Source organism: Hibiscus syriacus, unplaced genomic scaffold (genome assembly GCF_006381635.1).
Source record: "Hibiscus syriacus cultivar Baekdansim isolate YM2019G1 unplaced genomic scaffold, ASM638163v2 tig00109980_pilon, whole genome shotgun sequence".
Classification (NCBI taxonomy): domain Eukaryota; kingdom Viridiplantae; phylum Streptophyta; class Magnoliopsida; order Malvales; family Malvaceae; genus Hibiscus; species Hibiscus syriacus.
In genome coordinates, this window is record NW_024062547.1 from 422256 (window position 1) to 494344 (window position 72089).

Consider the following 72089-nt stretch of genomic DNA (forward strand, 5'->3'; position numbering starts at 1 on the left):
GTTCTTTTTTCTTTTTCTTTTTCTTTTTCTTTTTTTCAATTTAGGGCTCCCTTTCGGGTTTTCACCCTAAACGTTTTTTCCTTTTTTTGTTCTTTTCTTTTCTTTTTCTTCTTCGACTTAGAATGCCCTTTCGGGTTTTCATCCTAAGCGAAGTATTTCTTGACTACATCTAAATTGATGGGATATGGCAGTTCTGGTCCTATAATTTCTGCTAGGACAAGGGCTCCTCCGGAAAAGGCCTTGTTCACGACATAAGGTCATTCCCAATTTGGCGTCCATTTTCCTCAGAAATCTTTCTAAACTGGCCAAATTCTCTTAAGTACCAGATCTCCTTCATGGAATATTCTCGGGCGTACCTTTTTGTCATGTGCTCGGATCATTCGCTTCTGATAGATTTGACCATGGTGAATGGCTTTCAGTCTCTTTTTATCTATCAGATTCAGTTGATCATATCGGGATTGTACCCATTCTACATCATCCAGTTTGACTTCTGTCAACACTCGGAGTGATGGAATTTCTACTTCAATAGGTAGCACTGCTTCCATTCATAAGCTAGTGAAAATGGAGTTGCCCCAGTCGAGGTTCGTATCGAGGTTCTGTAAGCGAACAAAACAAAAGGCAACTTCTCATGCCAGTCTTTATAAGTTTCAGTTTTTTTCTCCACTATCTTCTTAATGTTTTTGTTTGTTTCTTCTACTGCTTCGTTCATCTTTGGTCTGTAAACAGTGGAATTATGATGCTTTATATTGAACTGTTCACAAGCAACATCATCTTGTTGTTCAAGTTTTTAGCATTATCGGAATGATCCTTTCAGGTAGACCATACCGACATATGTTCATCTTATTGTTCAAGTTATTCAAGGTTGAGCCGTTGTCGATTAAGATAATTGGTAAAGCATGTCCCTTACAGTAGGTAGTAATGTGTAACGCCTTTGTTCAGCCTCTTCCTCCGGATGGAATCTCGTCATCGGAGAATAAGATGAGATTATCAGTTTGAATATTATTCACCAGTCGATCCATCTTGATGACTGATATGTTTTGCGGCACGAATATTTGATTTAGGACTTTCAACAGTTCTTCTCGGTGTGCCTCCGAGTTCAACAATAGTGCTAGCATTGAAGTACGCGTAGGTAAGCTGTGGAGCTATTCTACAATGTTGTACTCGATGTGCTTCAAGATCTTAAGGAACTCTTTAGATTCTTCCTCTTTTATAGGTTCATTGACGGCTAGCGCATCTTCCTTGAAGGGCTCTAGTGATCTCTGCCCCATTTTGCTATCACCTTCTTCGGAAGTACTCACCTGGCATTCGTACTTCCATGACACTTGTCGATTGTCCTTGTATTGAAAAGGTCGAGGTACTGTGATCACCACCTTGGGTGGTGTTGTTGTCGTTATCTTTGCTTTAGGGGTAATTATTAAAGGACTACCCCTTCCAAATCCTCTTTCTGATGATTCTCCAGTAGTGTAAACGTCTGCTTCTTGGGAATCCTGAATCTCTTCGTAAAACTTCAGCTCTTTCTTGTCCATCATGAGCTGGACTAATTACTTGAATTCTGGGCAATCTTGCACATTATGCCCCTCTTCGTTATGGTAACAACAATGGTTACCACCTTCATTTCTTGCTACACATGGTTGGGGTGTAAGAAACCCCACATTTACCATTTGGCTCCAAACCCAAGCCAAAGGAGCTTTAACTTTCGAAACACAAGTTTTGATTCTCCTGCCGTTCTCGGAGGTGACTGCATTGATTCCAGTCTCCGGATGATTAGGCAAGGGATTCTGGGCGACGTTCGGTGCTCCGGAGTTGAAATGGATCCAATTCTTGTTCCACATTCGTTTTACAAGCCTCTTGAATGCGAGACAATTTTCAATTGAATGCCCCTGCACACCACCATTATATTCTTAGTGGGCGTTCTCGTCAAACCACCTCGGATATGGGGGCTTTATTAGATCCATAGGGTAAGGTGACACCGCGTGAGTGTCGAAGAGCTGTTGGTATAACTCTTTATACGACATGGGAATGGGATCGAACTGTTCCATTTCCCTTTCTTTCCTTGGTTCTCTCTGAGCTTGGTTAGAAGTACTAGATGGTACAGCTGTAGTTATTTTTGAACTTGAGATCGTAACACCTTTGTTAGCGCTGTAGGTGTTGACATTATTGATCTCTCGGTATTTGTTCTTTATGGGAGACTTTTTACTGGAGTCCCCTCCCTCGATTTTTCCTTGTTTTATAACTAGCTCGACCATCTCACCAGCCATAACTAAATCTGAGAAAGCTCCCGATGTAATTGCTACCAAGTGCCCGAAGTAAAGTGTCTTTAAGGTTTGTACAAACAACTTTCTAGTTTCCTTTTCATCCAAGGGTAGATGAACTTGCACAGATAAATCCCTCCATCTCTGTGCGTACTGTCGAAACTCTCGTTATGTTTCTTCTCCAGGCTCTGCAGCATAACTCGGTCTGGTCTCATATCATTGACATTCTTGTATGCTCTAAGAAAGATTTGGCTAAGTCTTTCCACGTCTTGATATGAGATCGGCTTAGCTGGTTGTACCACCGGATAGCTGAACCGGACATGCTCTCCTGGAAATAGTGGATCAGGAGTTGGTCATTTCCCCCATATCCTGTCATCTTCCGACAGAACATAGTGATATGGACTGAAGGGTAGTTGTTCCCGTCAAACTTCTCAAACTCAGGAATTTTAAACTTAGGTGGAAGCACCAAATCTGGAACCAGGCTCAGCTTCATTGCGTCCACTTTATAATAATCATGGTCTCATTGGACCATCTTCATTTGATCTTCTAACATTCTGATCTTCTCTTCCATCTTTTTTTCCTTATCCTCCTCTTCAAAATCCAGGATAGGCCAGTCGTCCAGATGACTGTCAAGATTTGCTGCAGAAGTCTATAAATTTACAACCGATACAGCTTTCCCTTTGGTGGAAGATGAGTCGCCTTGCAGTCCGGGTAAGATCCCGGATGTGACAATTGCTTGTGGGATCGGTGGTATGGTTACCCCCTCAGATGCACCTACTCCGGGTGCACCTCCTGTTGTTGTAAACCAGACAACTTAGCCACAATTTGGTCGACTAAAGACTCCTGGTTTTTCTTGATGGACTCCATGGTACTTTGACTGTTCTGAGCCATTTTGTCCTCCAATTCTTTTTGCAGTTTTGCCATGTTCTCCTCAATCTTCTCAATTATGGCTTCCATTTGTCTCTTCTTTACTCGAGTGTTGTGAGGGTGATGTGTGTCTTGAGCTTGTGGAGGTAAACTTGGTGTCTGAGACATGTTCTGTTAGTTAATACGAATGTAAAAACATAGAAAATATATAAAAAACATTAAATATAAAATGCAAGAAATATAATACACGATGTATGCAATTTAGAGGCATTGATCCAAAAAATGTTAATTATTATAAATAATCCTTATTCAGACAAAAATGTTTTATCTTTTAAGAGATATAAAAACAATCAAAGGTACATCCGGACTAAATTCTCTAGACCCCGAATAGCTTCTATTAGGTTGACAAGTCTCATGCCTTCATCTGTCACTGGTTAAATGCCTTGTCGAATGACTCCAGCTTCCCGTGCTAGGCCGTGTAGATGACGGGATGCCTTCTGTACTTGATCCAGAAAATCGAATTACTGCGTCTCTGGCCTTCACCCTTTGATGTGCTTGCTCCCAACGGAAATGCCACTATAAACCTCCGTCAAAGGGCATTATCTGAATCTCACTCGCTTGCTTCTTGAATCCGTGTACAATAGCTTCTAACTCAGCTATTGTCTTTCTATATTTTTCATGTTGTTTCTCAAGATCAGCCACCTGGATTCTCAAGCGCTGGTTCTGATGTTGACTGTCTGCTAAGCGCCTCTGAGAAGTTTTCAATTGTTCATTCCAAGCTCTTTCATCAGCCCCTCGAACTTTCTTTTCAGGCTATGAGCTTTGACTTTCTAGTATTCAAAGGTTACTTTCAACTTGGAGTTATCATTGACTTTATCTTGATACCCCTTTCTCAAGTGTTCAAGCTCAAAACGGACTCTTTTATGTTCTCTTTCCAGTTTGTCTACTCTATCTTTCTAAGAGTCGGCATATAGCTTCTACTGATAACGTTCAGCTTCAAGTTCCTTTACCCTCTGCTTCAGCTCATTGTTCACAGCTTCGAACTCTGCCTTGGTTATCTCAAGTTCGAAAGGGACAAGTCTGAGATGTTCCTCTATGGTCCGGGTGTCTTCACAATCTGGCACCGGGATGTTGTCATTTTTCCTCAATCTTCGCCACTCCACATAATCCAGAGTAAGCATGTCTCTGGTAGCTACAACATCCATCCAGAATAATTTCTTCCATGAATCGGCTGTTTCCTTGATCATCTTCTTATAGCTGTCACCATGATACACAAACTCTGATCTAGCTAGTCCGCTTGTTGCTGGAACAAACGAATGTGCCCTATACTGTCTAAGTGCTAACAACAGAGCATACCCAACTGTACCCCAAAGTCCAAGTAAGGTCATAGTATCAGAATTCCAACACCAGAAAGGAACGTCACCGAGGAACAACCAGGGGCTCTCCAGGTAATATCTCGATCCTGAAGATATGTAAAGACTTTCATCAACTTTTCCTTTGAAGCACCTTCATACCATTTCATTGGGATGAACTCTCCCAAAGGTGAATAGGTGGTGCTAAATCGGCGGTAAACAACCCCGTTAATCTTCTAGAAGTGGCTGTAAATCCAGACTTGAAGGAGCTGAACACACACAATGAACTTCGTCCACCAGTTCTTCTGTAATGATTAAGAGACCGAAAGGTCTCGGCTAAGATGACCGGTGCTGGGTTGACTCACATTGGAAGTTGTTCAAATAGTTCCACCACGGCTGCGTCGATGTACCCCAAAGTCTTCGAAAAGATAACCAAACCGTACAGACCTACTACAAAAAGGTCTATAGTCTTCCATTCATCAGGGTGGTTCTTCATTAGTTGCCTTATGTGGATACACTCGATTCCTTCCCCGCTACCTTTGTGTCGGAGTAGATCAGTCACCCATTTTTCATCAACTCCTGCAATCTTGGCCAGTCCGTTCTTGAAAGGCTGACTCTTGATGTGTTTGATATATGCCCTCTCTAGTTTGATGCTTTCGCAGTGCAATAGTGTAGTATACTCTTCGATAGTGGGCACCATGTCCTCCCGGTTAAAGGTGAAACAATTATATCCCAGGTTCCAGAATTGAATTAATGCTCGGAGCAGGGGCTCATCAGTCTTGACATGAAGTAAGAGGGCAATATCACCATATCGTTGGCTGAACTTCTGCTTTCTGTCATTCTTCCAACTGTCCCAAATGTTTCGTAGCTCTTGGACATCGTTCAGTTTCAGACTGACAGAGGCGTAGCTAACCAGCTCTGACACATAGTTCCCCTGAAGACTGTCTCCCTTCTTTTTCTGAGTCTTCTCGAACCATAGTCGTGCCTCGGCGTTTTCAATCTCTTGTATTACAACATCTTTGTCCATTAATTCAGATTATTTTGTATGTAACAAATGCTTTTTAGGGATCAATAATCTTATTATGATGCAAATGCTAAAAAATAAACACAAAGGCAAAAAAGTTAGTAAAATGAAAATAAATAAATAAAAAAAAGGAAAAAACACAAAGACATGGTTAGGGTAAAAATATCCTAGGTTTTGGAATATGGTTTCGGGGTAGGCTCTAATTCTCCATAGTCTCCCGGTTTAGGTTCTAAAAAACGGTACCCAAGTTCTCCTTGCTGGTGCCCCCTTGGGCTTACCAGACCCTTAGTCTTAAACCCATCACAAGTTTGTGTGGACTAAGTTAAACTCGAGAGTCACATTCCCTTATTCTCACACGGTGAATAAATTCACACGAAGACATAAGGTATATGAATCCCGAAGGCTACTTGCTAGGCCCGCATAATGAATAAATTCACACGAAGGCGTTGTTTTTACCCCACTTAAAATAGGGTTCAGAGCTCAGGTATAGAGCCTTAGAGGAAAAAACGAGTTTGGAAGGCTGAAATCATTAGAAAACGGTTAGTATAACTATTTACTCGAAAATATAATCAAAGATAAGCAATAAGGATCGAAATGTTACCTTAAAATTCAAACTTACCCTTTTCGTTAAAAAGACAACTGGAAATTACCTTAGCCTGACTCACTTACCTGTCCCCAGCGGAGTCGCCAAGTTGTCGGAACCGCCTTTCGGTGGGCCCGAAATTGGGCTTCGACTTAGAAAATTGTGGATTGGGAGTTGCCACCGATCACTTATTTTATTAAAAATGGGTTGATATGATAGCCTATTTCTTACCTGATATGCGTCTTACCAGTGATATATCAGATTCGAGAGTCGGTTACAGTCAAGGAAGGGTTATCACCCTTTAACTTCCCTTTCGGTACTACGTAATTTCAAGTTGTCATTAAGTAAAAAAATTGTAAGTTTAACTTAAAAGGTAAAATAACGATTCAAAATTACTTACCTTAGATTGATTTGAAAACATCCTTAAAAAGTCAAAAGATGTTATACTTATAGTGAAATACAAGATCGAATTAGGAGAAAAAAACATGTAAATATGAGAACAGACAAAACAAAAAAGAAAACAATAACGTAAGTAGACATAAAAAATAAAACAGAATAAATAAAATGGTAATATGAGTGAATATTTAAAAACGAAAAAAAAATAAAAATAAAAACAAGAACAAAACAAGAATAAAAACACAGAGAAGACAAAATAAAAAAGAATAATAAAATAGATAATATATATATATATATATATACATAAATAAATATTAGAAAAAAAAAACAAAACAAAACAAATAAAATAATAATAATAATATATACATATAAATGAGTAGAATAAAAAAGAAATAGTAATAGTAATAACTATAGTAATATATATATATATAAAATAAAGATAAAATATATATAAATAATAATTTGTAAATAAAAAAAGTAATAAAATAAAAATAAACAAATAAAATAATATATATAAAAAACAATAATAATATTAATATTGAAAATAATAATAATAATGGTTTAAAAAATAAATAGAAATAAAAAATGGTAAAATACTCGTATGTGACCAAATTGAAATAAAACCCAGATTGAGGGCCAAATTCAGAGGAAAATCGGGTTCAAATTCGATTTAGGGGGTCAAAATAGAATCGTTTTAAAATTAAAGGGACCAAAATCGAGGTTTACCCCTTAATGCGCAGAAACGCGCGGATCTTTCCCAGGTCAGGGTCGACACGCGGGTCACCAGCTTGATCCATGGACCGAGTATAAAATCAAAAATAATTTCTAAAAGGCTCATTTCTCTCTTCTCCAAGCCGAGGCCCCCTTCTCCTCTTCATCCTCTCGCCTGTTCATCGAGGATGAAGAACACGACCCTAAATTTCCAGAATCCGATGGGTCGCTGCCTCGCCGGCCGCCGTAAATTGGTGGCGACCAACTTGAAATATTTGGTTTTTTTAAAAGCTCTTCGTACCCTCGGTTTAAAAATCAAAGTCTTTTTTACAATCAAGCCTCGGGGAACCGTAGATCTAAGAGAAAAGACCTCGGTTCCCTTGTGTTTATCGGCCCCAAATCTTTTGCTTTTCAAATCAACATAAAAGAAAGCAACGCATGCAACCAACCGAACGATGAACAGGTAAAAGAAAAAAATACCTTCTCTTTATTGCATTTTCGAACGTTTTACAAAAGCTTGGATTTCCTTCGGTTTTTCTTTCGTGTTTTCCTAGTATTTTGTGCGTAATATTCGTGTGGAATCATGTGTGATTTTTGCCTCTAGTAATCTCTCTGATATTGTGTAAATTCGTAGTATCTTGTTACATCAATTTATAGTAGAAGCAAAACCTATTTCTAGGAATTTCATTTCGAATGAAAAACTGATGTTTGCGTCGTTGGTATGTTGGTGCTGACCGAGATCCTTGCGCCGGAAGATGCGGGTTTGTTGAGGGCGAGAGACTGGTGCCCGTGAAACTCGGACATGGGTGAGGGTTGTTGACCGAAGGATTCGACCGTGGGACTCTTAGACGTATGTTGTTGACCATGCGGCGCTGGGAGGGATGCTAGGGTTCGAGAACCCTAGCTTGCTGGGTCACGTGCTATTGGGCCTCTTCTGGACTGCTGGATCTTATAAACGGGCTGCTGGATTTGTTTGTAATGGCTTTGGGCCTGAAATAATAATATATACATGTATTATAATTTGTTATATAATTATATATATATGTATATTATAATTTTAACGGATGAATTTTAGTGTCTTCAAGGACTACAGAAATAAATAGATGACTAAATAATTAGCTTACCGTAAAAAAAATGGATGCAAGAAAGATATTTGGGCTGGGTTTAGCCCAAAATTAAATGGGTTTTTTATATCGGGCTTTAAATTAGCCCATCTATAATTGACCATCGATAGAAAGACACGAAATTTGGTGGAGAGTGGAAACAGAGACCTTTGCTTAAACCTTGAAACGGTTAAACCTCAACGGCTGAAACAAGCTCAACCCGCCAGAGCAAAAAGAAGCAACAGCAGCGGCGGCGGGCGGCCATGGTGAAATTCTACCTAAGGTACGAGCCGGCGGCTGCTTTGGTGTAATTGTATCCGTTGAATCGAACATCACATTCGACAGCTCAGGCAAACACCTTCTCGCCCCTGCTCTCGAAAAGCTCGGTGTTTGGCACGTCCGCCAAGGCGTCTGCACCAAAACTCTATCTCCTTCTGTTTCCTTACGCGGCCCCTCTCTCGCCGTCACATGTGTCGCCTCCTCCCCTTCTTCACTGGTAAAAGTTTTTTTCCTTTCTTTCTCTTCCTTTATAATTTATTGTAGTTTATTCTCTGTTTTATTTTATTTCATACCTTTGATTGAAGTTAAACCTGAAAATTTCGTTTGGATATAAATATATATATTTTTCTGGATAATAAACATTCCCAATGTTGTTTTTGCATTGATAAATTAGGAACTTTTAAAAACTCGTGATCTGTAATAGTAAATTAGTAACAACCCAACGAGGTCTTAAAGTTCTTCATGAATTTTTAGTGATTTTCATGAAAATAAGTGCGAAAGGTTTAAATTGCAGGTAACAATCGCAGATGGTACTATAAAGATTTGGGATTGTGATCAAGGAAGTTGTGAGACTACATTGAATGGACATAAAGGGGCTGTGACTGCTTTAAGGTACAATAAGGTTGGATCTCTACTTGCTTCTGGAAGTAAAGACAATGATATTATATTGTGGGATGTGGTTGATGAGACAGGAATTTTTCGCCTTCGTGGGCATCATGATCAGGTTTGTCATTTGTAAAATTTTCTATTGAAGTTGAGGAAGTATTGTGGTATTTGTTATCTGTATATGCTTTAATCTCTTTGCATTTTGCGACTTGCAGATAACAGACCTTGTTTTCCTTGATTCTGGTAACAAACTTGTTAGTCCTTCCAAGGATAAATTTTTGAGAGTCTGCCAGTCTGGGATCTTGAAACTCAGCATTGTATGCAAATAGTCAGTGGCCATCATAGTGAAATTTGGTCAATTGATGTTGACCCAGATGAAAGATACTTGGTCAGTGGTTCAGCAGATCTTGAACTCATATTTTACAATGTAAAGCTTGAGAGTGGAGAGTCTATGGTGAATGTAACTGGGCTGAAATTGGGAATGATGATGAGTCATTTACTCAAAATAAGTGGAAAGTTCTAAAGCCCTTTGGTGAAATTAAGCGACAAAGTAAGGAGGGTTGCAACTGTGAGATTTAGCAAGTCAGGAAATTTGCTTGCTTGTCGGGTAGCTGGGAAAACGGTTGAAATATTCCGCGTATTGGATAAAGTTGAATCCAAGCGCAAAGCAAAACGAAGACATAATAGGAAGAAAGATAAGAAGTCTGCGAAAATGGAAGTTGAAGCAACTGAAAATGTAGAAGCAAATCATGATACTGAAGAAGCTTGGAATATCTTGGTTGTTACAGTTCCTGATGGTTTTAAGCTTCTTCAAAATATTCGAGCCAGCAAAAAAATCTGTTCCATCTATTTTTGTCCAGTCACTCCAAAGAGTTGACTAGGTAGTTTAGCAATGTCTTTGAATAATATCTTACTGGAGTTTTTATTCAATTGAAAGTAGTGCAAGTACGAAAACACTTGCTATTTGAGCTTCAAGGACACCGTTCCGATGTTAGAAGTGTCACACTTAGTTCAGACAATAGTCTTTTAATGTCAACTAGTCACAATGCTGTGAAGATTTGGAATCCATGTACTGGTTCTTGCCTTTGAACAATTGATTCTGGTTCTGGACTCTGGTCTAATTGTACCCCATAACAAATATGCAATGGTTGACACTTGGCATTAAAGATGTGTAAATTGAAATTATTGACATTGGTAGTGGTACTTGCAGTGAAGTTGTTGAAGCTCATGGTGGCTCTGTAAGGTCAATTACTACCATTCCAAATGGAAATGGTTTTTTACCAGCAGTGCAGACCATGATGTAAATTTCTGGGAATACCAGATCAAGCAAAAACCTGGTCAAGTGTGTTCCTCATACCTTCACAACCTACTTAAAGTTTTCAAGTATCTATATCTATTTTATTTATTTTCTCCAACTGTCACCTTTTCAAGCTTTGCCTTGATATAATATGTACTGGACTGTATAACTTATCCTTTATTACAAATGTAGTTTTCATGCTGAGTAAACTGATGAGTGAATTGGCCTTGTTGATTTTCAGGATTCCAAAAGCCTTACTATAACAAATGTAAGGACTATGAAAATGAACGATGATGTTTTAGTGGTTGCTGTTAGCCCAGATGTTAAATATGTTGCTGTTACATTGTTGGATTGCACTGTGAAGGTAGGAATGGTTGACTTATCCTTCTCTGTTTTGAATTTTAATTTGTCCACTGTTGGTTGGCTTGGTGAATTTTTCTGTTATTGTTTTACTATAATTTGTAATCAGAAGCATCATGCAATTTCCTGCTCAACTTGTAAAACACAAAGTTGATTTATATAATTGCCCTTTCCTTCCATCTCACTTTTGGTCAACGTCTTCAACCCTCTGTTTAGAACCTTCTATGTCTCACTTTTGGTCAAGCGTTATATGTGACCTTGCATCCATATGCCACTGCACTAATCATGTCTTATCGACTTATATGTGCTAATTAAATATGTTGATTTTTCCTATCAAAAAAAAAAAAATCTGTTGATTTCAAAGATGTTTGTTTCTGATTCCTTCTCTCTAAGCGTGTTCTGGTAGAAGCTTCTCATGGAAAAAATGAAGTTTAACCAACTGAATATCTCTCTGATTTGACTTCAAAATAGCATGCATGATATTGTGGTATCCTATTATCAATTAGGACATGCAAGTCAGCTTGTTTTGCATTAATATGAGCCTATTATGAGAATAATGATTTTCTTTTCCCTTTTTATTCAGATTCTTTTTATGGACTCACTCAAAATTTTCCTTCTACGGCCACAAACTTCCTGTCTTATGTATGGATATTTCATCAAATGAAGATTTAATTGTAACTGGATCCGCAGACAAGATTTGAGGATTTGGGGCTTGGATTTTGGTGATTGCCACAAATCCATCTTTGCTCATGCTGACAGGTTTTCTCAGATTTTAATTACTATGGAATGCAGAAGGTTTCTTAATCCTAATTGTTTATGTAATTTTGCCGTTGGGATCGCATTGACAGTACGTTTGAAGATAGACATATACCAAAGGAAGAACTTCCAGAGGAGGGAGCTGTTGAAATAGTGGGACTTAAATCAAAATAAAGTCTGGACTAAGGCCCTGCACATGATATTTACGTATGGTGAGGCTTGAACCTGGGACATTATGGTTCTTAGGGCTTCAACCTTACCATTGAGCAAGGCCTTAATGACGCTAAATATGTATTTGATTCTCAATGATTGACGCTTTTAAATAATTTTCTCTTCCCCTATGGAAGAAGTACAAAAGAAAATGAAAGTTATTAACCATATGGGAGTGGTGTGGTCGTTACTTTACCATTCCACTATATTGAATATAAGACCAACGGTTTCCTTTTTTTTTACTTATAGAAAGATATAACTGCCAATATGATAAATCAGTCTTGCAGAGATGATGTTTATCTCTCTCAGAAATGCTTGTTAGAGTTGTTAAGGAAAGTTGTAGAGCAGCAGAAAATGCTTGAAGAAAACTGAAAGAGGATAGTTTTTAAATAGTTGTGTTGCAATTAATATGTTTACTATGTTATATTTCAGGAGGAGCTAGCCAGAGGAAAAGTTGCTGAATTCCAACCAAATTTGTTATGCTTGGGTTGTCCCCATCAGATTATGTCCTTTGTGCTCTCTCAAATATTAGCACCAATGATCTGGAGCAGACTTTACTGGTAATTGAGCATTGTGCATGGCATTCTCTCTAGTTCTAGTACAAAATTCTGGAAAAGATGATATGGTATTTCATCGATGTTTTCTAGTGCATTCATGGAGACAGTTACACACCTGAAATCAGGTCTATGAGGATTAAGCTCATAATTGAGACTTCTGGATAAGCACCTCTTGTCACTTATCTTTTTGTGATCTACCTGATTGTGACGGGTTTCTTCAGATTGTAGTCCATGATCTATTTTTGAGTTAATTATTTACCTAATAGTGGGACCAAAGATTACCTCCAATATTAGACTATGTCCTTCGTGCTCTCTCAAATATTAGTACCGATGATATGGAGCAGACGTTACTGATAATTGAGCATTGTGTGTGGCATTCTCTATAGTTCTAGTACTAAATTCTTGAAAAGATGATACGGTATTTCATCCATGTTTTCTAGTGCATTCATGGAGACAGTTACACCCAAAATCAAGCCTATGAGGATTAAGCTCATAATTGAAACTTCTGGATATGCACCTCTTATCACTTATCTTTTTCTGATCTACCTGATTGCGACTGTTTTCTTAAGATTGTAATCCGTGATCTTCTATTGTTTAGTCAATTATTTTCCTAATAATGGGACCAAAGACCACTCATCAACTGAAATTCTAGTCACTTTTGAGTTTCTTTTTCTTATTCCAGCCATGTTAATAGCCAAGTTAGTGATTCAGGTCGTGACAATTATTATAAAAAAATCAAATATGGAGGCTGGACTATCTTTGTTTGTCTAGTAGTTAACTTGTCTTCTGGATTCTACTGCATGATGCTATGCTGCAGATTACAGTCTTCAGATAGGATCTTGTCATTTTTTAGGCATCTTATTGTTTATCTCAATATCTGAGTCCAAGTTATTTTATGCCCAGGCATTACCATTCTCAGGTGCACTCAAGCTGCTCTCCTATACGAAGGACTGGACTTCAAATCCTGACAAGGCTGGCGTCTACGCTTTATAAATGTGCTTTTGGTCAGATGTTTTGGTAAAAAGATGTGTGGCATGTACACCATGCTCTCTCTCTCTCTCTCTCTGACACACTAAAGCGTTTGATGTTAAGAAAGCATATGTTTTATGCATTTGAGTGCTGGACTTGTGTAATACTTATTGTTGTTATTACAATGTATACCATTTTCACAGGTTGAGCTAGTTTGCAGGATCGTTTCAATTTTGTTGCAGACACACCATAGTTAATTAGTACCTCATCTGCCAGACCGGTGCTGGCTGTTCTAAAGGAGATTATTTGTGCTCGATTTAAGGTAAATATGTACTTCAGATTATGATTCAAATGACCCCTTCTCATAATGAGAATGTATATAGCCCTATTCTGGTCTGGTCCGGTATGGAGTTTTAAACCTGCAGATTCCATTAATGTTTTTTTAAAAAAAAATTTATTCTACTATCGAATTTATGTTCAACATGATCACATAATCCATAAATAAATTTTAGATCTGGGAAAACTTAAGGATCTATTTCAATGACATAACCTTTGAATTTCCAAGGAATGCAAAGATAATCTTGGTTTCAACCTTTCTGCAATGGATCGTCTAAAGGTTTGTAAAATGGATTTGCCAATATTATCAATCAAATTTCTAACAAAATAATAGCAAAACCTCTGTTTTTTCCAACCGTTGCATGTAATTTGATTTCAGCAATTGATGGCTTCAAGATCGGATGCTCTATTTCGAGATGCAAAGTCGAATTTGTTAGAGATTCATTCTCAGCAGTCGAAACGTTTAGAAGCAAGATCAGATCCCAAAACAGAAAAACGGAAAAAGAAGAAACAGAAGAGAAGAACTGATATACACGTTTGATCTCCAAGATGGGCAAAACTTTTATTCCCTATTTTCAAGGTTTAGAGTGCTTTGCAGAATAATGTTCTTCCTGCTTCAAGTAAGAAGCAGCTTCATTTTTGTATTTTATGTTTTATTTTTCCTCAACTGTCTTTAATATATGAATATCATCATCCAAGTGAAATTTTGAGAAATTTTCATGACCAGTTTGCATATGCACACGGTGCAGAAAGAATACTAAAATGGGTTTCTATAATTTATTAGTATTATTTTTAAAATGTCAATAGGTCGGCCAATGGGTAGAAAACCTAGATTCTGATGAAGACAAAACTATAAGCTTTTCTCTATTTTCATTTGAAAAATTTGGTTACAACATATTTTTTTATACACTTCTATATTTCACTTTAACTAGAACTACACTAGATATTAGATATTATCTTTATTTACACTAAAGATAAGATTTAGAGTAATATTAAATCACTAAGAGAGATAGACAAACTACAAAGAGATAAATACAAAATAAACATTATTCTATAACTAATACTCACACCTCTAATCTACACTTCCCAAAGTTAGTATCTATTGTATAGTCTGATAGGAGCAAACAACAGTTTTACTCCTTTATGATTGACTATTTTTGAGATGATACGTCAATCAATTTTCACATGTTTAGTTCTATCATGATAGGAGTTCTTGATAATACAAATGGTTGACTGATATTATTGTAGAGTTCAATGTTTTCATATTGATTAAGTCTCAATTATGTAAGTAGCCTCTTCAGTCGAATACTTTCACAAATTTCAAGTACTAAAGCTCTATACATAGTTTCAAAACTACTCCTTGCTACAACTGACTGCTCCCTTTTTCTCTATGTAACTAAGTTACCCCAAATAAAGCAATATCTAACTAGAATCGGTGAAGATTTCGTAATTTTGTCTTCACTTTTCTTAAATATTAGGCTGTCCAAGAGTCTTCTTTAAATACCTTAATTATGTGAATTGCATCAAGATGTTCATCCTTAGGATTATGAGTTTTTAAAACCTCTTATTCTAACTTTTTATTCAAGAATTCATTTTTTTATATCTGATTGATGCAGTCTCCAGCTTTTATTATCTGTCAAAGATAACACTACCCTTGTTGAATTTAGCTTCGTCACTAATACATATGTTTCTTGATAGTCTATCCTATATGATTGTGTAAATCTTTTAGCTACTAGTGTCTTGAATCTTTCTTGTCACACCCCTAAATTTATAATTTAAAAATCTTTTCAATTTAATTAATTTATTTTGGGATCAAATTGAATTTTTCAGAGGTATGTTCGTAAACTCCCGGTAGTCCAGGGCCTTAAGCTCAAATTTTCCCATTTTATTTGACCAGATGATAAAAATCTGATAAAAAAATGGATGGTTGTTGAGGTTTGAACCCCTGTTGAACAACACGGCCGACCCTCCCCTAGCAACTAGGCTAAGCCGCTGGTGGCGTTTAAAATAATCAAAATATCATATAAGTCCTGTGTTAAAGAAATTAAATTCGATCATGGCTTCATTTCTATGGGAGGGTTCAATAGATAAAAGAAGTATCCACTGGGTGAACTGGAATTTGGTTAGTAAGCCAAAAAAGTTGGGGGTCTAGGGATTCCGAATTTATTACTCTTGAACAGAGCTCTTATGGGGAAATGGGTATGGAAGTTTGCTTCAGAAAAGGGGTCTTGGTGGAAGAGGGTGGTGTGTTGCATGTACAATTTGGATCCTAATTCCATAATGTTGGGGAATTCTTGGACAGCTCGTGCTTCTTGGATTTGGAGAGGAGTGGTTAAAAACTTCTTTTCTATTGATGGTTTTGGGGATTGTCTTAGAAAGAATTTGCGTTTGAAAACTGGGAATGGACTATCTGTGGAGTTCTGGAACGATGTATGGTTGGGAGAAGTCCCCCTTAAAAATCAGTTCCCTAGACTCTATGCTCTCTCGAATGATAAAATGGGTAAAGTGATGGAGTTTAGGGTGAATAATGATTCTGGTTGGGTGTGGGATATTCAAATGAGAAAAAATCTGGTGGATTGGGAGGTTGAACAATGGCTACAACTGATTTCCCTGTTGAATAATATCTCCCTGTCAGCTTCTGAGGAAGACTGCTGGATATGGTTAGGGAATGACATGATACTTGGGAAAGGCATATTTGGGTAGGGCTTGCACCTCTCCGTGTGGAAATATTTGTTTGACAAGTTGCTCATCAGAGAGTGGCGGTTAGGGAGGAATTGTTGAAGCGAGGTGTGGTTGGGATTGATGATCCCTTATGTCCACTATGTGGTAGGGAGGTGGAATCAGTTTCACATATTTTTTTTGCATTGTGAGGTAGTATGAGGCCTGTGGTCTAGATTTTTGAATATGTGGAATGTGTCTTTGGTGATTCCAAAAACCATAATTGATTTCTTCATTTTGTGGGATGATCTACTTCCGAATTACATGATTTGGAAATTTATTCCAAGGGCGGTGATGTGGACAGTGTGGAAATGTAAGAACGAGGTTATTTTTGAGAAAGGAAAGTTGGATGTGGTGAGGTTGTTCTTTATTGTTCGATTTAGAATAGCTTCTTGGTTTGCTGCTAGATTCAATGATGTGCATATCCCTTTAGACTCCCTTGTGGGTGATTTAAAACTTGCTGATTCGGTGGGTAGACAGAAAAAGGGCTGCTCTCAACCAAATTGCTGGGTTCCTCCTCCGGATGGGTTCTTAAAGCTTAATGTTGATGGAGCGATGGTGAAAGGAGGTATAGGTGGTCTGATTAGGGACAACAGTGGTGTGTTGCTTCAGTGGTTCTCAGAAAGTGTTGGGGGTGGACCTCCTATCTTGACAGAATTATTGGTGATTAAGAGGGTGTTGTGTCTTCTGGAAGAATCAAGTTCTGTTCTTAATCAGAGGATTATTCTTGAATCGGATTCAAGTAATGCTCTGAAGTGGATAAAAAATCCGGGTTTATGCACCCCTCTGTTCCTATCCTTGGTGAAGGATATAATTTCTGTTTTGGCAGGGAAGGATATTACTTTAAGGCATATCTTGAGGGCTGCCAACTGGGAAGCTGACAAATTAGCTAAAGATGGGATAAGTTGATTATTTGCCTTGTGTTGGCTGTGTTGAGGTGTAGGAAATGTTTACATTTATGTAGGAAGTTATGTTTTCAGTCTTATGTAATTTTGTTAAGGTGTTTCAGCAGGATGTCAGGGCCTGGCAGTGTTTTATCGTTCAGATTTATAAAAGCCATAGGTACTCTTTTCCTCCTTCAATGTTCTACATGTTACTAATGTAATATGGAGGGTATGAAGGAGTTTTTTAATGAGGCCTATTATTCTATAAAAAAAAAGTTAAACTTATCAGATGGTAAATATTCAACCCATTTTCTCCCCAGATCAGATTGCAAAACCAAATCGCCAAATTCCCAAATCCCAACTCTGATCCGTTGCTCCCATTCCTCCACCAAATCCTTTATGGTTTGGTCGACGTGGTGCGTACCATTACCCCCACCGAGATCGTCGCCTCGCTCCGACCAAAACTTGAGCACCCTCACATCGAGATTCGTTGTCGATTGGCGTAAATCAACGTTCGAAGCATTGTTGGAAAAATCAACTCCCACCACTGTTTTTGTCGTTTTTTCAGCCAATCCAGTGGTCGTTTCATCTCACTGTCACGTCCATTGGCTTCCCCGGTGTTGTGCGATAAAAAACCAGTCGGATTTGTTCCCCTCGTCGTCGCGCCACCTTCGTCTGTTGTTGAGGTGAATTTTCGAACACTTTACCGACGATTTTAGTGTGATTTCGGTTTGTTCTTGGTTTATTTAAGTGTGTAGCTGAACCGGGAGTAAACGGACTGTCGAAACAACATTTGTTACCGCCGCACGCATCGTCATGCGCCACCCCTGAGCGTGGGGCTTCTTTGTCCCATGAAGCCTCTAGAACCGATTTGCTTAGACCCAAATTGATTTGGTTAGATCAAACCGAGTCAAATCAGTCCAAGCTGAGTCAACAGAATCGAGTCAACTCGAATTGAGTCAAACTATTGACCTAACCTTTGATTTTGACAAAAGTTGACTTTGACATTGATCAAAAAGTTAAATTTTTAGAAAAGTCATATTTTATGTTTTTCGATGTCCTGAGTCCGAATCCGAAATTTGTTTGACCAAATTTGAACCCAAAAGCCTCCGAATTGACCGTTAAATCCGAACATGCGTATGTATTTAAGTGTTTTATTTAAGCACATTTTAAATTATTGACAAAGATTAATTCGTGTGTTGTTTATTGAAGGTACTCGTGACTCTTCTGACCGTTCAACAGCTCGATCCAACTCATCTTGATCCGCCTGACCTCGTAGTCAGTGATTACCCATATTATCCGTGAACCTTAAAATTATTTAGACTAAAATACTACTTCAATAATAACTCTGTTTTATTATGATCTAGGTTAGAGCACTGCTGTGGAGCGTAAAGGCATGTGCTCAAAGACTCATAGATCGATCCCTTTTTGTGAGGTGTGTTCCTTGTGTGCTATATGATTGTTTTATATATTTTGAAATATGATTTGTTATTTGGTTGGTTTACGAATATTTTAATTGTTCGATATTTTAATTTACTGATTTATGGATTTACCGTTTATGAACTATGATCGCTTGATATATGCTCCCTGGTTACCTACTTTCATTGGAAAATATGATTATGCCTGATTTATGGATTAGGTAGGCTCTGAGGCCCCAAGAACTTTCTTGGGTAGGCTCTCAGGCCCCAAAATGCTCCCTTAAGTTGGCTTCTATGCCCCATGGGTATAAGGTAAGTCCTTATAGATGCAATTCTGGGAAGCTGTATTTCGGTGTACAGGAGGAAGGTAGTTATGAGTTTTAAATTATAAACTTCACTATGACTTTTATGATACTTTATTGAATTGCCTTCTGAATATTTTTCCCATTTCTTTTTATTTGCACTATTGGAACATACTGAGCTCTCTAGCTCACTCTCCAAATTTTTTTTCTTCCTTTCAGATACTTTTGGATAGGCACCTCCTAACTTGGCACTTGGAGGAACGACACATCATCTACAGTATCTTTTGTTGTAATATTTCTATCTTCCAGAATGCCTTTATTTCGTGACATGTGCCTATATTTTAAGTTACATAATTTATGACGTATATTACTTTAACTGATGTTGTTTGAATTATTTTATTTTATTGTTGGTTATTTACTATTTGGTATTTATCATGTTATTTTACACTTATTTTACTAGTTTGGACAATACCTTGATTTTAGAGTATTAAAGAATGTTCTAGAAATTTCAATGTAATCCCCTAGATCTAATCGTAACGTATAAGTTGGGTATAGGGATTACATTTTTACTCCCATTATTATAGTATTTTATAGTAAAAATCCACTTGCCTCCCGTTGTTTCTTTCTTCATATATATGTCTCTGTCTTGTTACTTCAGAGTGTATCGATCTCTTTCTTGACAACTTGTTTTTTTCTTCATATGATAACTCAGTTATGGTCGATGTCTTGTTACTTTAGAGTGTATCGATCTCTTTCGTGACGGCTTTTCTCCACCTAGGATCTTTTGTAGCTTCTTCCATTGTTTTAGGAATGCAAACACTACCCATCTTTTTAGTAGATGCTCATAAAGAGGTTTCAAGTTTTCATATGCAGGAAACCGTTGATTGGATGGTTTGTATATTTTCTCTCACATTTTCTTTGAGCAATAGACATATCAGTAGTATCAATAAAAGAAACAAAATTTTCATATAGAAATAATTCCTTACTAAGTTGTTCGTTACCTTCCAAACTCTAAGGAGAAGTTGGACTAAGGTCAAGTTCTAGAAAAAATTTTAGGTTGTAAAATTGTTTTAGAAATGAGTTTTTCCCTCTTTTTGTTGACACTGGGTTCTTTTTTTTTTTATTTCTTAAAAGTGGGTTTTGGATTTTTAAGTAGATTGAACCTTGGTTGTAATATAAGTATTGGTTCAGATACAATAGGTGAAAGAAGTTGCAATGCTGATTCGAGTGAAGGTGCAACATGTGATATAGCATCAATGAAGGAAGATGTTGAACATTATTAAGAAATTAAAATTTTGTTACGCCTTCCCTTGAATTTCAGTTTTATGATAGTAAGGGTTGTTTTTGAAAAAGGAAACATCATGGAGACATAAGAACTGTCGGTGGTAGGAGAGTAACATTTGTGGCCTTTCATATATGAAGAATAATCCAAAAAAACATTATGTAGATTTAAGACCTTGTTTCAATCTTAACCGTTGATTAATATGAACATAACCAAAGACTTCTAATGGAAGAGTTATAGAAATTGGTTTAAAATAAGAGAAATTATTTAGAAAGACGTTCCTTGGGATATTAAGGTTTAAAGGCGTGGTAGACATCCTATTGATAAATTAAATAGTAGTAAGAATGACATTTGTCCAAAAATATTCTGGAACATTGGTAGAGAATGATAAAGATCGAGTTAAATTTTAAAATATTTATTTTTTGTTTAGTTATTCCATTTTGCTGGGTAAATCAACAAAAAAGGTAATGTGAACTCTCTTTTTCGTGAAGGTAAGACTCAAGAGTTTTGATAAAGTATTCTCCCACTATTCGTTTGAAGGATTTGTATTTTACTCTTAAATTGAGCCTCGGTCACACTATGAAATCTCTTAAAAATTCTTTAAGTCTTTGATTTTTCTTTCAAAGTAGTAATAGTTCGAGAATAATCATCAATTTTAATTTTAGTAATTGTTTTAATAGTTCATTAGTAGTGTATGTATTGTCATGACTAAGAAAGATTATGAAGTACATATACTACATTGTCATCACTTCACACTGATAAAAAAGTTTAAATGACTGTTTTATGATCAATTGATAATATCAATGATCATGATTTGATTTTTCAAACACCAATGAAAATATAGAAATGTACTTAAACTTAGTAACCCCATGAGTAATTTACCAAATATATAATTCCATATTGAATTATTAGCATGCTGTTCTATAAAAGGTTAAGCATTACTCATTTTTTTTGGGGAAAGTACACAAATGGTCACCTAACTATAGAATAATGCTTTATTGAGTCTGCCGACTATTAAAAGTTATAAAATGATCTTCTGACTATACAAAGTTATTTTGTCGAGTCCCTCGACTATTAAAAGTTACAAAACGATCACTGACTATTCATTATGTTCCAAACTCATTGTGTTTTGTTAAAAATTGATGGCAGTATGAGTTGGATGTTAATCACTGACTGAAATGTGATAAAATATGATCTCATAATCTAAAACGACTATCAATCTTAGTCATCATGTTAACATTTAACTCAGACTACAATTTTTTTTAACAGAAAAAAGACGAGTTTGAAATATAATGAATAGTTGAGTAATCATTTTATAACTTTTAATAGTTAAGCGACTAAATAAAGCAACTCCCGGAGGATCATGTTTTAACTTTAATAGTTGAGTAACTCAACAAAGCAATATCTTAATCCAATTTATTTCATTCACACTATCAAAATTCAAATCTAAAATATTGTTTAAAAATTTAATATCTTAATGAACCAATAAATTATTGTTATCCTTAATTAACTGCCCTTAATAAATAAGGAAATCCAACATGCAAATCTAAATAAATTAGCTGTTAATATTTATTGTGTTTGGAGGGACATTAACTGAAAAGGTAATACATCATTGTTCAATAGTCAATACTGATATGGGGATGCAAATTAAATATAATTAGCAGTCATTTAATTTTAGATCCAATTTAGGCCTATATAAACCACCATTTGTTCTCCAATGGAATAATCAAAAAACAACTTTAAAGCCAAAACAAAAACAAAAACCCAAAAAATTGTAATGGAAGCTCAAGCTATCTTCTCAATTTCCCTGGCCATTTTCTTCTTCTATGGTAAATAACTTCACTTCTTTTCATGTGTTTTCAATTTCGGATGGACCAAAGGGTTAAAGGCCGTCGTTTTACTAAAATACACCTGCCTTTAAAATTTTATAAATTCGTCTTTCAGAATAAAATTATGCACTTGTTCCTGCTGATGAGTATTATTTTGTTGTTGTTGTTGCGGCAGGGTTCATTCAGCTACATTTACATTTACAAACAACTGCCCTTATACAGTTTGGCCAGGAACTCTAACAGGCGGTGGTGGTGCTCAATTATCCTCGACCGGTTTCGAGTTAGCCACGAAAGCTTCATCAACCTTAAACGTTCCGGCCCCATGGTCCGGTCGCTTTTGGGGTCGAACTCAATGCGGAGAAACAGCCGGTAAGTTCCAGTGCACCACCGCGGACTGTGGATCCGGTCAGATTACTTGCAACGGCGCTGGTGGAATCCCACCAGCGTCGCTGATAGAATTAACCCTCGCGGCGAACGGCGGGCAAGATTTTTACGATGTCAGCCTCGTCGACGGCTTAACTTGCCTCTTTCGATCACCCCACAAGGTGGATCAGCAGGTTGCAAGACCACGAGTTGCCCTGCAAATGTGAATGCAGTTTGTCTCCCGGAATTGCAGGTTAAGGGATCGGACGGTAGTGTTGTGGCGTGCAAGAGTGCGTGTTTGGCCTTTAATCAACCGCAATATTGCTGCACCGGCGCTTATAGCTCGCCGGATAAGTGCGTTCCGACAATGTATTCAAAGTTCTTTAAGGGACAATGCCCTCTGGCTTATAGTTACGCTTTTGATGATAAGAGTAGTACATTTACATGCAGCGGTGGAGCTAATTATCTAATAACTTTCTGCCCTTGAAGTGCTTCAGCTATTTATTTCTCATAAATTTTGAATATACAAATTAATGTCATGAATCTTGATTACTAATAAAATCCTCATCTTGTTATTTTCTTTTCGTTTTACTTATTAATTATTAAACAAGTTTTGTTATTTGTGTTATGTACAAAATTATTATATGTAAACGCTAAAATATAAATAAAGTTATGTTCAAAATTATTATATGTACAAATTTTAACTATTGTTTCTAAAATAATTAAATTATAATGGCATTTTTTAAAACTTAGTGATTAAAAAATATATAAAAGTAACTTTAACATTCTAAAGTCGGTCAATTACAAAATAGGACTAGTGTGTTATATTGGATCACTAAAACGATCGTTATTTTAAAATTTCTCCTTTCTCATAGTTAAAATATAATAAATCATTGTTTAATACCAAAACATTAATGTCCATAAAAATCATAAATATTCTTACGAATATCAGAGTTTCGTTATACATATTATAAATCAAAATAAGTTCAAAATATAAATAAAGTTACATACGAAACACACAGGTTCTATAGATATACATGTCCACTAAATTACTCGTATATTGTACTATGATATAGATGTTGTAAATCCTACAGTATCGGAGTTCCACGAGCAATTATGATTTACTAACTTGCAAACCGAAACATCCGAAAGTTGAGCTTTACAAGCTCAATAGTCTACTATTGATCTAATATAAGAAATGAGCAATAAGTATAGATATGTTTCATTAACCCAAGAGACATTATACTTATGGTTAATCAATTAGAAATTGTTCAAAACTAATAAGCTCATGATTATCATAGTGTGGAGGACTCCATTGCAGAAGACTGCCCGATAGAGGATACTTGCCGGAAGATTTCTTGTATGAGAGTATGATCGAGGGTTAATCATATTTCACGGAGATTCTTGTTGTAGCTACATAGCCTTATTTGATATCCAACTATGTATGGTGTAAGGTAAGTGATCGGATATTTGTGATTTTACTTAATACTACGTGGACCGAGTTAGCACTATGTGAAAAGTCGTATGAGGGTGTTTGAGACCATGTGGTCCGGAAACCATACCTCTCTAATGTTTGAGGCTATGTAGACCAAATAATGTTCTGATCTAATGCCTAATGCTATGTGGACTGGGCATTGCATTGATTATTGGTCTAATGTTACGTGGTCTAGATCCTATGATCCATCTACTTTTATGTTGTGCTGTGTAATATTCCTGATAGTAATGATGCATGATATGTTGTTATTATGTGATGTATGCTTAGATGATCTAAGTCCGTTTTACCATAAATCCGTGTCTTTACTTTTATCACATGTTTATATAATTAACTGCATGAATCATCATAGTGTAGTTGTGTGTTACTAAATTTGTCGAACTCAGCGTTCGAATGTTTTCATTCGCATGAAACTAGATTAAATAGTAACGAGGAGATTTATCAGAGAAATATTCCAGCATCGAGCCTTATTCAAAGAATTGTATCCATCAAGTGGCCTTAGTGGTTAAATAAAATGTGTTTTTCTCCCTATAGATCCTAGGTTCGAGCAACTGCGTCTGCAGGATGTGTGTGTATTGTGAATAGTTAAAAAAAATTCTGAACAAATACTATCTTATAATCCCTCCAGATTATTCAAAAAAAAAATAGCCTTAAACTTTAGATCATACACCAAAACACTCAACCATGCATAGGAATAAATTTTCCTCTACAAAATCTTAGTTGATATTAACAAACTAACTTCCCATCTGCATTGACACTTTCTTATTAATTTTTTTCACAAGTAATATCAAACAAATTAAAACAATTAAAGTGTCACAAATTTTCTTTTTCAATATGGTAAAAGTTTCCTATGCATTATCAAATACATTCATCAACAACAAATAATGGACCTAACAAAACTAAATACTAAAAAAAGGACTTCTCATGGTAGTGATATGATCTAAAAATTGGAAACTTTTACATTCTTTTTGTGGGAAAGTGTTAAATGAGTGCTCGATTAGAAGGGAGATCCTACCGGAGCTGTGAGACCGAGATGCCGCATTATCTTTAATCGGCGAGTTCCTTCACCAGATTTCAATGGAGCTCTAGTACCCTACAAAAACCATGTTATCAAACCATTAGCAGTAGTTCAAGGTAAGTTGGCTAAGAATTTGAGTGGCGACTCACATTAGGTCGAATCGTTGACTTGTCTTCCTTCTTATTACCTACTTGTTTCACTGAACTACTACCAGTTTTGCTTGCTATAGATGAAGCACGTTTACCTGCTCAAGATAAAGCAACGGCTGAAAGACTGAAAAGTGTTCTCTCTCAAGTAAAATCAATGGAATTCAAAAGCGTAAAAGGCTTAAGTATAACCTGAATGCATAAAGAAAATGTCTCTTTCAAGAAACTAAAGAAATCTCAGAGTGATAAGAAGGCAATAAAACGTAATCAATATTTACTGTCGAGGAAGGTGAGAACATATTAGGGTGAATCTTTGCAGCTTCATAAGAACTGGTTACAGCAAACGCCATAAGCACTTAACAGGAGATCTTCTAAACATAAAAGTAATGAGGGCTGCAGCCCAAACCACAGATGCTATCAAGTTTCTAGCTATAATTGAAGAATAGCGTGGTACAACAAGAATTGGACAGCCTAAGTGCTTAATGCCAACGCAACTAAACAAATAACTTACAGCTGCAACTAACTTAGAACTAGAGAGTATTCATCAAAAAATAAGTATGATTCAGATTTAGAAGACACGAAGAGGTTGATCTACAATAAGTATAGGAGATAATGAGAATGAAGCATTGATGAACTATCTATCCTCAACTTTCGAATTATGTGTCTTCCTCAGTCCAACTTATTTCTTTTCTGTTTTTCAAGTATGTAAGAAGGTTAAAAGTGTAACACAAAGATAAATGCAACACATACCAGATTTTTGGTCTTGCTGAGCAGATTGAGTGAAAGAATAAAGGCTTCCAGGCAACTGCCTACACGATTTTATATGTTTCTTCCTCTGTACTATTGCCTGCAATTAGGCAGGAATTAAGTTGCAGAAAAAATTAAGTAATGGAAAGAAATGGCACATTTCATGGAAATCATCAAGTACTTGTTTCAAAGCATCTTGGAAATTTTCCATTGAATTGCAGCTCCTTTCTTCAAAGTACTGGCAAAAAGGGGGAAATAGTTAAAAGTAGACATCATACAACCTATGTTTTGATATGCTGAAAAAAATACTTGATTAAAGATAACTTTAAGTTCCCGTAGATTTATATCATAAAACCATCATTTTCTGTAATCATTTTCAGTTGCAACCAGCAAAACCAGCAAAAAACTCCCATCCACATTGCACAGACAAAGGAGAGGAGGGATTCCCCTTCAAAGCCTACTTCAAATGAATATCACAAAGTGGAAAGAACGAACAAAATAAAAGAAGGAACAGAAGCAAACTCTTTCTATAGAAAGTTTTAAGGTGCGATAACATGTATAGACTATATCGATAATCAATCTTGATTATTTTAGCATTGCTAGAAAAAAGTTTGTACTTACATCCTCAAGCATTGAAAGATCTCTTTCTGAATTAACCCACAAACTGAAAAGAATTAGCTAATATTAAGATCATAATCAAGTAGAAGAACAAAATTTTCGGAGTTATAAGACAACAGCTTGATTAGCTTACGAAAGGAAACTATACCTGTTCTGTTTCCCGTAAAACTTAACTAGAACACGTTCCTCAGTTTGTTGGATTCTTGAATCAGCAAAAATGGACCCTTCGCCGATGATCTGTAAATGTCAATATCTTTTCAAGAACATTTCTGAAGGGAATGAAAACTTGTTCTGTGCTGAAAGAGTTAATAATCCTCCTCTAATAAGCTCATTTTGGAAGAGAACAAGAAGTTTCAAGTCAAAAGGGAAACCATAAAACGGATTAAAGTAAGTTTTCTTAGGCTAGAAATGTTCGTTATTGGTTGAACCTTTAAAAGACTAAACCTGCTTTACTTTTTCCATATACAAAGTTTCTTTCATAGTTAATCAAACCTTTAGCTTCTATATCGAATGCCACTGGCATTGGGCGCAAGAATTTCAACACGGTCTGCGGAAAATTAGGAATAGGATTGAATGAAATACCTACACGATTCCAACAAAATTCTTTTATTTTCTAGGTATAGAACATAGCTGACTTGATGTTATATGACTATCTGATAGTCAAAAGGAGAGAGGATTATCAGTGAAATACATGCAGATTGACAGCCAGAAAGCAAAAAAAAATCAACAGAAATGAAAGACAACCAAAATCAATTATTTTGAAACAACATGAAAGTAACAGTATCCTACTTCAGCAGGCCACCACACTTTGCAAGCTGTTTTGGCCCATACAGCATTTCCCGGAGTAATGCAAACACCATTGCTTCCTCTAACTTGCAGCTTCTTCACATCACCGTTTTGTTCCACAACTTTCCTATTTCAATGGAAAAAAGAAAGATCAAGAAAGTTCTTGAGTAAACAATGTATATAACATAAGTGCACAACCTTATGAAAACTGGACATAGCATTATACATACTGGCTGACTCTGCCACTGCATGGATCACTAGCTTTATCCAGAGCAACTGGTTCAGCTTCTAGCGTCCAAAATTCATAGAAATTCAACATGGATTCTGGTCTTTTATCACAGAATTTGCTGCAACTAACCGAGCTCTGCAATTTTTTCCTTCCATCCTTTTTATCATCAAAATTAGTTAAGGTCGCACTGTAAGCTTCATCTCTATCATAGGGGCATTCTTGTAAGGAACCTGTGCAAAATATTGCCAAGATTTAAGGTATAGTTCACCAAAATGCTTTCCTTTATTGATAACACATAACAATCTCTCTATATTGGTACCAGAGATTCAAAGAAAGTGATAACAGAATAAATGAATAACAACATACAACGCGCTTAAAAAGAACTTCAGAACTTCACAAATTATGTTCCTATTAAGTTACACATAATTATCCATATAAATTAAGAACATGATGCAATACAGAATTATTCATGATGGAATATGGATGCACTAAAATCTGCAGCCTTCAACATTTCTCCTGAAATAGCATCCAACATATCGATTTGGAGTCATTTGCAGCTTTAAGGAACAATTCTCTCTGTAAGCAAGACTGATTGTTCTTCTTTTTCCAGCAACATATAAAGATACCCAATTACACCAAAAAGAAGAAAAACTAGTAGAATACGCGTAAGAGAGAGGAATTGAAATACCTGGAGCTGATGAGGAAGCAGGTGAAGAAGAAGAAGAAGAAGAAGAAGAAGAAGAAGAAGAAGAAGAGCGTTTATCCATAGGTTCAGCTTTTCTGGGCAGCTTAGTAAACCTCGGAACATCATCAAATTGATTCAATTCCTTAATCTTTTGCTTCTTCTTTGCCATTGGTGTTGACAATTAACCCGTATGTTAGAGAAATAAAGGGGAAATGGTTTCCAAGAGGAACCCTAGATTTAAAAAGAGAAAAAGGGCATTGAATTATCTGATCTGTAGAGTCTTGAAGTCAATCCTTTACCAGTAATTACGTGAGGATTTCGACTGAAATGGTCCACCTTTGGTGCCTTTATTTTTTCTCTTTTCTTACCCAATGCTTTAACAGTTTCAGAAGTGATTAAAAGAGAGTAAATCAGTATTTAAATAACTGTGATATTATTGATGGTTTAGAAAATTTGATATATATTATCTTATAATACTGATAAAAATAAACAGTTTCGGAAACTTCCTAGTACAAAAACAAGATTTTATTACAATGACAAAGATGGCAGAACCTTACGAAGGACAGAATGTAATATTGTAAGCAGTTGCCCCACTACATTTGTAGATTGGGGGATCGGTGGTGTCTCCCGGATATGTATGTGCCAATGGACAAAGCTGCTTGAAGTTTTCCGAGCATTCATTAGGCTGGCAACCCTGTCCTGCGAAGCTTCCTGTGATTTAGGATCTTTCAATGCAACGCATGGACCATTGCATCCCACATACACTCCTTTTTTGTTTATATCCGCCAAGGATGAAGGACATACATCTATTATATTCCTAGTGCAGGCGACTAGGGGGCACGGTAATTGAGGAATATCACCGGTGGTTTCGCTGGTGGAGATTGACAATCCTCTGAGTTAGACCTGCAGTCCCCGGTATTGCAAGTGAAGTTTACCATGAAATAATCCCACAAGCACCTCGTCTGTAACCAAAGGCTACCGGTCTAAGGATCCGGCATTGAGAATATTTCCAATGTGCCCGGTGCTCTCTCTGAATCGTCATCGCCGATAGAAGGATTGGACGATAGCCACACCGAGTATGAGCATTCGTTGTCGAAGTTGAAGGTTAAATCAGATGCCACAAATCTACCTGAAATAACTACCAGGAAGGCAAAAAGTGAAAATTGCTTTACTGGCCATTGAAGCTTTAACTTCAGATTTCAAGTGGATAATGTAATAAACAATAATGGTTTTTGGAATGGGGATTATTATACAAAAGAGCTATTTATTTTTGGTAAGAACAAAGGATGGATAATTTGCTGGTCAATAAAAATGATTCATACTTTATTTGTAGATTTCTATTAAAAGGATACCATATGTGAAAGGAGAAAATCTTTAGCATTAATTAACGTTTGACCACCTGTTTAAGATAGCTCTTAATATGTATCAAACCTAAAGTTAATACCAAAAACTATATTTTACCTTTTTATTTTAGAGAAAACTTAAATTGAAACGATTAAGAATTTTGGAGTAAAAAAATAAAATAAAAACGATATTAATATAAAATAAGATATGCTCAAGAGATGAAATTTAATGTGGTCCAATCTTGTCCACCTCCACAAATGAGAAGAATATTAATCATATATAGAGATCACAAAAGTACAAATACATTATTACATGTACCTTAAAATTCAATATCTATACCGAAACCTAGAGTATACCAAATCACTACCTCAATATCCCTACAAAACTATCTGTGCAATATAAACTTCTCAAAGTTGCAGAGACTACAAAAAGACTACATCTCTCCAAAATAATTCTCTCATAATTCTAAAGGTCGAGACATACTCTCTATTTATAGAATCAAATACTTGGTCACAAGAAACCTAATTCCATAAGATTTCTTGTCCAAAATAAGCATTTACTTATTAAATAAACTGAATTACCAACTAATCTTCAACCACTAAAATTTCAAAAAAAATCCAACTTAAATACCAATTAGAATTTGAGTTATATCCAACAATCTTTCCCTTGACACAAATTCCATTAAAAATTTTATCTTCGAATCTTCAACAATTTCAATTCTTACGTAAGTTAAAATATTCATTGAAACTCCATTGTTAAGTTTTCATCAACTTAAATTCTTACGTAATATCCGTTGAAGTACTATTAGATCAATTGAGAATTTTCCACTGCAATTAAAAACTCATTGCAACAAATCTCCTTTTGCATGTCTTCAATATCACTATCAAAATATGCAACAATAAATTCTTTTGAAACTTCATAACTCGAACTGTGTCTTTAATCTCTTGGCCGGGAATCCTCGGTTCCTTTTATCCATTCTTGAACCGCACACTTTGAACCAATAAATCTTCCCACTCGGCATAGTTAATCTGAAGCAACACACGACAGCAGCGCTTCTAGGTTTTCTAGCAAGTGATGAGAAATAACAATCCACAGTGCCTTGCATTAACCAGAAAATTTCTTTGTCCTTTCACATTAGTTAGGGAGCCATTCATCATGTGACATGTGCATAAAAGACCAGAGTTTATCATCATCTAACAATCTACGTCAAATATCAAAAGCAAGCGGGCATCGATGGAGAACATGAGTTATATCTTCCACCTAGTGTGACATGTAACATGTTTTGATTGAAGTGGGAATACAAAGAGGTATGTCAGCAACAATTTTGATATGGGTAACCTAAACTTAAGCCGATTAGGCCCAAACTCAAACAAACACATGCCTACCTAAAACAATCCAAATTAAAGCATGCTCGAGTATGAACTCATGAATCTGAATGATCCATTTATCCCAGTCAAATCCAACCTTATAAACGCCATTCTCATTATCTTTAAAATCACTCTCCACTTTTCCTACTTCCACAATACCATTTAGATACTCTCATAGTTGGATACTTCCTACTAATTTGGTAAGATACCATATGTATAGTACTGATAAAAAAAGCACCAAATGGTAAAAACCTTCTTTTGAACTTATCTTAGACCCAACATAATAATCATAAATCATCATATATCACCCAACTATTTTGATCCATATCAAAACATGCTTCAAACGTACAACGATCACATTTGATTCATTAAGATCATTAAGCATACTTATCGATTGAATATCAATCAACATTTTATCTTGTAGTATGCATGATCTCATGCCAAACTCACCTTGTTAGTCATGGATTGATGCTTGGTCACATTCTTACAATTTTGACAATATAACATTCATAATCTTCAAAGATCACATCACACAAAGTCGTACTTAACATAGTTTGTAATATTCAAAATTTTGGACTGGTAATTAAAAAGTAAATTTCAAAAGTATGGGGATCAAAGTGTAAATTTGTAAAAGTCCAAGGATTAAAATATAAATTTTCAAAAGTTATATTTTGGGTCTGTAATTGAGTAGTTCAACCCAATAATATAATTTTAGTGGGTTTTAGATTTTTGATTTGAAGTTGGTATAAAAGTTTATTAAGCGATAGAGTCCAATAAAATATTCGGATAATCGGATTGAATCGGAAGCTTACAAAATTTGAAGGAAAGAATTTTTGAGGTTAGAAAAATTATATTGATATTTTTAGTTAGTATAATTTGATGTGAATTAGTGGAATTTGGAGGAATTTCCATGTTAAAGTGGGATAGTTAAATTTAATGACTAAATTGAATTTTTGGAAAATTGGAAGGGTGAAGATGGAAATTGATAAATGAGATTTTTATATTTATTTAACAATATTAAAATGGAGATAAAAGGATGGCATGGTGGTAAAAATTAGGATTCATTAAGGGTAATTTTGACTTTTAGGCTAAAATGAATTTTTAATTGGGTTTTTAAGATAAATTAAGAGATATTTGTATGGAAAACTCAAGAATTCTCCTTTCATCTTCTCCATTCTGCTGTTACTCCATAGCCAAGGTGAGCAAAGTTTTTCTTTTTCATTTTTGATCCATTTTAGTGAGAATTCGGACTAGAGTGTGAAATAAGAAAATGTTCTACACTTAATTCTCTACAAATTGGTATAGATATTTCATTATTTCATGCTTAAATGGTGAAGTGGGTATTTATGGTGGTTGAAGAGAAAGTTGAATTTGATTTAGATAAGGTTGTAATCTAACTTTAGGAGTGTTATGGAAGTATAACAAGTATAAAAATTGATTGGAAATGATTAGGAGGGACTTAATTTAAAGTTTTGGCTATGATGGGGTATTATGGAGAGATATTAAAAATTTGTCAGTTTGATATGTGGATGGTTTAGAATGATCTTAGATGCTTGGAAATTGATTTTTTTTTGGATCAAATTGGAACTTTGTTGGGTTTTAAGGACTGTTGTGCATGGTTTGAAAAGTGAAGGATTAATAGGAAATTGTTGGAAAACTAGAGTACCATGCTGGAAATTATGGTTGGATTGATGAAATGGAGCATCTAGATTAACATGGAATGTTGTATTGGGTTGATTTAGAATTTAAATAAATCTTAGTGATCAAGTTGCAAGTTTTGGAAAGATTAATGATGAAATGAGAATTTGGCAATGTTGAAGTATTTTTTGAAAGTATTGTGAAATTGTTTAAATGTGATGGTTGATTTGGATTAAGCGATCACCAAAGAATTAATTTAAATGTAGTGAAATGTTGAGTTTAATTTTAAAGAAAGCTTGAATGGTGACTAAAAATGAATGGTTGAAAAGTTAAGTGAAATTATTGTGATAAATGATATTTCAAGGATTTGATAGAATTAAAGTTAGTTCTTGAGTGGGTGACTAAAATTTTTATCGAACTTAAGTCGATAGCATTTCTAAAATATTATGCAAATTTGAGTTTAGTATATTAGTTGAAATACTAATATATGTTTGAAATTGTATATGTCGGGAAATCGATTGACGTCTAGATAGTGACCGAAAGCAAGGTTAAAGTGAATTAAAAAAAAGGATAAAAACCGAGATTGAAGTGGTCGTAATATTAAAGCTAGTGAGGCAACATGTGATTGCAACTAACTTTTTATATAAAATGATACGAGGATGACTTGCGATGAGTCAACCTCAGTCGATCTGAAAAGAAAATCTTTTTAAATCGTATTTTTAAAAATACAATATTTTAATATTTTTTATTTTATAGCATGTGATTATTAATTACTATTCACTGATTACTGATACTGGTACTATATGTACACTGTGGGTTCACGATGTTGTGACATTGTGAAATCCATATTGGATTACTGGTACAGTGATGTTTTACAGTACATGTAAATTACTGTTACTGATTATAAAACTACAAATAGCGCTCACACTCTTTTAGTGACTCGCGTACCATATATTCTCATGATGATACAGTGGAAAACAATACGAATTGAAATAGAGTAGTACAAAATTGATATGACACAATATTGTTGATTGTCAGATTGTTTAAGTAATTTTTTTTACAGGTTTTGAACTGACAGTTAAATTTATAACTTCCAGTATATGAAAATAATTTTATTGATCGCAATTAGATTTATACAAGTTTAATTTTGATAATATTTTTTTTATATGATTCACTTGTTCCATATGTTAAAAGTTTTATTTATTTTTTATGTGCCTCACTAAGTAGAAAACTTAGCGTGTGATTGTTTTACACGTATGTAAGGGAAGTTGACAGGGAGTAAGGAGCAAGGTCAGACATCCCATATTTTGAAATCCAGATCAAACAACCAAATTAGTATGACATCTTCTGATATTTTTGATATTTCTTAGTTGGCATTACATATTTATATTTTGATGCTCTGATTCAATATATCTGAAATACTTTTTGATTTAATCTATATATGTTAGTTTTTATTATATATGAATAGTATTTATTAAATCATATTTTATTTTAGTTTAAATGAATATTAAATTGACTAGTTATTTATTATATTTTAATTATATTAGTTAACTTTTAAAAGAAATAAAATATTTTCCATTTTTGAATAATATTTGTTTGTATGACTGATGTGAAATCTTTGACTGTATGAGTAGTATGTGAGTTAAGAGTGTTACATTTATTGGTATCAGAACTACATGTTTAGCTGATTCTCTGTCTAAACCGAAGTCATTAATTGTTAAAAGTTAGTACATGCCACTAGAATGTCAAAATTAATTGATATGATATAGTATTTATATGTGGGATGTTGCTTTGTTTACATTTAGTAATGTCTGAATCCGGAATGCCTAGGAGAGCAACTGAACAACAAGAGTTTCAGAAGGACCGCTAGTAAGAAGTGAACGTTGAAACCTCTATTCATTCGAAACAGAGGGGAATACCTACGCCTCAGGGAATACATGTACTTGATAAAGGAATATTTCTTCGGGCTTTAGAAGCTATCCTGCTCCTCCACCCCTCCACCACCTACTCCTCCACCCCTCCACCACCTGCTCCACCAACTCCTCTGATGTTTGTTGCAAAGATTAAAGAGTCTAGTTCTAACTTTGGTTACCTTAAAAGTAATTTCCTTAAGAACGTCCCGTATTTGCCTAGATCTAAGAAAATACCTTCGGTATTTTGCTTCTACGGCGGTCTATGAACTCCGGCGGCGTCGCATCTTCTTCGGTAAGGCTTCTCTTAATTTTTTGTTTCGTTCTTTTGATGGTTTGGTTGCTGTGCTCTCTCTGTCTCCTTTTTTTTTGTTCTCTGTTCTTGCCCTCTGTCCTTCTCTTGTTTGCAGGTGGTCGGCTTTTATAAGCCTCGCCGGTATCTTCTTCGGACTGGGTAAAAGATTGAAGCTTGGTGAGTCACCGAACTTCCAGTGGTGACTCACCGTTGAAGGCAACGTGTGCGGCTATGGCTAGGCCTTTTGGATCCTTCGGTTGGAGTCGTGGCAGCGTGGTAGCAGAGGTTGACGAACGGCGGTCGCGTGGTCCCTAGGGTATCATAACCCTAGGGTTTGTATCTGGAGGTCCTTGGACTGTTGGATCAAGATCTGATCCAACGGCTGAGAGATGAGCGGCGGCTGAAGCTGAGATCAAACCCTAAATGGGTTTTAGGGGAGGTTTGAGCCAGTTGGGTCTTTTGTAAATGGGCCGGTCCAGTCTGGATTGGGCCTGTAATAATATTTATTAATAAAATAATAATAATAATAATAATAATAATAATAATATAAATAATATTCAAATGAAAAAAATGAGTATCTTCAGCTGCCCCTCTTTGCTTATTCTTGTGTTAACAAGAATAAAGCAAAGACGAAAAGATAATAAGTTTTTTTTTCATTTGACTTCACTTGATTATGATGGGAATGTTGAAATAATTCTTCTTTGGGATTAGCTCTTCTCATTATGAACTTTTCCACTGGGGATGACAACTCATCTCCTTCTGTAATATAATCATGTAAAGGTCGAATAAGTTCTGTTCATTGTTCTTCATATGAGTTCTTCTCATTATGAACATTTATGAAAATGTTGATGCTAATCTATCTCTTTATGTGATAGGGTCATACAAAAGGTCGAACAAGCTCTTCTCATTATGAACTTCTTATTCCTTCTTCAGATGAGTTCTTCTCATTATGAACTTTCTCTGGAAAAGTTGATCCATCGAGTGATGAATTCAAACAAAAAGTTGAACAAATTCTTCTCATTATGAATTTCTTCTTCATTCTTCAGATGAGTTCTTCTCATTATGAACTTTCTCTAGAAAAGTTGATCCATCGAGTGATGAATTCAAACAAAAAGTTGAACAAATTCTTCTCATTATGAATTTCTTCTTGCTTCTTCAGATGAGTTCTTCTCATTATGAACTTTCTCTGGAAAAGTTGATCCATCGAGTGATGAATTCAAACAAAAAGTTGAACAAATTCTTCTCATTATGAATTTCTTCTTCCTTCTTCAGATGAGTTCTTCTCATTATGAACTTTCTCTGGAAAAGCTGATCCATCAAGTGATGGATTTGAGCAAAAGGTTGAACAAGCTCTTCTCATTATGAACTTTCTCTGGAAAAGCTGATCCATCAAGTGATGGATTTGAGCAAAAGGTTGAACAAGCTCTTCTCATTATGAACTTCTTCTTCCTTCTTTAAATGAGTTCTTCTCATTATGAACTTCACCTGGAAATAGCTCTGCTGCTCTATCTCTTTTTGGAAATGGAGTCAAGCAAAAGGTTGAACAAGTTCTTCTCATTATGAACTTCATCTTCCTCTTCAGATAAGTTCTTCTCATTATGAACTTTCTTTGGAAAAGTTGGTGTTGATCTATCTCCTTCTGTGATAGATTCATGCAAAAGGTTGAACAACCTCTTCTCATTATGAACTTCTTATTCCTCTTCAGATAAATTCTTCTCATTATGAACTTTCTCTGGCAACGCTGATCCATCGGGTGATGAATTTGAGCAAAAGGTTGAACAAGTTCTTCTCATTATGAACTTTTCCTTCCTCTTCAGATGAGTTCTTCTCATTATGAACTCTTCTGGAAATATTGAAAACATTCTGCCCAGAGGTCTTATGAATGGCCCTGAGGTCTTATCATCTTGCACTGTAGGGCTTACAGATGACCCTGAGGCTTTAAGATCAAAAAGCTTCTGAAGGCTTTTTGAGAACATCATGCACTGTAGGTCTTACAGATGACCCTGAGGCTTTAAGATCAAAAAGCTCCCGAAGGCTTTTTGAAAACATCATGCACTGTAGGTCTTACAGATAACCCTGAGGGTTTTGAAAACATCAAAAAGCTCCCGAAGGCTTTTTGAAAACATCCTGCACTGCAGGGCTTACGGATGTTGGAAATAGTTTACTAAGTAAAAAACTATAGAAATCGTTTTTTTTACTTTTTAACAATTTCATTTTAGAAAAGATTAAATGAGAAACTTTGGAAAGCGTTTTCTCATTAAAATAAATTGTTGATTGGGTAACATGCCCCAAAATAAAGATAATGTTCATTCTTGTGGATTACATCCATCTATTCTTCAGATGTTTGCGTGATTCCTGCATTTGAGGTTTTGAATACATTCTTCTTGTAAGGTATTTTTCACCATGAATCTTCTTTTTCATATGAAAATCTGTAAAACCTTATGTTTGAATGCAATTAAATGTAGCAATGTAATGCATTTTCTGTTATGCAAATGATGTTCTTATGAATACATGAATGTTTGTGCAATCTTCATTTGACTTCAAAGTAGTGAACTTGGTCTTCCTTCACTTCATTATTTATTGCCAGGGTTACCTTTGGATATCAGTGTAGCAACCTATGCTATCAAGCTTGTATTTCTGAAGAACCATTTGATCAACTTATATCCTCGTGTTTTCTTTGCTTCATGAAAGTCTCAGAAGAAATATTTCATTTATGGAACTCTTTCCGTAGTCAGAACTATGACTTTGATGCCCATTTTATCTTGGATAAAACCAACTTTCTTTGCTTGGACTTGTGTAAAAATCTGATAAAGCTTTCATCTTCGAAAAGAGAATCTATCATCTTTGAAGAGAGAATCTATCATCTTTGAAGAGTGTAGATGTAGATATGCCCAATTCATCAGAGATTAATTAGGAGAGCAATATCTGTTCTGATGTGACTCTTGAAACACATCACAAAGAGGATTTATCCTAATTCCTTTCAAGTCTACACATTTAATCAAATCTCAAATAAGGCAACTTGGACCATATTATATCGAGATACTTAACAACAACATGTTGTTCAACTTTAGTTGGCTCCACTAGTTTCTTGTTGTTAAAATTTTCAGCTTCCCTTCTGTGGAAAGAAATCTTCATCATTTCTCACTTCTAACCTTGTGGTTGAAGAATACAAACTTCATATTGGATCAATAAATGGAAACACCATATGATAGCAACATTGGTTCAGCACCATAATTACTGGTTCGTAAAACACTTGACAATGCATTCATCATTTCACGTGGCTTATGCTTAGAGGCTCGTAAAACATTTGACAACACGTTCATCATTCTCATGCGGTTTCTGCCCAGATGTTCATAAAACATTTAATAACACATTCATCTTTTCATGTGGCTTATGCACAAATTTATGGTCAAGGAAGCTCTTTGCACATTGTTCAAAACTTTTATATGATATCACAAGACCACTTGAGAACAAAACTCAATGGGAATATAAGTGAGCTGCTGTTATGACCAAAAAGTTAGTCAAATTCATAAAATATGCTAGTGTTGTATTGAATAAGAGATACCAACTGATCTTGATATTGTCTTGGGAAAGGGTGATATTGATCACATTTTCTTCCATAGCGAGCATTGTAGGAAGTAGAAACACATAAGCTATAGGAGCCATGTACAGAACGATATCCATGGAATTCTTGTCATTGGGGATGAAACGCACATGATAAAACCAAATGGATGAAAACTCAGTTCAGCCTAGCTGGCAATGATAACCCCAATAACAACGGGAATAAGGATAAAATTCAAACAAGAACTGATGTGTAAAGCAGCTTCGTAACCTTAACAGTATGGTTGAAACTAATTGCCAAGAATCTCAAAGAAATATTTCCAATCATCACCGACACACGGAATACAAAATTCAAAGTCGAGATTTTGAGGAACTGAACCCTAGATCGAATGGTATGCCTGAGGACCATCTTTATCTATGCAACCGTGATATAGTTTAACAAAGAACACACTGCCATGTGACACATGGTTTAAGAAGATTGGGTATTTAAAACCATACTTGCTTAGTAGATATTTGTTCAACAACAAGATTCTAATGCAACTGCCTGATGAACGAAGCAATTATGTATAGTCAGCTCGGCTGTCACTGTTTTATCATTTTCATTCTTCATATCTTTCTGTCTCATTGGAAATATTTTCTCAAATCAATGATCTTTAACACATGATGATATGGGCCTTCAGCATGTCCCAGCATTGTTGATACGAACTTTTAAAAATGCATCAACAGTCCTAATTTTGATTGAAATGGGCTTTCAACATGCCCCGACATTTGCTTCTTGTTAATCTGAGCCTTTAAAATGCTCCATATGAATCTGTCTAAAGTAACATTTAAAATGCCCCAACATTTGTTAATAAAGATGTTAAAAGTGTGCTCAACATTACTTCTTGATGAGTAAATATTTGTATTACTATGAGCTTTCAAAATGCCCCACCATTCTTTTTCTGGTTGAAATGTGCTTTCAAGATATCCTGCATGGATATGTCTGAATTGGGCCTTCAAAACTGTAAGGCTTACTTTTAGTGTTTGTTTGATTTTAATATCATGATCATCACGAGGTCCAATTTTGACAATGTATTATGGTGGGTACTTGTGGCTTTATTCGTGCCCCAAATTTGTTTTCTCATTCTAGTGTCATTAAACAATATTTGTCATATAACCTGAGGAATTCTTTTCATGTTGTTTAAGAAGTAATCAATCATTCTGACGAAAATGTCTGAGATATGTGCCTCTTATGAATGAATTGCCCATTTTTTGGATCTGGAGGAACCTAGTCGGACAGAGTGGTATAAATCGCTTGGTAATTCATTCCAGACCGACACAGTGAACCTTGTTTTCAGTGAATCCTCTTGAAAAGTACGCATCCATGCAACATGTTGATTCTGATAGCTACTCATCTGATTATGAAGCGATCTTTCAGGATGATTTCACAGATATTGATAGTTCTTCTGATACCGAGGAAATCATGAATTCTAATTCTGATGAGGGGAATAAACTGTTATACTTGACAAAAATGGGGTACTCAGAGGCTGAGGCCTCAATAGTCATGGAGAGATGTGGTCCGGATTCATCAATTGCAGAGTTGACAGATTTTATATGTGCTGCTCAAATGGCTAAAGCTGCTGACGCACTTCTTCCAGTAGAAGATAGGAAGCCATTATGCAGTGACACCAATTACAAGAAAAGGCGAAACTCGGGCTATGATTTTTTTGGAAAAGGAAGAAACAGAGGAAGCTTGAAAAAAGCTTATTAATGAAGAACATCATGTCGTTCATCTTCCAAATCCAATGATTGGTTTTGGGGTTTATACAAAACCAGATCAGATAACTCAAAGAACACTTTCAGAAGATGCTATTGGGTCTCCTTATTTCTACTATGAGAATGTGGCACTTGCTCCAGCTGGTGTTTGGACTGGAATATCACAATACTTATTCGATGTAGAGCCAGAATTTGTAGATTCGAAGCATTTTTGTGCTGCTACCCGGAAACGGGGCTATATTCATAACCTGCCAATAGAGAACAAATTCTTCTTATTTTGCTTACTCCACGCACCATACATGATATTTTTCCATTGAAAAAGAAATGGTGCCTTCCTGGGATCCAAGAACAAAGTTGAACTATTTACAAACATGTACAGGAAGTGCCAAATTGACAGAAAGGATCTGTAAGGCTCTTGAAGCTTATGACGATGAGCCACCTTCGAGTGTCCAGAAGTATGTTCTTGATGAGTGCTGAAAATGGAATCTGGTATGGGTTGGAAGGAATAAAATTGTTCCACTTGAACCTGATGAGGTGGAAATGCTTCTAGGTTTCCCTAAAAACCATACATGAGGAGCTGCTAGAGACATGTCCTCCGGTGATATCAATGTCCTGTCTTTTTTTTTCTGGGCTCAGTGATGCAGAGGTCGCCTTCTACTGTCTTAGCATATCTTTGAAAAAAAATGTGCAAGAACTGAATGATGATCGGTTGAAGCAATTGATGAGTAGATTTGTCGAATTTGACCTTGTTGTCAGTGGCATCCAGCGTAACAACCTTACTGGAAGAAATAAACATCATCAGGATGAACAACAAGATTTTTGTTGGTGCATTTACTTGCAATGACTGCTACAACGACTGTCTCTTTTGCTACTCCAAGATATATCATACTCTTACTGAACCATGGAAAAGTTTAATTGACGGTAAAACTGATTATCTTCAACTTTTGGAATCCTGTAACCAATGTTACCCTATATAAAAGGCCTATAAGGGCAGATTCTGTTCCAATGTCTTATTCTGTGCCATAAGTCCTCAAATTCAAATTTAGCAATCTTCTAAAGGACATAATGGATATCATCTTGACAAAGAAAATGATCAGCATAGAAGAAGTAGCAATGATGTATCAAGACTTGAGCCAGCATCACGGTATAACCAGAGTGCAGGTAGTGACTTGTTCATGGCTCTATGATGTAATCTTCTAGAAAACATGAATTGATGACTGGGGAAAACAATTTATCTGGTGATGCTTATTGACCTCAGCATGAGATAAATGATAATCTTTCTTGATGAGCTGCTAATAATGTCATAGGAGAGTGTCACAAGTTCAATTCTCTAGACTTTCTGGCTTCTTGGACCACTTGCCTTCAAAAATGTGAAGTACTTCATTATTCTGGCCTCATTCATTCTTTTTCTACAACAGAGGTAGAATAAGCAACAATTGCTTCAAAGACCTTCCTCATTTGAGACTGTCCTGTTTGAAAATGGGTTTTCTCCTTTCTTTATTGAAGAATGAAAGAATTTTGTAAAGTATTACCCCTTTCAGGTTCACAATATAATCAAATCATAAACAATAAGTTTAATGAATATCAAATAAATCAACTACACTTTTAAATCATTCAAAAATCATAGTCCTATGGCAAGTGTCAAAATTATTGACTGATTTGAGGTGTAGGTTAGTTCTGGTAAAGTAAGGTCTCTCAGGTTAATTAAGCATATATATATCTCTTTGGGCTTCCATTAACTTGAAGAAATGGTTGTTATGCTCATCTCGTAGAGATACTTCTTGATTCCAGAATATCAGGAACGTCTTTGGGATGTGTGGTGCTTCATTAAGAGCTTAAGATCGTCTCTTATGTCGTTGTTGCACCATTCAATATTCGAGCCGCCTTTTCAGGTTTTCAACTCGAATCCTCCTTTGGTTCTAAGATGTTATTTAAAAATTTACATCTTGAACCCCCTTTTATCATTTTTCATATCATGCATTAAGGATTTTAAAAACTAATTTTTGCAAATAAAAATCAATCTTGAGAGGCGGAATGAATTCTGAAGATATTCTCTCTTAATTGGATGCCTTCAATCTTGTTTTGCTTGACTTGGATCTGCTTTGCTGGGGATTTTTCTATCATCTGGATCCCTCTAGACTGCCAATTTTTTTGGGTCCATTCCCATTTTCTCATATCTTCAACATTTTTTTGCTCTTCTTGTCGAATATGAATATTTGAACTAATTGTACTTGATCAACTTTGTAACTTGAGGCTCCATGAGTCACCCATCTTGGTTCAATTTTTCCTTTTTTTCTCCTTTTTTTCCTTTTGTTTTTTTTCAAGTATAATATTTCTTGACAGAATCTGAGTTTATTTGGTTTCTCAGAACTTTCCCATTCATTTCTGCCAAAATCAATGCTTCTCCGGAAAAGGCCTATTTTTTACAATATTTGACCCGTCCCAATTAGACATCCATTTCTCACGGAAATCTTTATGTATAGGCAAGATCTTTTTAAGCACTAGATCACATCTAGATCACCATCTTGGAACTCTCTAGGATGTGATCTTTCATTATCCGTTTCTAATGCATTTGCTCATGGTAAATAGCTTTCAATTGATTCTCATCAATAAGGTTTAATTGATCAAATCGAGCTTGGATACATTCAGTCTTCTCCAATTTGTCCTCCTTTAGGATACAAAATGATGGGATCTCAACTTCAATTGGTAATACTACTTCCATCTCATAGACTAAATAATAAGGTGTTACCCTAGTAAATGTTCGCACAGTAATTCAATATGCATATAAGGCAAAAGTTAGTTTCTCGTGCCAATCTTTGTAAGCTTCAGTGGTCTTTGTAATGATCCTCTTAAGGTTTTTATTTGCTCCTGCAAATGCCCCATTCATCTTTGGGTGATATGACACTGAGTTGGCGTGCTTGATCTGTGCGCGAAGTTTAGTCATCTCATACATAGAAGTCCTTGTAAAAAGAGGTATCTCCAAGGGGATGAATATTCAAGATTAACTTTACTTACATGAAAAAATGTAATTAATGCATGATATATTTATTTCAATTAATCACTTTTTCCTTCTTCTTGAGTATGCCCTAATCACTCGAAATTATCTTCAATGAGTTGGTCCATGATGCCTCATCTCGTCTCTTCTTGTAGTAAGATTCACGGATAATTGAAAGTTTGGTTCTTTTGAGGTCTTTTGGTTTATGATGGTTTTGTGTTTGGAAGGACAAATGTGTGACTTTTAAAGTCATGTATATGGTGGAAGGTAGTATAATGAATCGATCAACTCTACCAGAAAAAGTAAACATCTAGAGTTGGTGTCTCAAAAACAGGTGGAGACATTACTTCAGAGTCTCAGATAAATGTAGTGTTAGGATTTGGTTTTGGTAAGGGTCGAGTAATTGGCGTTGAATGAGATATGGAAGATATAATTTTACCACTTGCCAAAGATCTATAACTCTTGAAAATTTAAAAGAATATTTAATCTACTTGATACTCAATAATCTCAAGATTATAACTTGATTCCTTGCTCATAACCATAAAAGCAAAACAAATTTATTTATTGCACAAAAAGCGGAGAAAGGAACAAAAAACAAGTTCAAACAAGATGCTGAAAATAGAAAGTACTAAAATGGTAGATAACAACTTCCACTTGTTTATTTATCATGCCACATTACTTCTATAATGTTGGCTGTGTAATTGGATCAAGGTTTTCATCCTTATTTGCCCCCTATTTCTTGATCATTTCTTTTGTCAAGACTCTTTTGTCAACAAGCATCTCTATTTCTTTTAACAGTTGCCTACAATTGCCCGTGGAATGTTCAAATACTCCCAAGTGGAAATCACAAACACTACTTTGATCATAGCTATGAGCAGAAGGGTTTGGTGACATTTTCATTGGTTTTGGTGTAATGTACTGACCTTGAACCAAATGAAGGTATAAGTCTGAAATGGAAGTTTGAAACACTTCCAATGTTTTTCTTGATCGTGTGATTTTCTTTGGTTGATCCGAATAATTACTTGCTCTTTTTCTTTTGCAATTGCGGGAACTCTGGATACAACACTCATTTACATCATCAGCTTTCGCTTTTTGATCCGTCGGGCTCTTGGATGTGACTTTTGAGTTTTTTTCACTGATTACATTCTCAATTAAATCTCCACTTGTCACAATATTCTCGAATTCTTTCGTAGGATTTGCCTGCATTAACTCGAACAAAGGCGCTGGAAGGGAATCACGAAACATACATGATATATCTTCTTCTAACATAGGAGGTTGAACTTGTGCTGCCACTCCTCTCCATCTTAAGGCATATTCTTGAAATCTTTCATTGGCTTTCTTCTTTATTCTTCGAAGATTCATACGTGTTGGAGCTAGGCCTTTAACATACCGATATTGTTCCAAAAATGCATCAGCTAAATCAACCCATCTCTTGATCTGTTCTTGTGTCAACTGATTGTACCAGACTACTGCTGGGCTAACAAGGCTATCATGGAAAGAGTGAATTAACAGATCATCAGAACTTAAATATCCTTCCATTTTTCTACAAAACATTCTCAAATGGATTAAGGGACAACTGGTGCCATCATATTTCTCAAAATCAACCATTTTGAAATCATGGGGAATAACCAAATCTGGAACCAAGCTGAGCTCTCGTGCTTCTAATTCTTTGTGGTGGGCACTAACATCTTTCATGTTTCTGATTTCTTTCTCCGCCCTCTTAACTCTCTCCTCATATTGTGAATAATTAATGAGGCTATTCTTTGGGTTTGAGTGGGATGACCTAGGGTGTATTATTTTTCTCGACTCTTCAATCCGATAGCACGATTTCTCTTTAGCATTTATCTCTTCTTTATCAGATTTCATTCCCTGAATAATTTGATTTGATCCATCTGGTACTGAATCTGATGCTTCTTTTCTTATATCCTGAGGTAACCCTGTCAATTGTTCTGTCCCCTGATCTTGTAGTCCCTCATAAGATTGCTCCCTCATAAGATTGCTCCATTGTTTTCATGATGATGGTACATTATTAATGAATAGTCTTGATTTTACTGTTACAGAACCCTTCATGAATTATTTATGTTTTTATAATTAATGTATATACTAATACTTTAACAAATAAAAAATGTAAATGCAAAATGCATAAATGAAAAAATGTAAATTATTTAAAATACCATAATAGGACATCCAGTTATATTAAGACTGCCCTTTTCTTTGATATTGAAAATAAATAAACATTTAAATATGTTTTAATGCATGATGTAAATGTAAATACAAACGTAAAAAATACAAAAATGCAAATGCATGTATGAAAAAGTGTTACTCAAGAGTGATCATCTTAGAACAGATTTCATTGAACATAAAAGTTTCCATGCATTAAACAAAACTTTTACATGTAGGGGACAACTTTAAGTCCTAACTTCAACAAAACTTTACATATAGGGAATAACTTTCCCATTTTCTTCTCTAAAACCAAGTTAGTTTATCATCTTATGGGCCATATTGCTTGTCTGGACTGCAGCTTCTTCCATGACATTCTGGTGTTCTTTCATCTCCTATGTCAATTCTCGGAGTTGCTCATTTTCCCTTGCGAGAGAACATTTGTGTTCAAAAAGTTTTTGGACAAGATCTTCATGTATGTTGTAACTCTTTTTCAGTTTGGTGACCCCTGTTATCCACTTTTCTGGGGTGTTTCCTATGGTAGCATTTCGAAAAGCTTGATTGATCTTTTAGAAATCTTCCTGCATGGTTTCCATTTTGGTGCTCAATTTATTGTTTTCCATCTTTAAATGACGTATTTGAGCCTCGAACCTCAGTAAATCTTCTTCTTTCTGGGCGCCCCTATTGATACTCTCTTACCTTTGAAGACTTTTGGTATTAATCTAGCAGGACCTTTGGTTACCAAACTAGGTCGATCATTTACCATAAATTGTAAGGTTCCATGATCCAAAAGACTTTGGACTCGACGTTTGAAGGCAAGACAATTCTCGATGGTATGTCATTGAGCTCCGGCATGATATTCACAATGAACGTTGATGTCATACCAATTTGGATACGGAGGTTGGAATGGTTTTATGTAATATGGAGCCACTTCTCGTGCTTCAAGTAACTTTTCATACAACTCTTTATATGATATAGGTATAGCATCAACATGAGAACCGCCTTTTATCTTGGATTGAACCTGAGTTTTAGATGCCGGGAGCAGACTAAACTTCGATGATTTCAGGTTACATGATTTCTTCTCTTCTCTGGGAGCTTTTACAGTTGTCATCATTTCTTTGGTATCTCCAGATGACTTGTGAATACGAATGATGATTGTCTGTAACTTCTCCAATTGATTAGGATCAGAAGTCCCTTGTATATCTGAAATTGCAAGATTATGTTCATTGATCTCTATATCTTTTTGTGCATGAATCTCTTTTCCTTTGGTCAAAACATATATTCTTTCCATTATTTTGGACATCTGCTCTCTTATTTGTCGTATCTCCTTTTGCTCTTCAATGAGCATACGATCTTTGGGTGCATAGCTCTCATCTATCCTCGGAGTTCCCTCAGGATGCCTTTTCTTGGCCGCATCATATTTTGTTTGATCATAAAACTTTTTGTCCATTTATGATTTCTTTCCAATATGATGAACAGTCTTTCAAGTCAACACCTTTTGATTATGCCATGATCGTGCAATGCAAACAAAAGAAATCAATATAAACAAGTTTAGAGCAATGTAACATGCATGAAAAAAATAAGAAAAAAATAGAATAGTTAGTACCAACTAATGGAAAGAAAAAATTTATATCTATCAAGGTATAAATCCTAACCTCATGCTTTCTAGTTTCATGCTTTGTTTGGAAAAATTAACCTAACCGCATGATTTCTAGTTCGCAGGCATTTATTCAGAAAAAGGAAAAAATTAAATAAATCAAAAGACAAATAGTTAGAACTTATTTCTCCTTTGTGTACACCTATGAACAGAGGTTCAGTACTATCTTAGATCAGGTGAATTTCTAGGGTTTATTATATGCAGAGTTTCAGTTCTAGGAGTAAAGGTACTCGAATTGTCCTTGTTGATGCCCCATTGGGCTGCCAACCCTCAATCCTAGTCCACTACAGACTTAAGCAGACCGAGTTCAATTCGAGGGGACACATTTCTTTATGCCTGACATGGAGAATAAATTCTCATGAAGACATAGAGCATATGAACCACGAAAGCTACTTACTAGGTCTGACACGGAGAATAAATTCTCACGAAGACGTCGCTTTCACTCCTACTTAAAAGGGACAAATATCAGTTATAGAGATTATGTTTATGCAGTGCATGTGTTGTGTGTGAGGATAAATGTTCAAACCTCTGACAGATAAATAATGAAATAAAATACTTGAAAAATAAAATGAAACATTAATAAAATAATATGCATATAAATATTATGAAAATAATAGGTATATATAAAAATTTTGAAAAGAAAGAATTAAAAATTAAATATATGAATTTTTAATTTTTAATTTTTTAATTAATAGAGACAATTCATAATTGATTTTAAAGTTTGACCAGGTCCCCAGTGGAGTCGCCAAGCTGTCGTAACCGGTTTTCGTCCGGGCACAAATTTTTTACTTGGCGGGAAAAGTGATGTGAATAAATGTTTTTTAAAATAATTTGGGAGTCGTCATCGGCCTTTTGGGTCAAGTAGGTCGAATACCTAAAAACCATCCTTTAAAAGAGTTTTTAAGAAAACATCGATTAAAAGATAAACTGATCTGCGTTTTAACCAAAAATTCTTTATTTTTAATAATAAAAAAGGATTCGTGGTCGATTACGTTTAGGGAAGGATCAGCACCCCTACAACGTCCAAAATTGGTACTTTTTAATTATATTTTGTCTCTATTATTAGAAATTTAGAAATTCAAAATATATTTAATTTATAATCCTATTATTTCAAAATTATAATTATGAAAAAATATATATTAATTTATATATATTTATAAATAAAATATTTATTTATTTAGAAATATCAGAAAAGGACTTCTAGGTGCCTTAAGACAGCTCTTTTCTTCGATATTAAAAAATAAATAAATAATTAAAACAATTAATATATAATTTATAAAATAGGATATTTATTTATTTAAAAATATCAGAAAATGGACATCCAGTTGTTTTAAGACTGCCTTTTCTTAATATTGAAAAATAAATAAATATTAAAACAGGATTAAAATAAGTTAAAAGTAATTAAATAAGATTTTAATAAATAAAATAAATATTATTTATTATATAAATATATATATTTATGGCTAAATAATAATAATAATAGTAATAATAATTAAAAGTAAACATATAAAATTAACATATAACTAAACAATGAACAAAATTAAAACTATATATTTAAAATAAATAAAACTTGTAAAAAATAAATAAAAATTGAAATTAGTGACTAAATTATAACCTAATATATTTAAATTCCTAATTAATAATTAATTATTTAAAATTTCAGTGGCTAAATATGTTATTCTACCCTTTTATTAATTTAGTGACTAGATTAAAATTATATCAAATTCGTATATCAAATTAAAAGAAATTAAAACATGTTATTCGGGGTTTAAAATATTAATTAATAAAGTTACGAGGACTAAATCGGTTATTTTAATTAAAATATATATTTTATGTTAATGACTAAATTATAAGTTAAATAAAATTAAGAGATCAAATTAAAACGATCATAAATTGATTTCAGTGACTATAATGGAAAATTACAAAGTTACTGGGTTGCGGACAGGGTTTGTCCTTTAATTAATTACACACAGACCCCTCCCCAAAATGACTTCGTTTCGGGAGGGGTATATAAGCCACAAACCAGACGGCCTTACGGCCAAAATTCATTTTCTCCTCTCTCTCATTCTCTCTCTTTCCGAGATAGTTTTTAAACTCTCTCGTCCCTCTCTAACTTCCCTCATCGGAGGGAAGCCGGTCACCGGTCGGCAGCCTTGTGCCGCCGATAAACTCACCGCCGGCCACAGCTTTCGGTGGCCGGAAAAACAAAAACCTCCCGAACGATAGATCCGAGTGATCTACGTTTAACTTTGTCCTTAGTTTTCCTTAAAACGTCCCGTATTTGCCTAGATCTAAGAATAATACCTTCGGTATTTTGCTTCTACGGCAGTCTATGAACTCCGGTGGCGTCGCAACTTCTTCGATAAGGCTTCTCTTAATTTTTTGTTTCGATCTTTTGATGGTTTGGTTGTTGTGCTCTCTCTGTCTCCTTTTTTTTTGTTCTCTGTTCTTGCCCTCTGTCCTTCTCTTGTTTGTAGGTGGTCGACTTTTATAAGCCTCGCCGGTATCTTCTTTGGACTGGGTAAAAGTTTGAAGCTTGGTGAGTCACCGAACTTCCAGTGGTGACTCACCGTTGAAGGCGACGTGTGCGGCTATGGCTAGGCCTTCTGGATCCTTCGGTTGGCGTCGTGGCAGCGTGGTAGCAGAGGTTGACGAACAGCGGCCGAGTGGTCCCTAGGGTATCATAACCCTAGGGTTTATATATGGAGGTCCTTGGATCATTGGATCAAGATCTGATCCAACGGCTGAGAGATGAGCGGCGGCTGAAGTTGAGATCAAACCCTAAATGGGTTTTAGGGTTAGGTTTGGGCCAGTTGGGTCTTTTGTAAATGGGCCGGTCCAGTCTGGATTGGGCATGTAATAATATTTATTAATAAAATAATAATAATAATAATTATAATTATAAGAATAATATAAACAATATTCAAATGAAAAAAATGAGTATCTTTAGTATTTTTAAAAATACAATATTTTATTATTTTTTATTTTATAGCATGTGATTATTAATTACTATTCACTGATTACTGATACTGGCACTATATGTACACTGTGGGTTCACGATGTTGTGACATTGTGAAATCCATATTGGATTACTGGTACAGTGATGATGTGTTTTACAATACATGTAAATTACTGTTACTGATTATAAAACTGCAAATAGCGCTCACACTCTTTTACTGACTCGCGTACCATATATTCTCATGATGATACAGTGGAAAATAATACGAATTGAAATAGAGTAGTACAAAATTGATATGACACAATATTGTTGATTGTCAGATTGTTTAAGTAAAAATTTTTTACGGGTTTTGAACTGACAGTTAAATTTATAACTTCCAGTATATGAAAATAATTTTATTGATCGCAATTAGATTTATACAAGTTTAATTTTGATAATATTTTTTATATGATATCACTTGTTCCATATGTTAAAAGTTTTATTTTATTTTATTATGTTGCCTCACTAAGTAGAAAACTTAGGGTGTGATTGTTTTACACGTATGTAAAGGGAAGTTGACAGGGGAGTAAAGAGGAAGGTCAGACATCCCATATATTGAAATCCAGTTCAAACAACCAAAATTAGTATGACATCTTTCTGATATTTTTGATATTTCTTAGTTGGCATTTACATATTTATATTTTTGATGTTCTGATTCAATATGTCTGAAATACTTTTTGATTTAATCTATATATGTTAGTTTTTATTATATATGAATAGTATTTTATTAAATCATATTTTATTTTAGTTTAAATGAATATTAAATTGACTAGTTATTTTTATTATTTTAATTATATTAGTTAACTTTTAAAAGAAATAAAATATTTTCCATTTTTGAACAATATTTGTTTTGTATGACTGATGTGAAATCTTTGACTTGTATATGAGTATGTATGTGAGTTAAGAGTGTTACATTTATTGGTATCAGAGCTACATGTTTAGCTGATTCTCTGTCTAAACCGAAGTCATTAATTGTTGAAAGTTAGTACATGTCACTAGAATGTCAAAATTAATTGATATGATATAGTATTTATATGTGGGATGTCGCTCCTTACTAATCTAAGTATTTGTTTAAATTTAGTAATGTCTGAATCCGGAATGCTTAGGAGAGCGACTGAACAACAAGAGGTTTCAGAAGGGACCGCTAGTAATAAAGTGAACGTTGAAACCTCTATTCATTCGAAACAGAGGGGAATACCTGCGCCTCAGGGAATACATGTACTTGATAAAGAAATATTTCTTCGGGCTTTAGAAGCTATCCTGCAACGACATCAGTCTGCTCCTCCACCCCTCCACCACCTGCTCCACCAGCTCTGATGTCTGTTGCAAAAGAATTAAAGAGTATGAGAGCCCCTAAATTTAAGGGAGAAACTAATAAAGTTTTGGTGACAGTGAATCTTTGGTTACATGATGTAAAAGTAATGTTGGATGGATTACGCTACTTTGACAGTGAGAGATTAAATGGAGTGGTGTCTTTACTTTGAGGTATAGCTCGAATGTGGTGGATAAACACCACGACACATATCCCTTCAGAGAGGGTTGGCAATTTTTCTTAGAGAAATTTAAGAACAAGTATATTGGCAACCAATTCATCTGAAAAATGAAGTAGCAATTCCTGAATTTGAAGCAAGGCAATCACAGTTTATGAGTTTGAATGTGAATTCAACAAGCTGAGCATGTTTACCTTAGAATTGGTTTCGACTAAGAGATTGACGTGAGTGGTTTATAGAGGGGTTGCGCTCAAGACTGAAAGAGTTCATATTGTTATTAGAATTGCATAATTTTCAAGAGACAGTGAATAAAGCCAAAGCCTTGGAGAGAGTACATAATGAGAAATTTATCGAGCAGAGATTTCAGCCACCTAAAATACATAGGTCATTTTCATCTGTAGCTCCGTGCAAGAGAGGCCGAGGTTCCAGTGACAAATATCAGAGTAGATCCGAGAATACTGCTTCCAATCATAAAGGATCCAATTTTGGAAAAGGTCTCCAATCACATTAAGTTATTTCAAGTGCGAGTAGACTAGTTCAGAGGGAGATTCAATTATGTGAGGTCTGCGGTAAATCTCATTTAGGATCATTTAGGAGTATGCCGAATGATGTTTGGGGTATGTTTTAAATGTGGCGAGACATGTCATTTTGTGAGAGACTGCCTTGTACGACTTAATGACTATCCCAGGCTGAGCGATCTGCTACAGTTTCACAAAGAGGAAGAAGCAATGCCAGAGCTAGGGGACCATCTGAATCTACTCCATAGTCAGAGATGTGCCCTACAGCTAGGGTTTATAATATCAAGACTACCGATGACAGAGATGATTCGGAGGTTATAGTATGTACTTTTTATCTTTATGATGCATATGACTTTATTTTAATTGACCTCGGTTCTACAAATTCATGTATTAGTACAAAGCTGATTAGAGAATATGGGATTCCTTTAGAGTATACTTCTAGTGATATAGTGGCGACGAATCCTTTAGGTCAGAGTGCACGAGTTACTTGATTTTGTATAAATTGCCCAATAAAGATTCAAGAAATTGAATTTTCGGGAATCCTAATTAAGCTGCCTTTCGAGGAGTTTGATATTATTTTGGGCATGGATTGGTTATCCTTTTATAATTCCATAGTAGATTGTTGTTTAAAACGATTAACACTGAAAGATTCAGAAGGTACAGAGGTGAGAGTAGTCAGAGAAAGAATGAATCCTTTGTTTAATGTGTCATCAACCGTTTCTGCTAAGAAATTATTGTTGCAAGGGTGTTAGGCATTCCTAGCCAATGTAGTGGATACCCAAACTTTCAAAGTAGGGTTGGAAGATATTCCAACTGTTAGGGAGTATCCATACGTGTTTCCTGATTAGCTACCAAGATTACCTTCAGATAGGGAGGTTGAGTTTAAGATTGAAATATTTTTGGGTACTACTCCCATATCAATGACTTCATATCGTATGGCTCCGACCGAGCTTCGAGAGTTGTAGGTTCAATTATAAGAATGATTGGATCGAGGATTCATCAGGCTAAGTGTGTCGCCCTGGGGAGCACCCGTGTTATTTGTAAAGAAGAAAGATGCGATATTGTTTTCCAAGATCGATATTCGATCTGGTTACTATTAGTTGAAGATTAAATAAGGGGATATTCCAAAGATCACATTTTGGACTCGGTATAGACACTACGAGTTTGTAGTGATGCCATTTGGTTTGATGAATGCTTCAACGACTTTTATGGATCTTATTCGATACTTATTCGATATTAAATCCATTTCAAAACATCAATGCTAACTATAACACTTAAAATATAACTTCAATCCTCTTATCATTCATGTCAACTTATAACTCTATTAATCATTTCAAACTCCATCATCTAACCATTAAAATGAATTCTTTTAGAATTCTTCTCAACATTTTCAATTTATTAAAAACGGCCCCTTGTCATTTAAATTCATTTCCATGTATCCAAAAATATACTCATGCATTCTAATAAAACATTTAAACATTAATCTTCAATTTCTAATCCATTTCCACTTCAATTCTAAAATTTCCATATTCTAACAACTTACACTACCTTTAAAGAATAATTATTTTGTATTAATACACACTAGAATTTAATTCCATTTCTTCTATTTGAAACTAGACTCAAATATGAATCTAATCATATAAATCACTCCTTCTAATTCGACTTGTACAATTTATAGTTAATTTTCTAATCCAATTTCCAGAATCTGTTGCCATGTTTTCTAATCTATCATCGATCAGAACTTCATATCTTTTATTATAAAATTCGAGATCAATCCCATTTGTTTTAAACAAAACTAGATTGCTATTAAAACACAACGACATAAGAATAACCTCCTAATAGTTTCTATAGATTTTCTAGTGATTTTTCAAATTTACTGCCAGATTCAAAAATCTGAATAGTTTTCATTATTTTACATCATTAATTTCTTCACCAATTCTTACAACTTGCGTCTTGGTCCCTCATCATGTTTACTCATTCAAGTCAATCCTAAACATTCCGTCATTGTAAAATATATTCAATTCAATACCTTCACATTTGCATAATTATAATTCAATCCCTTACTTCCTAATCCATTCGAATTTGACCATTACACTTTACCAAATTTGCAATTTGATCTTATATTAACATTCTAACATAAAATTCAGCACAAAAATTTTAAATTTCAACATTGAATACTCATAATTGAAAATTTTCACTTCAAGGTGTCATAATTCCCAAAACTTGCAAAATAGTCATTTTACTATCTCAAGGTTCCAAATTAATCCAAATCATGTAGAACTCATGTAATATCAATTATAGACCATAGAAAATTTTCGAACATTTCCCCCCCCCCAACAACTTCCCCATGGCTAAACCTAATGTAGAAACCAGGGTGTATTTTTCATCCAATTTCAAGCATGATTTCAAGCTCTTATGATTAAATTCAAGCAATTCTAATCATTCAACCACTAATTCAATCAAAATTCAACCAATTCTCCATGAACCCTAGCTTGGTCAAAACTTATATATGCATTTCTAGGTGGTTTTAATCATCATACAAGCATGAAAATGATTCTCCGACATCAACTACCCATCAAAACCTAACTTCCCCTTAATCAATCCAATTTATAAAATTTATCATCCAAGCATGATTTCCATGAAATAATTATACCAAATGATAGAGAATTTCAATTAGATTACTTCTCTATCTAATTGCTTAATCCAAAATTCAAGTATTCAAGCTTAATTTTTTTAAAAAGTAGTCTCCTTACCTTGTATATAGCTCACAGAAATGAGAGGATGAAGATGAGCAAATATCTTGAAAATTCTTCATCATTCCTTATTAAATTTCATGGAGATTTTCATGGAGAAATGATAGAGAAATGTGAGTGCAGAAGCAATCATTAAAAAAACTTGATATGGTGTTTTCACTAAAGATATGACATCATTATTTATATGGTGAGCGATATTATATTTACACTGATCACAAAAGCCTAAAGTATTTGCTGACTCAAAAGGAGATAAACTTGAGATAGAGAAGATGGATCGAGTTACTTAAGGACTATTTTGCGATCATAGATTATCACCCAGGGAAGGCTAATGTTGTAGCTGATGCACTTAGCTGAAAAACTTTTTCAGCTTTATTCACGTTAGATGCCCGATTGTCTTTAAAAGACGATTGTGCTCTAGCTGCTGATTTAAAGTTGAAGCTTTATTGTTGGAGCGAATAAGGGAGTTGCAAAGGAGATATGAAAAATGTTTAGCAATAATGGAACAAGTGGAAAAAAGAGAAATCAAAGACTTTGAAGTAAATTCTGATGGATGTTTATATTACAGAGACCGTGTTTGTGTTCTAAAAGATGAAAAATTGAAGAAAGATATACTTTCTGAAGCACATTTTTAGTCCGTTGACTATGCATCCAAGAGGGAACAAGATGTATCAAGACTTAAAGAGTCGATACTAGTGGCCAGACATGAAAAGAGCTATCATTAAGATTGTTTCTAAGTGCCTAATTTGTCAATAAGTAAAACCAGAGCATCAGGTACCTTCAAGACTTTTACAACCGATCTCTATTTCTCAATGGAAATGGGAGAGAGTTACAATAGAGATTTCATAACAGGGCTACCATTGACACCGAATAACAAAGATTCAATTTGGGTAATTATTGATAGGTTAACGAAGATAGTGCACTTCATCCCTGTTTAAACTGATTATTCAATGGATAAGTATGTTGAATTATACATCAAGGAGATAGTTCAAATACATAGAATGTCGATTTCAATAGTATTTGACAGGGATCCAAGGTTCACGTCAAGGTTTTGGAAGTCTTTACATGAAGCCTTGGGTACTCGATTAAACTTTAGCATAACTTTTCACCTATAGATATATAGTCAGTCCAAGAGGACTATTCAGGTTTTGAAAGATATGCTAAAGGCACGTGTGATTGAGTTTAAAGGATCATGGGAGAAATAATTGCCTTTAGCAGAATTTGCTTATAATAATAGCTATCAAGCGATGGCTCCATATGAAGCTTTATATGGAAGAAAGTGTCAGACACCATTAAATTGGTTTGAATTGAAAGATCGAGACATAGTGGGGCCATATCTGATGAAAGAAGTTGAAGAGAAAGTGAAGATTATTCAAGATAATCTTAAGATACCCATCTATCGACAAAATTCTTACTCAGACTTGAAGAGAAAGGAAGTTGAATACCAAGTGGATGACAGAGTATTTCTCAAAGTATCGCATTGGAAGAATATTCTCCGTTTTAGACGCAAAGAAAAATTAAGTCCATGATTCATTGAGCCCTATGAGATCTTAAAAAGAGTTAGACTGATAGTTTATCAGTTAGCATTGCCTCTGAAACTGGACAAGATTCATAATGTTTTTCATGTGTCGAATTTGCGAAAATATCGATTAGACCCTTCTCATGTCATTGCATTGGAGGAAATAAAGATTCAGCCAGATATGTCATATAAGGAAGAATCAATAAATATTCTGGCACTTGGAGTCAGAGTTAAGAAACAAAACAATCCCACTAGTTAAGGTTCTTTGGCATAATCATAAGGTCGAGGAAGTTAATTGGGAAAGAGAGGAAAATATGGAAAAGCAATATCCTCACTTGTTTGAAACAAATAAGTACTGAAAATTTGAGGATGAATTTTCAAAATGGGGGAGAATTGTAATATCCCAAATTTTGGACTGGTGATTGAAAAGTAAATTTCGAAAGTATGGGGATTAAAGTGTAAATTTGTAAAAAGTTTAGGAACTAAATATGTAAAATTTCAAAAGTTCTATTTTGAGTCTGTAATTGAGAAGTTCAGCCCAGGAATATAATTTTAGTGGGTTTTAGAATTTTGATTTGAAGTTGTATAAAAGTTTATTAAGCTATAGAGTCCCGTAAAATATTTGGATAATCAGATCGAATTGGAAACTTACAAAATTTGAAGAAAAGAAGTTTGAGGTTAGAAAAATTATATTGATATTTTTAATTAGTATAATTTGATGTGAATTAGTGTAATTTGGAGGAATTTCCACGTTAAAGTGGAATAGTAAAATTTAGTGACTATATTGAATTTTTGGAAAATTGAAAGGGTGATGATGGAAATTGATAAATAATATTTTTATATTTATTTAAGGATATTAAAATGGAGATAAAAGGATGGCATTGTGGTAAAAATTAGGATTCATTAAGGGTAATTTTGACTTTTGGGCTAAAATGAATTTTTAATTGGTTTTTTAAGATAAATTAAGAGATATTTGTATGGAAAACTCAAGAATTCTCCTCTCATCTTCTTCATTCTGCGTGACTCTATAGCTAAGGTGAGCAAAGTTTTTCTTTTTCATTTTTGATCCATTTTAGTGAGAATTTGGACTAAAGTGTGAAATAAGAAAATGTTCTACACTTAATTCTCTACAAATTGGTTTAGGATTTCATTGTTTCATTTTTAAATGATGAAGTGGGTATTTATGGTGGTTGAAGAGAAAGTTGAATTTGATTGAGATAAGGTTGTAATCTAAATTTAGGGGTGTTATGGAAGTATAACAAGTATGAAAATTGATTAGAAATGTTTAGGAGGGACTTAATTGAAAATTTTGGCAAAACAACAAAATCAATTCAAACATAACTCAAAATTTCATTTTATCTCACATTACAAAACCATATACGTAACCATTATAGAAGGAGTTTAGCAAAAGGATCATTATACTGACAAAAGTTCGATGATAATTTGCAACCCACTTGATGCAATCCTAAACTAGATTATGGAGATCAATGCCATGGAAACAATTAAACAAATAATGTAGCTTACATAGCTTAATAAAGTAGTCTTAATCATGAATACTATTGGATGACACCTCTAAGATAATGATTTAGTGATAAATAATCACAATGTATATGATCATCCTTTAACAATAGTAATGACAATAACAATAGTAATGACAATGACAATGGAAAAGCCGATAGAAATATAAATGTCTATAACAATAAAATCAATATTAGCCCAATGGTATTTTTTTATACACGAACACAATGTGGTCAATCCTTAAACTCTATCCGAACACAAGTTTAATCTATCAAACTCTATGACATGTCAATTGTATCTGAAACTCGATAAGGCATGTCAATTGTATCTGAAACTCGATAAGATACGTAACTATAAGCAATATACAACCACAATGCAATAACATACAATGTTGTCAGCATTTATGAAAATTTATTATCATAGTATAATGTTTTAGCTCTTAGCTCGATGTATCATATTATATCATAAAGTTCAATATAGTCTGGAATACATCTCAGACAACAATATGTCAATGAATTCAGTGCACTTACAATGCAAACAATAAATATATCATAAATTATTAATCGTAAAAGTTTACCAAAGCTTCCTTTAACAATGACTTTCATCCTTTTGCTCTAAATAGGCCGATAGGCAATGCACACAATCTTGTCTACATAAAAATGATCAACACAAGAAATTCAATACATGGAATCAAATGGCAACAATCCACTGAACTTTCTTGCTCTAAAAAATTGTGAAACATATATTCATCAAGGTATTCATCATCCAAAGTCAACATTAACATAAACCTTAAATTGATATAAACCATTAAATATAGTAAAATTTTAAGATTTCACCTACACTTGCAGAATGATGAAAATAATAATATCATTCAATAGGAAATTTCATAAGCTTTCCAATGATGTACTCAATTTAGGGTTTTGAGCCCTTAAACTATTTGAATTTCTAAATTTAAGTTTATGATTTCATATTAACTTTTTTCAAATTAAAATATCCTCCAATATGGTAGTGACATGTGTCACCACCTAATTGAAGATTAAATTATTAAATTGAATTAAAATTATGATGAAATTGATAGAATTTATAAATATTTATGATCAAATATGTAATTATACCAATTTTACTAACTGTCATGTCAACGCTTTCATTAAATGTTACTAGTCATTGGCTTGATTGAATGCGTTTAAATAGATGGATGACCTATTTGACAAAATTTAAAAAATGGTGATCAAAATGAAAAGGGCCAATAATTATGTGGCCAGTGGTATAATTTACCCACAAAATTATGGAAAATAATGTAATTAATATTTTATTTTAAATAATTTATCTTTAAAGTTTTAACTAATTTATAATTATATGTTGAGTTATTTAGAATTTTAAATTTTTATAAATTAAATTAATTACGCTCAACGGTGCTCATCGAGCATTGTAGAATTTTCCTTTAATTTGGATGAAAATTTTACTAACCTCCTAAGATTTAATTATTCATTAAATGTTAACTAAAAAATAAATTTATCATTTAATAATTATTAGTTATTAATTATTTTTATTTTTCAACAATTTTCAATTAAAAATAATAAAAATATAACGAAGTACAAACTTATTTCAATTATTATTAAATTCTATTATATAATATAAACATATCTTAAATATGAGAGTTAATTGTATAATATGTTCTCAAATTAAGACTCTCATTCTGAATTAATTCTCAAATTTTTGAACATTTCACTTTTATCCTAAACCTTTGAATATTTCAATTTCATCCTCAAACTATTAGGATATTCTAATCACATCTTATGTCAATAAAATCATTATTTTGAATAATTTAGGATGATTACAAGGTAATATTTGTTTAGAACTTTCTTAATCAATTAACAACATAACACTGCAGACGCAGTTGCACAAACCCAGAACCTCCAAGGACAAAACAAAAACAAACCTAACGTTAAGTATGATTAAAAAAATAGTAATTGAATGACCAAAACAAGAACATAAGAATAGGTGAGTGGCTAAATAGGTAGTTTACCCTTTTTATTTATTATAAAATATATTTTTTGCATCAAATATTATGAATGTCAATCTAACTAATTTCTAGTACGTGGAGAGCAAGTTTACCGAATTTAACCAAACCACTCCTTAGCCGTTTCCAATTTATCCGAAAACCCTAATAAATTCCCAGCTCAATTTTTTTTTTGCTGATAGTAGGAGACTTGGAGAGCAAGATTAATTCATCTTCAAACCATTATAAATTCACTACTCACAAAGCTTTCTTTCGTTTTTCTTTCTTTTTACTGATATATTAATATTAGGGTTGGAGTAAAGAAGAAAGAAAATGAAGGAGATCGCAGCATATTTGTTGGCCGTGTTGGGAGGCAACGCCAACCCTTCTGCTCAGGATTTGAACCACATTCTTGCTTCTGGTTCTCTTTCTTTCTTTATTTTTCTCTTTGTTTCTTGATTTATTTGCATTGTGTTTTATGTTTTTTTACTTGAATTTTGGAAGGATGGGAAACTATAATTGTTAATGCTGTTTCTTTATCAAAGATTTAATCTTGTTCGTTCCCACATTTTTTTAGAATGATCGATGATATGTATTTATTTACTTGTGAATTCTGTCTTGGAATCTAACGGTTTAATGGAAGCAAAAACAAACAAACATTTATTGAATATTAATATTGGCTTGGTACTGCTGCTTTGGCTGGCAGTTGGAACTGAAGTTGATGATGCCAAGATTGAGTTGCTTTTGTCCCAAGTTATGGGAAAGGATTTGACTGAGCTTATTGCTGTTGGAAGAGAGAAATTCGCAACCATTCCTTCCTCCAGAGCTGCCCTCACGGTAACCGCTACTGAAGTTGGTGGAGACGAGGCCGGTGCCGCGGAGGCCAACGAGGAGAAAGTCGAAGAAGAAGAAGATGATGACATGTGTTTCAGTCTATTTGATTGAGGAATTAAAAAAAGTATTGACCTTTATAATTTGAGGACTCAATCCCCCAGACTTAGTATAAGTTCTGTTCAGATATGGATATTTGTTTTTCTCTATAAACCATTTTAGTAGATGTTCTTGTTTTGTTACATGTGTGTCCACCCTCAAAAGTATTTTATCTGATTTGATTTAAGTCGATTTTAGGTCATCATCACCTCAAATCATAAACAGTTTTGACTTAAGTCGATTTTAGTCTTATTTATGGTTTGACCATCTTCACATGATAATGCCTTTAAGATGTTTTGTTTATTGGTTTGATGTTTCTGGCCCATGGTGTTTATGCCTTTTTACATGGAACACTCAGAGCCATTGGTTAGACAAGACTGAAATGGAGTTTACTTGGAACAGAAGAAAAGGGTTCAAATATCAAGTCCAGCAGCCCACAGAATTCTAGTTTTTCATCACAACCTCATCTTTTTGCCGATTAAATCAATATGCTTATGTATGGTCTTGCATCAGCCATTCCAATAATACCAATCCGAATTGAACTTCAAATATCGCTGTATATAACAGATCTCTGCATCCTTTTATTATAAATTCAGTTTCGTCTTCCTTTCAATGGGTTCCATTTCCGAGCAGCCTCACTTTGTGTTGTTCCCTTTCATGGCTCAAGGCCACTTGCTCCCCATGGTAGATATTGGTACACTGTTGGCACAACGTGGCGTTATTGTTACTATAGTTACAACACCTCATAATGCTGACAGTGTCCAGAAATCGATTGCTCGAGTTTCGAATTGGGGCATCCTATACGTTTAGTGCAGCTCCGGTTTCCTGGCAATGAAGTTGGATTTCCAGATGGGGTTGAGACTGTAGACATGGTGCATTAGTCCGAGGACTTCCGCAAGTTCTTCATTGCAGCAAACAAGGCAACACTCCACTGAACTTTCTTGCTCTAGAAAACTGAGAAACATATATTCATCAAGGTATTCATCATCCAAAGTCAACACCAACATAAACCTTAAATTGATATAAACCATTAAATATGGTCAAATTTTAAGATTTCACTTACACTTGGAGAATGATGAAAATAATAATATCATTCAATAGGAAATTTCATAAGCTTTCCAATGATGTACTCAATTTAGGGTTTTGATCCCTTAAACTATTTGAATCTCTAATTTAAGTTTATGATTTCATATTAGCTTTCTTCAAATTAAAAACGAACGACGCCGAATAAAATCTAAGTTTGAGAGCTTATCAAATATCTAATTAATTTAGAGTTTGGACTACTAACATGACTTAATCCCTAAAATAAAAAATTAGGGTTTCAAACTTGGTTTCAACAACGGTGACTTTTGGAATTTGGAGAAGACGAAAAGGACTTGCTACTTTGTCTATTCAATCCAACGACAACTGGAATAAAACCCACCTCAAAGGGTTTACTAATCTAAGTCAATTTAAAGAAATACAAAATTTGGACTAAATTATAAGAATAAGACATCTAATAACTTATTCACTAAAAAGAAAATGATAAAATCATAGAATCAATCATTCATCTTTTCTACGTTTTAATAACAATCATTTCATGTGTTAATTAACTCTTAACCATTCATCTTTTCCCTTTGTTTTCATTTGAGCGCCTAAGTTTTTCCTTTTCACTTTAATCATCATGTTCCTTTTTATCACATTTTAATCCTTAAACAACTTTCAAATCAAATCATATCTTAATCTTATTTAATCAATAAAATTAATCTCATTTTTTGAAAATTCAAAATATTATAATAATTACTGAAAACAAATTTCTAGACATCGAATATTGAAAAAATTCTAAACCAAATTTTAAGGTGTTAAGGTTCGACGGCCGTTGAGAGACGATGAAGCTCTGAATCATGATGAGTGTTGTGTTTAAAAGTGACAGAGATTAAAAGAATGTCAGATGCTGATGGCTCAAGCAAAAAGAGGCTAGTGGCTGCTAGTTAGTTAGAGAAACTTGGGGTTTTTCTTTTGGAAGAAGATGGCTTTAACATGTTATGCCAATATTTCTTAACGATAGTTAAAGAAAATGACTGTATTTAAAGTAAATTAAAAGTTTAATGATTGTGTTGTAAGTTTCAAAAGCCCGATGACTAAATATAAGTGTCCTAAAAGTTCAATGAGTATTTATGTAGTTTATCCTCAATTTTAAGATGTTGTACAAGATTTGTGATTTAATTTGGATGAAAAAATTACTAACCTCCTATGATTTAACTATTCACTAAATTTTAACTAAAATAATTTTATCATTTATTAATTATTTTTATTCTATACTTTATTATTTCAAAAAGTTTCAATTAAAAATAATAAAATATAACGAAGTATAAATTTAATTCAATTATTATTATATAATATAAATATATCTTAAATATGAGAGTTAATTGTATTGTATGTTCTAAAATGGAGTTTACTTGGAACAGACAAAAAGGGTTCAAATATCAAATCCAGCAGTCCACAGAATTCTAGTTTTTCATCACAACCTCATCTTTTTGCCGAATAAACCAATATGCTTATGTATGCTCTTGCATCAGCCATTTCAATAATACCAGTCTGAATTGAACTTCACATTTCGCTATTATAACAGATCTCTGCACCCCTTAATTACAGATTCAGTTTCGTCTTCCTTTTACTCTTCATTTCAATGGGTTCCATATCCGAGAAGCCTCACTTTGTGTTGTTCCCTTTCATGGCTCAAGGCCACTTGCTACCCATGGTAGATATTGGTAAACTCTTGGCACACCGTGGCGTTATTGTTACTATAGTTACAACGCCTCATAATGCAGACAGAGTCCAGAGATCGATCGCTCGAGCTATCGAATTGGGGCATCCTATCCGTTTAGTGCAGCTCCGGTTTCCCGGAAATGAAGTCGGATTGCCGGATGGGGTCGAGAATGTAGACATGGTGCACTCATCGGAGGACTTCCGCAAATTCTTCGTTGCAGCAAACAAGATGGAAGATGAAGTGGAGAAGTTGTTTGAGAAGCTAACGCCACGCTCCAATTGCATTATTTCAGACGCGTGCCTCCATTATACTCACAAAATTGCTACCAGGTTTAAGCTTCCAAGGATATCGTTCAATGGGTCTTGTTGCTTCTTTGCCCTTTGTTTGCACAATATACATTCCTCCAAGATACTTGAGACCGTAGCCTCTGATTCCGAATACTTCACGGTGCCAGGCTTGACAGAAAAAGTCGAATTCACCAAAGCACAGTTACTTCTTATGAGGGAGGAATCCTGGAAGGAAATAGTTGGATCGTTCGTAGAAGCTAGGCAAGCAACATATGGGGTTGTCATAAACACTTTCGAGGAGTTGGAGCCGGCTTTCGTAGAGGAGTATAGGAAGGTAACGAAAGCTTGGTGTATAGGTCCAGTTTCTCTTAGCCACAAGGACGAGTCGGATAAGGCTGAGAGAGGTAACAAGGCTTCGATCATTGAGCAGCAGTGTTTAAAGTGGCTTGATTCTAAAGGAGCCAAATCTGTTATCTATGCTTGCCTTGGAAGCATCAGCACTGTAAAGTGTCCAGAGCTGATAGAGTTGGGTTTAGGCTTAGAGGCATCGAAGAAGCCCTTCATGTGGGTGCTAAGAGGAAATAACACGACATCGAACGAAGTCGAGAAGTGGATGGCAGAAGATGGATTCGAGGAAAGAACGAAAGGAAGAGGACTTGTAGTTAAGGGATGGGCTCCCCAAGTACTCATTCTGTCACACCGGGCAATAGGAGGCTTCCTAACGCATTGTGGATGGAATTCGACAATCGAAGGCATTTCAGGAGGCGTCCCCTTGATAACATTGCCTCTATTTGCAGACCAGTTTAGTAACGAGAAACTTGCAGTACAAATACTGAAAATCGGAGTGAGCCTTGGAATCGACAAACCTACGAACATTGGTGATGAGAAATCTGGTTTCTTGCTGAAGAAGGAACATGTTAAAAACGAAATAGAGAAATTGATGGATGAAGGAGATGAAGGAATAGAGAGAAGGAAAATAGCTGAGAAGTTTGGAGAGAAAGCAAAAAAGCAATTGAAGTGGGGGGTTCTTCTTACCTTAATATTACATCACTAATCCAAGATATCATCCAACAATCTCATGAAAAGTGTTGAGGAATTGTTCTATCAATATGTATTTTACAATGTAAACCAATTGTTCTATGATTATGGTTTGCCCCAACTTCCCACTAGTGCTTTGAGAACATGCATGCTTCTGTCATTATGTTATTTTTCTACATTATATATGGATACAATGATTTATATGAAGGGATGGATTGAGGAGGGATTGACGGGACAATTGTTCTCTTGAAAATTTTAAATTCCCATATAATTTAAGTATTTTTTTATATTTGACAATATGTTTTCATCTTCTAAAATTTTATAAACCCTTAAAATTGTATAACTTCGTCTCTAACATAATTTTATAAGTTCGTTTCTAACACAAAATTTTGCGTATATTTCTATATAGCTACATCAATATCTTTGTGACATAATTGATTGCTCTATTAAATTCCACGGCACGTGCTTTCTAAATTTGTAAAGTTGAATGTGCATAATTGTTTTATTTCCATTGCTGTTAGTTTGTTTGTTTCTTACTTTAGTAGGCCATGGCCATGTGATGTATTATATGTGGTTTACTTGGACCCCAAGTAGTATTAATTATACTCGATTTGATTCTTCCAGGACCTGTTCTCCAAGTAATATTGGCTAATGGGTTCATATGTTTTGGTCCCTAAGAGCAGCGTCAAATCTATTTCACAGATAACATCCAAATACTTGGGGCCACTGATTTGGCTGATACATCCCGAAATGAATATACTTTGGAACCTAATAGTTAGGTTGTGAAATTAGGTAATCATTTATGTGTCAGTTTGGATTATGTTAGGTTAGATTAAATTAGATATGTTATGTCAGGTCAATTCAATTGTTGGACTCAGATCAAGTTGGGTATGGGTTTACTCGGGTTTGAGTTATTTTTAGGTTGATTTTAAATCAGATTCAATTAGAGTTCTGGTCGAGTTAATTTCAGGTCAGATCAATATCAGTTCATATCAAAAGAGTCTGGGTCTGAATCAGTTAAATATAATTTTAATTTAGGTTCAAATGGACTTTGAGTCGAGTCCTGTTCAGATCAAGTCACATCATTGGAGGATAAAATTTAGGTCGGGTAATATTGGTTTCAGGTGAACTTCAAGTCGGGCCTGACTAGGTACAAATGGGGACTTCAGGTCGAGTCATTTTAGGGTGTATTATTTTCCACCTTTCATGAACGTCTAATGTATATGGATTGAAGTGAATTACAAAAGATAAAAATAATTATGGGCCAATTTAAGATAAAAATATAATTTTAAAGACTAAATTGAAAAATAAATTAAACAACAGTAGGGATTAAATTAAAAAATTGTAAAATATAAACTTAAAATTAATATAAAAATGGACTAAATTGCATTCATTTACAAAGTTGGTGAACAAAAGTTTATAGGGTTTGGAGATTATGGTACAATTTATAGGGTTTAAAATGAAATTTATGATATGATTTATATGGTCAATGTAAATTACAAAAAAAAAAAAAATAGAAATAATTATAGGGTAATTTCAAATAAAAATAAAATTTCAAGGATTAAATTGAGCAAACATGAAATTAAAAATTGAAATTTAAGTAAATTAAACAACATGCAGGGGTTAAATTGAAACAATTAATAAATGTAAAGATGAGGATAATATCAAAATGGACTAAATTGCATTCGTTTAAAAAGTTGGTGAACAAAAGTTTATAGGTTTAGGAAAGTATAAATTTATGATATAATTTATAGGGTTCGGAGTTTATGATATAATTTATGTGATTTAGAGTAAATTGTAAAAAAGTTGAAATAAAATGGGTCAATTTTGGATAAAAATATAATTTTAAGGACTAAATTAAAAAAATATGAAATTATAAACTGAAATTAAACAACACAGAGATCAAATTAAAACAAATTTAAAATGTAAAGCTAAAATTAATATTAAAATGGACTAAATTATATTCATTTAAAAAGTTGGTGAACAAAAGTTTAGAGTTTGGATATTATTAATTTATGATATAATTTATAGTGTTTGAAGTTTATGATATAATTTATATGATACATGCATTAATAAATTATACATACATTTACATATATACATGATACATACATTAATAAATTACATTAATAAATTATAAATTATACATACATATGTACATAAATACATGCATGATACATACGTACATAAATACATGCATGATGCATACATACATTTCATATATTTGATCGAACATATATACATGATACATGCATTAATAAATTTTTTAAACTCGTATTATAATATTATCTTAAATCAAATCATTTTTAAATATATATATATATATTTATATATTAAAATTAAATTATATTTAAATTATTAATTAATTATTACATCATAACAATGATTTAAGCTTATTGATATTTTAAAGTAAATTTATAAAATCAACAACTAGTTGGTCTAGTTGGATGAAGTATTAGATTCATTAAACAATGTCAGGGTTCGATTCTTGGTGTTTAATCATTAGATCAGATATCAATGATTAATTAAAATAAATAAATCTATAATCTAAAAAAATAATAATCAATAAATACATCATTTAATAAAATTAATTTAATGATCATAATTAAATTTATTAATATAATTATCATAATTAATATGGAAAGTAAATTTATTAATCTAATAATCATAGTTAAATTTATTAATCTAATATTCATACTTAATAATTTATTCTAAATTATTAATTTAATAGATCTTTTGAATATATTTATAGATTATAATTTGTTGAGTTAATCGATCGGATGAATCGGCCAAGAGGGGTGAATTGTCAATTAAAATTTCGGTGGAAGCTTTGACAGGAAATTGAAAATATTTGCACAGCGATTTAGAGTGGATCGACTTTCTTAACCATAGTCTAAGTTCACTACCTTAGCTATCCACACTAAGGATTTTCCATAAATTCACTAATTTGTCTTTCTTTTGAGGACAAAGAGTAACCTTACAACTCCCTCAAGAATTATACCCCAAATTCTTGAGAACACTCTCTTCTCAAAGAGAAAATTACAAACTTTGCAACCTTACATAAAAACCTCACAAGGTAGAATGTTTGCACAATTCTAGAACAAAGAAAAAACACTCAAAGATAAATACAATTGAGCACAAAATGTGTTCTTGAAAGCAAAATGAATATTGAAAGGAATTTGGCTTGAATTGCTCAAACTTGATGTTTGATTCTTTCTCTCTTGTTTCTATCTCAATACTTTTGTAATTCTTCTTGATCAAAGGCTTCATAACTTGTTTAGATACACCTTGGGTGAATTCAGACCGTTGGGAATCAAATTGGTGATAATAGAACCATTGTAGTGTGAAAATCCACTTAAAAAAATTACTGGGAGCGTATGGGTATCGCTACACCTTGAAGGGGTATCTGTACTACCTGTATAAAATTCAAATATTTTGACCGTTATAAAACCCATGGTATCGGTACCTCTCAAGGGGGTATCAATACTACTATGCAAAGAGGTATCGATACCTATCATGGTATCGGTACCCATATTGTATTCTGTTATTTCTCGGAGTCAAAATCAAATTAGGGGTATCGGTACCTTTGGGATAGGTATCGGTACTACTATATAAAGGTGTATCGATACCTTGTGGGGTATTCGTACCTCTTTTGCATTCGATGTTTGAGGGGTATCGATACTCACTAAAGGGGTATCGGTACTTCCCTATTTAAAACTTAATTTTGACTCGATTATGGTTCAAAATACTTTGTAAAAATTGTTCCAAAAAATATTTTAAGTATAAATCACAATTTTTCATTAAGTAAGGAGTAAAAATTGATCTTTGAAAACTTGGAGTAATATTTTTGATATTTGAATAATTGAATTGAATATATAATTTTGAATCGAATATAAAATCTTAAAATTCATTAACACTTTTGTTATATCGAAATATCAAAATGTTTTCTCAACAATCTTCCCTTTTTGATATAACAAAACTTTTTAGAAATTTTAAGATTTTTTTTTTCTTTTAAAAAATTACTTTGAAAAATTACTCCTCCTTACTATAACATTTCTCCACCTTTTTGTTAAATCGAAAAGAGTCTATAAAATATTTAAACAAGGTTTTAAAGAAAATATCCAATTGATTTATACTGATATAGCTGCTAAGATCAAAGTCAAGAGAAATATTAGCTATTAGTCCATAATCAATATTAAAAAATAATATGCAAATTGGGAATTGGTCATAATTTAACTAAGATGTAAATAATGCATAAGCTAATGAAAATTCAATTTAAGTTCAAATAACTAATAAACATTCATAGTAATTCAAACAAACCACAATCAAATATCCAAAACAAACATCTAAACCAAATATTCAAAATTCATCCAAATCATTCAAAATGTTTAACAATTTTAAGTCTCTCATCAACAACATTGAATCTATTTTCCATTGCTTTGCGGTGAGCAGTCAAATGAGACTCTAAGGATGCAAACCTTAAATCCAATGTCTCCATAAAAGACTGAAAATATGGAGGCATTGAAATGTCTTGCCTGGATGGCTAGTCCTCGACCTGGTTTACGGGATCGTCGACATCCCGTAGAAGATCTTCTAGCTCTTGAGCATCAATCGGAGCTGGAGCAGCTCATGAAGAGCTAGCACCCGGAGTTTTTTGTGTTGAGCGAACCCATTGATCTTTGTCTCCACTCCATCCCGAATTTCGTAAAGATATGAGATTGATTTGGGTGGTAAGAGGGATGGCTACATCAAGCTCTACCTTAAGCTCAACTTTGATAAACATATTACTAAGTAGACATCCGTAAACTAATATTTCAACACGTTTAGAGGAAAAATTTATTTTCTTATTTTACGGATTCTACGAGTTCTCCAAAGATAATATGAGGGAAATTTATTTTCTTATTTTATTGGATACAATGTATCCACCATAAGTCATGTGCTCTAAGAGTGGAGTACTTTCCTCCGGATGGTCTGAACCACCAAGAGATGATGAGATGAAGGAAACATTCATGATAATCTAAAACACTCTCACTAGACTTGGCTTTATAAGGAGTAGACACTATAGCTCACTCATTATCTAACCCTCTGTTATCTAATCCAAATGTACTAGCAATGTAGTCTGAGTCTATATTAATATATTAGCCTAGGAGATAAGATCGAATACTCTCGGTTGCGGTTCGAGACTCGTTTTGAACATAACTGTATTGGAGTAGAAAATACGATCGAGTTGGTGATAAGCAACTGGTTCAAGATTAAAGAGATTATCAAATTTCCATGATTTGAGGGTTTAGAGGTATTTAAATTTCATGTCTATCATAGCTTGGAGAGACGGGATACGCTCTTCCCTAATGTTATAAGACTCAAAATGGTTTATGAACCTAGAGTAGAGACCTCTATGTTTAGGTTCATTAAAACATAAGTTTATAATGGTTATCTCGGGTTTATTAGGGTTTTGTGGTAGAATAGGAGGTGGATTTGGAGGTGGGTTTGATCGACTGGAAGATGTCCTAGCTCGTTTAGAAATGGTTTAAAAACCGGAATGGGATAACTGCAATTTTAAAAAACACATGTATGAAACAATTATTCTCAAAACTCAATATGAGTCCTCAATATTCAAGGTTCTCTAACTTAGTGTCTAACAGGAAATTTTGAAAACTAATTTTGAAAAATTATAATGTATATAGTTTCATAAAAATGACATAATTAAATCAAAAGCAATAATTAAAAAAATATTATTTCTAATTATTTTGAATTTTTTTGTGTTTTTGAGAAAATTAGTTGTAGATTCTAGTCCTAAACTATAATCTACTAAATGCCCAATCACTAATTTGAACTAGAACTAACTAAAACTAGTCCTATGTTCAAAAATCAATAAAATAGTATTTTAGAAACGTTTACCTTGAAAAATCGAGATTGAGTGAGATTTGTTGTTGTTTGCACGATTTTGATGAAAGTAGTAGGATTATGAGTTGAAGAACGAATGAAATCCGACTTGAAATCGAAGGATATGAGCAAGGAGATGATTTGGTAGAGGAGAGGGACGAAACGACGTGGAGAGTGTTTATATTTAGGTTTTGACAAAATGTGTTATTTTAGGGATTTTAAAGCCTAAACCCGAATAGGGGTATTGGTACCCATCGAGGGATGTCGATACACATTCAAGAAGGGTATCGGTACTGTTTAAATCAGTATCGATACCTAGCAATGGGGTATCAGTACCTGGGTGACCGGTATCGATACCTAGTGCACAGAAATGTCAAAAATCTGTATTTAAACACTTAGCGTGTAAAATTAATCAACTCTAGTGGTATTGACAACTCATATTACAGAAATTAACTATGTTCAATCAATCAAATCTACCCTTAAATTTTATTTGAACATATTATTAATTTTCACTAAAGATCATAAACTCCCCCTAACTATTAGCATAGAAGGCATCCAAAAATGTTATTTTTATATGCATTTTTCATTTGCTAAATAAAAGTGCTAAAATCATTTTTAAGGTAGGTTAGTTAAACCTAATTCTCTCCTAAGTATCCAATATCTCTCTTTTTCTAAAGGTTTTGTAAAAATATCCGCTAATTGATGCAAAGTATATATAAATTCTGGGCCATATTGCTACCTAGTGCACATAAATGTCAAAAATTTGTATTTAAACACTTAGCGTGCAAAATTAATCAACTCTAGTGGTATTGACAACTCATATTACAGAAATTAACTATGTTCAATCAATCAAATCTACCCTTAAATTTTATTTGAACATATTATTAATTTTCACTAAAGATCATAAACTCCTCCTAACTATTAGCATAAAAGGCATTCAAAAATGTTATTTGTATATGCATTTTTCATTTGCTAAATAAAAGTGCTAAAATCATTTTAAGGTAGGTTAGTTAAACCTAATTATCTCCTAAGTATCCAATATCTCTCCTAAGTATCCAAGTTAGTTTATCAGCTTATGGGCCATATTGCTTGTCTGGACTGCAGCTTCTTCCATGACATTCTGGTGTTCTTTCATCTCCTATGTCAATTCTCGGAGTTGCTCATTTTCCCTTGTGAGAGAACATTTGTGTTCAAAAAGTTTTTGGACAAGATCTTCATGTATGTTGCAACTATTTTTTCAGTTTGGTGACCCCTGTTATCCACTCTTCTGGGGTGTTTCCTATGGTAGTATTTCGAAAAGCTTGATTGATCTTCTGGAAATCTTCCTGCATGGTTTCCATTTTGGTGCTCAATTTATTGTTTTCCATCTTTAAATGACGTATTTGAGCCTCGAACCTCAGTAAATCTTCTTCTTTCTGGGTGCCCCTATTGATACTCTTACCTTTGAAGACTTTTGGTATTAATCTAGCAGGACCTTTGGTTACCAAACTAGGTTGATCATTTACCATAAATTGTAAGGTTCCATGATCCAAAAGACTTTGGACTCGACGTTT

At 34.2% G+C, this 72089-nt stretch overlaps 3 protein-coding genes, 3 long non-coding RNA genes and 3 pseudogenes across 6 annotated transcripts in view; 7 read left to right on the forward strand and 2 right to left on the reverse strand.

Annotated features, from left to right (window-relative positions):
* The first annotated feature begins 1598 nt into the window (after positions 1-1598).
* Positions 1599-11760, forward strand: LOC120211670 (annotated as a pseudogene).
* Positions 11761-12059: 299 nt separating this feature from the next.
* Positions 12060-13638, forward strand: LOC120211698. Its single transcript, XR_005524627.1, has 3 exons — positions 12060-12356; positions 13257-13370; positions 13526-13638. It is a non-coding gene; the product is annotated as an uncharacterized LOC120211698 (long non-coding RNA).
* Positions 13639-13785: 147 nt separating this feature from the next.
* Positions 13786-19309, forward strand: LOC120211697. Its single transcript, XR_005524626.1, has 5 exons — positions 13786-13938; positions 14038-14278; positions 18473-18538; positions 18628-18695; positions 19200-19309. It is a non-coding gene; the product is annotated as an uncharacterized LOC120211697 (long non-coding RNA).
* Positions 19310-19818: 509 nt separating this feature from the next.
* On the forward strand, positions 19819-22962 carry LOC120211671 (thaumatin-like protein 1). Its single transcript, XM_039210168.1, is given in 3 exon segments — positions 19819-19871; positions 22267-22604; positions 22607-22962. Coding segments are annotated over 3 exon segments (726 nt in total). The 3' UTR covers positions 22942-22962.
* Positions 22963-24746: 1784 nt separating this feature from the next.
* On the reverse strand, positions 24747-28408 carry LOC120211696 (suppressor protein SRP40-like). Its single transcript, XM_039210188.1, has 9 exons — positions 28179-28408; positions 27492-27720; positions 27265-27388; positions 26624-26712; positions 26479-26521; positions 26039-26095; positions 25861-25957; positions 25114-25208; positions 24747-25039 (listed from the first exon to the last, which is right to left on the reverse strand). Exons 1-9 carry the CDS (start codon positions 28342-28344, stop codon positions 24944-24946), a joined length of 996 nt encoding a protein of 331 aa, XP_039066119.1. The 5' UTR covers positions 28345-28408; the 3' UTR covers positions 24747-24943.
* A 288-nt stretch (positions 28409-28696) lies between these two features.
* On the reverse strand, positions 28697-29354 carry LOC120211682 (annotated as a pseudogene).
* Positions 29355-59901: 30547 nt separating this feature from the next.
* LOC120211662 (60S acidic ribosomal protein P2A-like) lies at positions 59902-60630 on the forward strand. The gene is made up of 2 exons (XM_039210161.1): positions 59902-60070; positions 60356-60630. Exons 1-2 carry the CDS (start codon positions 59983-59985, stop codon positions 60592-60594), a joined length of 327 nt encoding a protein of 108 aa, XP_039066092.1. The 5' UTR covers positions 59902-59982; the 3' UTR covers positions 60595-60630.
* Positions 60631-61163: 533 nt separating this feature from the next.
* LOC120211701 overlaps positions 61164-72089 on the forward strand; it is a 19919-nt gene continuing 8993 nt past the window's right edge. Inside the window, exon 1 of the long non-coding RNA XR_005524628.1 lies at positions 61164-61359. This is a non-coding gene — a long non-coding RNA (uncharacterized LOC120211701). The remainder of the gene's footprint in view (positions 61360-72089) is intronic.
* LOC120211699 lies at positions 63182-64774 on the forward strand (annotated as a pseudogene).

Bases quoted from the DNA above. Each gene is read 5' to 3' on its own strand.
- LOC120211696 (XM_039210188.1), bottom strand. From the start codon at position 28,344: ATGGCAAAGAAGAAGCAAAAGATTAAGGAATTGAATCAATTTGATGAT. The intron at 27,389-27,491 runs GTATGTATAATG...CCATTGAAATAG, and splicing joins TGCAGTGGCAGAGTCAGCCA to GAAAGTTGTGGAACAAAACG. The intron at 25,958-26,038 runs GTACTTGATGAT...GCCTAATTGCAG, and splicing joins TCCAAGATGCTTTGAAACAA to GCAATAGTACAGAGGAAGAA.
- LOC120211662 (XM_039210161.1), top strand. From the start codon at position 59,983: ATGAAGGAGATCGCAGCATATTTGTTGGCCGTGTTGGGAGGCAACGCC. The intron at 60,071-60,355 runs GTTCTCTTTCTT...TTTGGCTGGCAG, and splicing joins GAACCACATTCTTGCTTCTG to TTGGAACTGAAGTTGATGAT.